Raw genomic sequence first — 53,382 nt, forward strand, 5'->3', positions numbered from 1 at the left:
GCCGGTGCCCATCCTCAGCCCTGAACCTGCTCACCAGGTTCAGCCGGGCAGAGGCGGGACCGTGTCCCTGCCCCAGGCTCATGTGGGGAGCCTGCAGAGCCCTCTGTGCTGCTGGCACCCTGCCCCTGCCCAAGGGGGGAGCGATGCTCCACGTCCAGGGCCGGCAGCGCGCTCCCGGCGCGGTCAAATAGCGAGGGGTGCAGCAGAACGTGGCCCCAGCCCCACGGGGAGGTGGCTGCACATCAGCACCGACATCCACGTGATGGCATCCCAAGGAAAGAGCCAGAAATTCCCCTGCTTGCTTTACACTGTTTGCTCACTGCTGACCCAACCACCTCCTGCCAGCTACCAGGTTACATGGCCCGGGGGGGGGAAGGACGTAGAGAGGGAAGGGCAAGTCCCTTTTTAGGGATGGTTTTAGAACAAAATGTGCTGCTTCTCAGAGTTTCCTCAGAGCAGCAGCTCCAAGCGCTGGTTTATTTCACTTCAGCCTCTTGGGCTGCTTGGGATGGGAAGTTCTGGTCAGAAGCAGAAGCACCAACATTTCTTTCCACAACAAAATGGAAAGGAGGGGCTCAAGTGGTGCCCCTGCTTGGTGAACTTGGCTTTGCGGCTGCAGCACTGCCAGGGTTGAACACCCAACAGTAAGGGTCACCAGGGCTCCTGCAACCCATTGTAACTGGGAACGCCAATGATACCATGGGCAGGAGGGCCTGGCACAGAGGGACCCTCAAAAGAGGCCCTGGAGCCATCAGTGGAGATCTCAGATGCTTCGTGTTGATCCGCACCGCAGGATGCAGCGGATGCAGAACGGTGAGGCAGTGATGTGCTGCATTCTGCTCTCACCGGGCCAGCCAGAACCCTTTGTCAAGCCAAGCAGATGAACTCTTTTCGGCAGTTAACCTCAAAACACAGCTCCCAGCTCGCCCAGTGTGGCTCTGGGCTCAAGACTGGGCCTTCCAGAGAAAGCTAAGTGTGGGCTCATCTCCTGCTCTCTTTGCTGCTTGGTTTCCATGCTGTGATGCACGGCAGCTCCAGCGCCAATGGCTGGGAAGGGACCCTTGCCATTGCATTGCATTGCTTTGCTTAGCTCCTGAGCTGGGTTCAGGCTGGCAGGACCTTACATGACAGGAGGCAGACACTGGTGCCCCAGCCTGGCAGGAGCAGAGGGCTCAGCCGGCCCCATTGCCCTCTTGCTCCTCCCCTGCAGCCCCCGAGCGCTCACCAAAGGGCATCAAAGGGTTCACCAAAGGGCAGGGCCTGCACATGGAGGGGAAATGTCCTCACCCCCCCCCATGTCAGGAACATCCTCCCGCAGGGGGTGGGCACGGGTGGGCACGGCGGGGAGGGCATGGCATGGAGATGGGATCCATTCCTGCCGAGGGCCGTGCTTACCCCGTGCTCCTGGCACTGAGCAGCAGATGGCCATGGCAGGGCACGCAGGGGCTTAGGGCTCAGCCCTGGCACGGGGGCCTGACCTCTTCTCCCTCTGACAGCCCCTGTTCACCGATGCCCGTTGTTTGGTGTGTGCTTTTCCCTGAGCACTTCCCATCGTACTGTGAATGTGGGGCACAAACTTACCCGGACAGCAGCACATCCATGGTCTCCAGCAAACAGCAGGTACCCACCTGGGATGTACCCACCTGGGATGTACCCATCAGGGATGTACCCACCTGGGCTGTACCCACCTGGGATGTACCCACCTGGGATGTACCCATCAGGGATGTACCCACCTGGGATGCACCATCTGGGATGTACCCATCAGGGATGTACCCACCTGGGATGCACCATCTGGGATGTACCCATCAGGGATGTACCCACCTGGGATGTACCCACCTGGGATGTACCCATCAGGGATGTACCCATCTGGGATGCACCATCTGGGATGTACCCAGCAGGGATGTACCCACCTGGGATGTACCCATCTGGGATGTACCCACCTGGGATGCACCATCTGGGATGTACCCATCAGGGATGTACCCACCTGGGATGCACCATCTGGGATGTACCCATCAGGGATGTACCCACCTGGGATGTACCCACCTGGGATGTACCCATCAGGGATGTACCCACCTGGGATGCACCATCTGGGATGTACCCAGCAGGGATGTACCCACCTGGGATGCACCATCTGGGATGTACCCATCAGGGATGTACCCACCTGGGATGCACCATCTGGGACGTATACACTTGGGATGAAACCACTTGGGATGTACCCACCTGGGAAGTACCCATCCCTCCAGTGAGCTCCAGGGACTCATATGAAGGTTTATTTCAATTATTTGGAGGTGCTGAGGCGCTGGCACAGGGTGCCCAGAGAAGCTGTGGCTGCCCCATCCCTGGCAGTGCTCAAGGCCAGGTTGGACACAGGGGCTTGGAGCAAGCTGCTCCAGTGGAAGGGGTCCCTGCCCGTGGCAGGGGTTGGAGCTGGAGGAGCTTTTAGGTCCCTTCAACCCAAACCAGACCGGGATTCTGTGATTCCATTGTGTCCATAGCAGTGAGGGACAGAGGGGACGCAAAAGGAATTTAAGGCGTTTCTATGGCTACCAGGAATAATCTCCTTGGAGACAGTGCTGGCTCTGCCAATCTCCAGTGCAGACCCCAGTGATGCATCAGTTCCCCACGCAAGGGGCAGCATGGTACATTGCCCACAAAAACCATTGGAGCAGCCCCATGAGATCTGAAGCAGAGGCTGCAGACATCCCTGATCCCATCCCATCCAGTAGGAAATGCCTCTCTGCCCCAGCTCCCTTTGCTCGGTGTCCTCTCGTGCTCTGCAGAAACCAGGGCCCGGAGGAATTCCTGCAGTTTCACAACTGGAGGAGCAGGACAGGGACCTGCCTTCCCTCAGCCCGTGAGTGCAGCCAAGCCTGCAGCACCACCAGCTCTTTGCTGCGGATGAGTGCTCCTCACCGGCAGCCTCTGCCCCATCCTGCACCTCTCCAAGCTCCGGTGGTGGGTGCTGGATCACCCCTGTCGCACCCTGGCAGGGGTGATCCTGCATGGAGAACTCGCTGCGGGGTCCACGGCTTATGGGAGAAGGCAGCGTGTGCTTCATCACCTACATGGGGCAGCTCGCTATGGGGCTGCCAGAGATTTACCTGCTCCAAGGCACCTTGTGGTACCCTGCCCTCCATGCCCACGCCTGCAGCAAAGGCCAGGAGCTGCACCCAGGGACGCTGTGGAGACATCACCCGAGCATGGTCCTTGGCAGCCTCCTCCAGCTGACCCTGCTCTGAGCAGGCATGGATGGGGTGATCTTCACAGGTGCCTCCAACCTCAGCCTTCCTCTGATCTCCCCTTTGGGAACCTTGCTGCTGTCCTGGGTATCACCGACCGATGGGGACAGCCATCAAGGACCTGGGTCAGGTTTTGAGCAGCAATTCCCCGTCTTTCCTGCCCCACTGTGATCTCAGAGCAAGCCCCAGAGCCCAAGAAAACAAAGCAGTACAGGTGGAAAATGATTCCTGGCCGCAATCCCGAGAGCTTTAAACAATATCTGTGATTCATGAGGAGAACAGTGCAAGGGAGCGGCTCCATCTGTGCAGCAGAGCGTGGAGCAGGTCATAAAGCACAGGGGGAGGCAGAGGCAAAGTCAGGGGATATGGGTATGAGCACCACTTGGTGCCTTCCCTCCTTGCTGTTGAATTTCCCTTTGTGTCAATTAGCACCTGAAAACAGAAAGGTCCTTTCCGACCCCATCATACCCCCAACAGGGGATTTCCTGAGCAACCCTGCCTTTGGCTCTAGCAGCCGTGGCCCTCCTTGCCTGGTGATCACTTGTCACCATAGGGTGTTACTGCAGCTTTTGATGCCCGCAGCAGCACTGGCTCCAGAAGGGATCCCTGTGAGGCTCAGCTGGCAACCTCAGTCTTTAGAGAGCATTTCAGTGCCCAAATCCCTCTGACTCTTCCCCATAACACCCCATAAACCACCTGCAGTGGATCCCCTCCTAGCCAGCAGCATCACCATCTTTCGGGCACTGAAAAGCAGGGTTGAACGTTGTGCTTGCCTTTAGAAAGTTGTTCCTGAAAATAAAAGCAAAGCTTGGCTCGCCTTCCTATGGGTTTACACTTCGCTTGCCCAGGTTTACACTCGGGTGGTTGCCTTGTTTGGACATGGCTATGGCTTATTCAAAGATATCACTTTACTTCCAGCCGGCTCCCATCCTATTGCTATAGGACATAGCATCGCTATGATACTGTTGGAATCAATTTGGACAGAGTACATTTAGTCTGTGCCCTCCAGTGCCGTATTTACACAACAACCAACATCTCACTCTTTTGGTTGCTACTTTTAATCTCTCAATTTCCTAATTGTTTAGTTTCTTAATGTTCGCCGTGTCCCTCTTTTTGCACATCACAATTGCTGCTGGTTTTATGCTGCTGGTTTTCCTGTCTGAGCCATCGTTATAGGCACCAGAAGAACATTTTGGACTAGGTTTGCCATCCTGTTTGTAGGGCTGTGTAACAGATATACTAACACTGGGTTGGAGGAAGTGTGTGTAGGAACAGCTGGGTGTGAAAGCACTAGAAGAAACCCTAAAGAGGAGATGATGAGGATGGCCTGCACTGATAAGCAGGGGCACAATCAACATCAGGCCGATGCTGAGGAATGTGGTGTTTGCACCAGCCCCAATGCCTGCACTTTGGTAAGGCCTGGGTATAGGTGACTCACCAGCAGACTTGTGCTTTGATAGGAGGAGGATGGCAACAAGATACAAGCACATCCCTTACACTGTCCTTCTCCAACACCATGATGGGACCTGTAACAACATCCACAGCAACGAAGTCCAGACAAAGGGCAACCATTTAGGATCCCATGGCCTTGGTGCTATGGCCTTCAGGAGCCCAGGTCTCCACTGCTCACAGGGATGCAGGGTTCAGGCTGGCTCTGCTCCCAGGATGTGCATCTGACTCAATGGAGCAGGGGGGGATGCTCAGGACATGGCAGGCATCAGCCCATGCCCGTGGCCATGCTCTCAGGGACAGAGGGGTGAGGAGTCTGCCTCAGGCACATCCCCAGAAGGGTTCCTTGGGGCTCAATAGCTTCTCCCAGGAGGCAGCAGCCCAAATCCTGGCACATTTGTCAGAGCTCCTCAGCCATTGCCCAAAGCTGTGAGGAGCAGAAAGAGCTCTCCCACCCACAGCCATGAGTGCCATCAGCACCAGGCTGTCATTGCTGCTGCATCACCAGCTCCTCGGCGCTCGTGAGCCCGTTGGCCACACGTCACCCATTGAGCTGCCACACCTGGGAGATAGCAGCGGGATGTGGCTGTGTTACCCCGTGACTCAGGGCCACTGCTCTGGTGTGCAGCAGAGCTCCTGACCTGGGCCGAGGGGAGAATGGGGCTGAGACACAAGGGGAGAGCTGCACAGGGAGCCTGGGGAGAGGACAGAGCCAGTGGCCATGGCTCACACCTCTGACCTGCAGCAGCGGCGCTTGGAGCCTGGGAAGGACGGTGCCAGCAGCCTCAGGGGTCCTGCGTGCCCCTCTGTGCTCGTGGCTGGCCTTGCTGATGCTGCAGGTGTTGGTAGAGCAGCCCCAACACTGATGGAGCCCAGACTCACCCACCCACGGCTGTGTCCTCATGGCTGCAATGGGGGCATCCCAAGATGCAGGGAGTCTGCAAGGTATTAAGCTTGGTAGGGAGGTTTTTCCCTCCCTGTATCATCCAACATCCTCCAAGTATCCCAGACAGTGCCACAGCCCTGGAAAATAGGATTTCTAAGGCAAAGGCTTAGGAGTTTCCTTCCTGTACTCTCCCTTCTCCTGAGTCTGGACTATAAGGGGTTGGAACTAGGTTATCATAAGGTCCTTTGCAACCTTAACTTTCCTATGATTCTATAGATACCTGCAGAGCACACAGTACTGATCGTTTGCACCTCTGGGACCTCAGATGGGTCCTGCCTACCCAACCGTCGGGCCAGACCTGGCCACACTGCACGGCAGGGCACAGACAGATGCCTGTATCCTCCCATGAGCTCCAGCCTACAAGGATGCAGGCACGATCTTCTCCACCACTCGCACGGCCACAGCAATGAGGGTGTTACCAGCTCCGTGGGACATCCCTGGCCCTTGGGGTTTTGGTGTGGCCCTGCCTGTGCTTCCAGCAAAGAGTGCGGGTCCATGAGGAGAGAGAGGCAGGGGCACCGACCCCCGTGTGTACGTCCAGGCTGTGGGCAGTGAGAGCTGCCCAGGGACACAGCGCACCCTGGGGCAAGGACATCACCGGGATGCAGGATGGGTTCGGGGGTGGGGGGGTGTTTCTGCTGTGTCAGCGGGGCTGCGGGAGGCAGCGAGGCTGCAGGGCCCCGGGGGCAGGGTCCCGAGCCCCAGCGCTCATTTCCGTGCGCGCAGAGCCGGGAATTTTCCGTCAGCCGGCGCTGGGCGCTGCTCCGTGACCTTCATCCCCGCCCAGGGCGCGGCAGCGCCAGATGGCACCGCGGGGCCATCCCCGTGCGGGAACGGCAGCGCCGAGGGCAGCGGGAGCGGGCCAAGGCAGAGCCCCGCGCCCCGCGCCCCGAGCCCCGGCCGCAGCGCCGCTGCCTCGTTCCATTCCCCCTTCCGCTCCCCAGCGTGCCCCCCAGTCCGCCGCCGTCCCCCTGCATCCCTGGGGCAGTCCCCGCTGCCCGCCCCGCTGCCAGCCCCAGCCGCTGACTCCTCTCCCCACCACACAAGTGAAGGAAGCAAAGGGGCTGCAGTGCCTGATGGCAGACGTTGGCATGGACGGACATTCATGGGCTGCTCAGCACCGCACGCTCAGCACCTCACAGCATCACCGCTGCGGGCAGGTGCTCCACACGGAAGCAGAAAGGTGCTCTTAGCCCATCGGGGCCCAGTGCTGGGCACAGACCCCTTCCACAGGGGCTTTCTGGACCATCCTGCTGCCAGCCTTGAAGCACTTGGTGGAAGGGAGTCCAGAGTCCCTGCACAGGGTCCCGTTGCCCCCAGCAGCGCACCCGAGCACAGGCTGCCCATGGGCCACGTCCCTCCTCGCAGCTTCCTACGATGTTCCTGGTAAGCGCAAATCACCTTGACTTTTGCTCTGAGACCTTGAACGGTGCGGCCGGGCACGGACCAGCGCTGCGCCCCTCTCAGGGCTGCTCAGCATCCGTCCTTCTGCAGGCGGGTTATTTTCCACCGGCGCTTCCCCAGCACCCATGGCTTGGCAGTCACCGGTCCCCAGTCTGCCTCTCCCTCTGCCGACACACGCGGGGATCGCAGCCCTTCACCCAGCCCAGGCTCTGCCCTCAAAGCTCCCCCAGACCTTTCCGCTGCTCCCCTGCATCCCCAGCTGTGCTCTTGCAGCCGGATGGGTTTTAACCTCCGAGGCTGCAGGAAGAGCTGGGACTCACTGGGAGCTGTCAGAGACGTGAAACACTCACGCTGTGGTGCTAGGAGATGGGATGACCAGACCATAACCTTGTGGTGGTGTCCATCAGTGCTCCAGCTGATGGCCCCCAGGACGTGGGGATGCTGCAATAGTCCCCCTAGACCCAAGCTCCAAACCGCTCTGAAGGCCTCAGCATGTGACAGGCAGAGCAGGGGGACACAGCAGCGAAGGAGCGTGATGCTCACCCCAAGGCAGGGAGAAACGGAGGAGTTATTACTAAAGATGGAGGGACTGAACTGAGGTGAATGGAGAAACCAAACAGGCAGTCCCCCAAAAGAAGGTGGCAGATTTGAACATGGTTTATTAAACGTATGAGTGGGTTTGCTCCAAGTTGCATTTATGCGTTTCTGAGATGCATTTACAAGGGAACTTGGGGATGAAGCGGGCTCCAAAACCTGGGCCCGCCTCTGGGCCTCTCCAAACACCTCCCATCGCTTCCAGAACATCGCTCTTTTTGTTCCAAGGAAAAGGAAAATCCTGCCCTTGCCTGAAGCTGAACCTGCCTCGTAGTTTCCCTGCTGTGAAATGGGGCCGAGTGTTCACGTTGTGGTTTAAACCTGTGACTGCTGGGGAACCCACACACGGGGAGCAGAGCCTGAGTCCTGCAGCAGGATGCGAAGGCCACGGGGTGAGGGTTTGCTCAGCGCAGTGTGGCTGTGCTGGGACCGGAGGGGCTTTTCTTGAGCTCTGGGGAGGAGGTGGGAGGAGCAGGACGGGGGGACCCATAGGCTCCAAAGCCTTTCCTGGCTCCTGCGTGCACCACGGTGTGCTGGGACACAGCAAGGCAAACATCACAGGATGCTGCCCCCAAAACCTCCAACTGGGCTGGACTATTGCATGCAGGGACAGGCCAAGGGGAATGGCTTGAACCTGCCTGAGGGGAGACTGAGATGAGCTCTTAGGCAGAAGCTGTTCCCTGTGAGGGTGCTGAGGCGCTGGCACAGGGTGCCCAGAGAAGCTGTGGCTGCCCCATCCCTGGCAGTGCTCAAGGCCAGGTTGGACACAGGGGCTTGGAGCAAGCTGCTCCAGTGGAAGGGGTCCCTGCCCGTGGCAGGGGCTGGAGCTGGAGGAGCTTTAAGGCTCCTTCAACCCAAACCAGGCTGGGATTTTATACCTGCAGGAGACAGGACCAGGACTTAATTTTGGGGTGGGCACAGACCCTGTGCTCGTCTCAGGTGCCAGCCACAAGCCAAAGGCATGGAAATCACACGTGAGCATCTTCATTCAGAACAAGGGGCTACAGCAGTGGTGGGGAGCCCGTGCCCTGCCATCAGGTTTGCCCGCGCCAGCCGTCTGTGTTTACCATGTCCCCTCCCTGCCCTCTTCCCCCTTTCCGAGCAGCCACAGAGCTCACTGGAGCAGCGCAGGGCAAACAGGCGTGTTCCAGCCCTGTTATTGCCCTGCTCCCCTGCAGCCCGGGCTGTTTGGTGGAAACAAAAGGGAGAAGTTTCCCTCCTCTCACTGCGTGTTTGGGCTCTGTCTGCCCCAAGTGACCCCGGGAACAAAGGCGCAGCAAGGTGAGGGGCAGCGGCAGGGGCTGGCGCAGCTCACCCTGCCGAGGCAAGGCAGCCAGGACACAGCCGCTGCTGCCGTGCGGTGCTTGCGGCGGCCCGCAGCGGCCCATCAGAGCTGGCCAGGAGGCAGGCTGAAGCATCAGGGCTGATACCGATGTAGTCTGCGTCTGTTGTTTGGCCTCCAGTCAGGGGACAGCCAAGGACCCGCTGTGTCTGGTAGCTCCTGAATAGGGAGTGGGAAGAGGAGCATCTTGGAGAGGCTCCTTGGGCAGCGATTCCCTGGTGACAGAGCCCGCCTGAGGTCACTCCCGTGCCGCCGCAGTGTCACCTTGCCCCAGTGAACTTTGCTGTTGTCTTCAGCCCCATGGCACACCCAGGCCTTGTGCAACGGCCATGAAAGGAAACTAAAAATAGTGCCCTCTCCCAACGGGAAAACACCCGGCTGGGCCGGAGCGGTGCTGGGTGCCAGCATCCCTCCTGGCAGGCGAGGAGCTCCCTCCTCCGAGCTGATGTGGGCACTGAGGAAGGACCTCATCCTCCTCTGGGCTCCTGCCCCATGCCGTGCCTTGCCTCTGTTCATCCCTCACTCAGCTCTGTCACCAGGAAGCGTGGTTTTCCCCCAAGCCTCACCAATGGCATCACTCATGCGGGGACTGATGCCACCACCTCTCCTACCTGATGTCTGCTCCTGTAGACCCCAGCAAGAGCTGAAATCCTCCTTTCCCCATTGGAAATACCCAAATGAAGCTCAAAATCCATCGCATCATTGAGATTCAAGGCGCAGCACTCAACTGCAGGAGAAGCGTGAGGCTGGGACTGCAGGTGAAGGCTGCAGGCTTCCACCAGCACCATCACACACGATGGAGGAAGGCTCCAGCACAGGAGGGCTGAAGGGCTCGCACTGGGCTGAGCCAAATGGTTTGGGAGCAGAGACTCCTCCTGCCCCACACTGGAGAGATGTGGGGCAATGGGGGTTTACCCCAGCCCAGCTGCCGTGGATGAGCACCAGGGGCCAGCTTTGCACAGTGTGGTTTTGAGCAGAGCAGGAGCACGCCACTGCTGGAGCCCGCGTCAGCACACATCCTGCTGCGCCGTGCTCACGCGCTCCTCTGGAAGGGGCAGCCTTTGAAAGCTGGGACTCAGTTTCCCTGTGCTGGCCCCAGGGCATCAGCTCCTACTGACACAGCAAGAGGCCCACGTTCCCCTTGGTGCTCCGGGATGTCAGCCCAGAGGCCCTTCTGGCTCCGGGAAGAGCAGGCACGGCGCCAGGCGGAGATGGAGGAGGCTGGTGTCTGCTGCCTGCAGGGGGGTGAGGCATCCCAGCCCCTGCGGGAGGGACACAGTCCTTGAGCTCCCAAAGCTGGGGGCAGCCCTGCTGCTTCAAGCCTGGCACGTATCCCCATGGGCTGCCATGTCCCCAGAGGGGACCATGGTCTCTCCAGGCCCACAGAGAAGAGGTGACAGAGCAGGGAGAATAACGGGATGGGGAACAGGAGACTAGGACAGAGGAGAGGTGGTAGGTATGGAATTGGGGAAAGATGGTGGATGTTGGGGAGAGGTAATGGGTACGGGGAGATGTCCTAGGTATGGGGGGTCAGGGACCTGTCCCAGGAGGGAAGTCAGTAGGAAAAGGAGCAGCAAACCTTGGGTGAACTGGGCCAGCAGATCTTGCACCCTGATGTGGCAAGGAGCATGGACTGAAGCCAGCCAGGTCTTCCTCTCACTGTGCTGCCCAGGGCAGCCCCGTTACCCCTCCAGCCCTGGGGAGCTGCTCCGGATGTTCAAGGGCATCCCGAGTCCAGGCTGAGTGTGCAGGGGACGTGCCACACGATGCCAGTGCTGGACCTTGGGCATCCTTAGTGCTGCCTGACTGTGGGCAGCGGGTGGGAAGCAGCTGAGCTCAGCAGCCCATCGGCAGTGCCAAGCCATGAGCATCCTTTGCTTGGCTCGTTCTGGGGGGATGCTGGGGGTACGTTGGGGGCCCCATCCCTGGAACTGTTCAAGGGCAGGTTGGAGCAAGCTGCTCTATGGAAGGTGTCCCTGCCCATGGCAGGGGGGTTGGAGCTGGATGTGCTTTAAGGTCCCTTCCAACCCAAACCATGCTATGATTCTATGTTGGGGGTGTCGTTGGGGGATGCCGAGCTCCCCACCCCGTGTGCTGGCGCATCCAAGCAGAGCTTGGCAGGCTCCCATGGAGCGGGTGGGTGACCAGCAGAGGGCCTGGCTCTGCCGATCCCCAGCGCCGCTCTTATTGAGCCCAGCGCCCTCCGGAGAGCCCAGAGCTGCAGCCGGCGCTGGACAGACCGGGACGGCTCCATCGCTGCCGGCAGCCCCGGGGTCCCTGCGCTCGGGGCTGCGCTGTCTCCCACCACACGCTTCCTCCAGAGGGTGCAGAGGGGACCATGCCTTCTCCGCTGCCGCTTGTCCTCCTGCTGCTGATGCTGCTGGTGCCAGGGGCCGTGGCAACGCGAGGCAGAGCTGGGCAGGCTGGGGAAGGCAGCACCCACCATGGCCAGGGGGAGGATGGAGGCAGGACCGGACAGACCACGGCCCGGCACGGTGCAGGGATGCAGGTGATGGAGCGGCTGCGCCGGGGGACAGAGGAGGACTCCAAGTCGGTGCAGCAGTACGTGCCGGGGGTAAGGGTAGAGTTCCCGCGGCCCCTCAACTCCGGCAGCCTGCACCCAACCAAGGCCCTGCTGCCATCCAGCACGGACCAATCTGAGCAGCAAGAAGGGGTCCCCACAGACAGGGAAGGGTTCGAGCCACGAGCCAACCTCACCACCGTGTCCGACAGGCGGCTGCAAATCCAGAACCCCTTGTACCCAGTGACGGAGAACTCCTACAGCGCCTACGCCGTGATGTTCCTGTCCCTCATCGTCTTCGCAGTGGGCATCATCGGGAACCTCTCTGTGATGTGCATTGTGTGGCACAACTACTACATGAAGAGTGCCTGGAACTCCATCCTGGCCAGCCTGGCCTTTTGGGACTTCCTCATCCTCTTCTTCTGCCTGCCCGTGGTCATCTTCAATGAGATCACCAAGAACAGGCTGCTGGGGGACGTGTCCTGTCGCATCGTCCCCTTCATGGAGGTAAGGCAGAGCACAGGGCTGGGGGCGGCTCAGCTGCCCTCCGGCTTTGGGGGCACTCCATGGCCTGGCGCGAGGGCTGTGTGCCCAGAGACCCCCACTGTGGGGCTCAGCAAGGAGACAAGGGACGGTTCCCATTTTCACCTCCCCTTTGCCTCTGTCCTGGGCCATTCCTCAGGCTCTGCCCCCAGCACCAACCTTGCCAGCGCTGGGTAGAGCCCATGAAAGCCTCATTTACCCTGCCAGGGGACTTCTGTCCCTGTCCCTGTCCCTCAGCCCCACCGTGTGTTGGCCAGCACTGGCTGTGATGGGTGCTGAGGATGGCCCCAGGGCAGGGGGCTGCAGCTGGGGCAACGCTGGGGTGGGAGAGACAGGGAATAAGGTTTGAGAACCGGAGATCTTTGCTTGTCCCCAAGCCTCACCCCTGATGGGTTTGGGAGGAGCTGGGGACCCACTGGGAAGGCTGCAGGGGCTGTGGTGACAGGGGAAGGCAGAATGAGCAAAAATGCCCCCGATGGCGTCATTGTGCATGGTCCTGCTCTTGGGTTGAAAGCAAACCCGTGCTGTGGGGCATCTCCCACCCCGCAGGGACGTGCGATCAGGGGGCTCTCCTCTGGTCCCGTGTATGACAGACAGACCCAGCCTGCTCTGTGTGTTGGCCGGGGCTCCAAAACCTGCTTTATCAAAGAAGGGGGCAAGCACAAGGTTGGAATTGGTCAGAGACAGTGTCAGGTCTGCCCTCCCAGGGCTGTCACTGTGGTGACCTTCTGTCATCACCAGACCTCTCCGTGCCCATCACCAGGACTCAAGCCTGCTCAGAGAGCAGGCCTTGCAGTGATGGAGAAAGCTTGTGGCCCCATGGAGCTCAGCCACTGCAGGCAAAGAAATGGCCCCAAACCAGACCCCTTCCTGAGGAGGATCGGCCGTGGCCTTTCTCCGAGCTGCTATCCGTGCAGAGTCCTGGGAGGTTTCCTGGGAGCTGGGAAGGTCCCTCGGGAGCACGGGGGGATGCTGGGCGGCACCAGCATGTGACTGCCGCTTCCCTGGCCAAGGGCTGTGGGACTTGGCTCTGAGCAAAGCTGCGGCTCCGGGGCTGGGACCATGAATGCTGATCGTGCCCCTCGGTGCCTCGCCAGCCCCCCCAGAGCCACCGCGCTTCCTCTGCCTCCTTTGGCAAAGGGGATGTTTTTCCTGCCGCTCTCAATGCAGAGGAAATTGCCCCAGGCTGCTTTGTGACCATGGCACCTTCAGCTCCTTCGGCCTTTCCGGGAAGCAGGCAGCAGCTCTGCAGAGCAGGGCAGGGCCACGGTAGCCTGGGGCAGCTGAGGGGGCCTGGGGGACCCTGCGGAGGTGCTGTTTGATGCGATGGGCGCTGCTTTTCCTCCCTGAGAGCCATCCAGAATAGAGGCAGAGCCTGGGGGACAACTCTGCCATTCCCACCCTGGCTGGGCAGACAGGAAAGCAGAGAAGGGACAAACGGCTCAAGGCACGTTTTGATCCACTGCTGCTTCAGGAGTCACAGGAAGGTGGCTTTAACCCTGGGATGCAGCCATAGAGGAAGGGTCTTTTGGGCAGCCGGGGTTTTGCCACAAGGCTGGTAAAGTCAAGCCCCCCCTTGTTCTGCCTCCCCCTTGCCAGGTATCGTCACTGGGAGTCACCACCTTCAGCCTCTGCGCCTTGGGCATCGACAGGTTCCATGCGGCCACCAGCCCGCAGGCCAGCACCCGGCCCATTGAGCAGTGCCAGTCCATCATCGCCAAGCTGGCCGTCATCTGGGTGGGCTCCATGACGCTGTCGGTGCCGGAGATCCTGCTCTGGCAGCTGGCACAGGACACGTCGCCCGTGTCCGGTGTGGCGATGGAATATTGCACCATGAAGCCCTCGTCCAACCTGCCCGAGTCTGTGTACTCCCTGGTGCTCACCTACCAGAACGCTCGCATGTGGTGGTACTTTGGATGCTACTTCTGCTTGCCCATCCTCTTCACCGTGAGCTGCCAGCTGGTGACCCGCAGGATCAGCGGCACCGAGAAGAAGACCGAGTGCCGAGGGAGCAAGCACAGCCAGTGCGAGAGTCACTTGAACTGCACCATCATCGGGCTCACCATCATCTACGGGCTCTGCACCACCCCGGAGAACGTCTGCAACATCGTGGTGGCTTACATGTCCCCCGACATGTCCAAGCAGACCCTGGATCTGCTCAACCTCATCAACCAGTTCTTCCTATTCTTCAAGTGCTCAGTGACGCCCGTGCTGCTCCTGTGCCTCTGCAGACCCCTGGGCCAGGCCTTCATGGACTGCTGCTGCTGCTGCTGCGAGGGCTGCAGCCCTGACACTGCCTCCAGCGAGGGCAGCGCTGACAGCAAGCTCAAAACGGAGATGTCCTCCTCCATCTTCTTCGACAAGCCCCGGGAGTCCCCCCCACCCCTCCTGGCCCTCGGCACCCCTTGCTAAGCGCCCAAGGGGAGCTGTAGAGATCGTTCCGCCACCTCCTCCCAAGACCAAACGTTGTTTTGCCGTTAGTGCCCATGTCTGGACGTGGAACCAGCAGAAGGAGCTGCACCCCGGGCTTCAAACCCCACACTGGGCAAGTGAGGCTTGAAAGCCCGGTCCCTGTGGCTGCATCGGCGGCCTTCTTGCCCCTGCCCAAAGGCCAGCAAGGGCATCACCGCCCTCCCGTCCTGGCTGCCTGGCCAGGCTCAGAGGGGTTGTTGCTCTGCAGATGGAGCTGTGCCAGAAAGGTCCCATCTGACCCTATGGAGGGTTTCCATGGAGGCTTGCAGAGGACACAGCAAACACAAACTGCCCTTGTCCTGTCCTGTCCCCTCCTGCCAGCCCCCTCCACAGTAGGAGGTCCCAGTGACTGTATCCCACCGAGCGGTGCCCTGTAAGAGCTCAATAAACCAGTAACCTAGAGCACGCCACGCATCACCAGTCCGGCACTGCCGAGCAGAGCCCTTGGGAGCCGCTGCTTGGGGTTTGGATGGCTCTTCCCTAAAACCTGGGGGCTCTGGGGTGGGCATTAGGGCAGAAAAGCGGCCATGCCAGGTCAGGCAGCACCTAAAGGAGATGGGGAAAGGCCCCCCCTGCCCCTCTGCCCATCCCTTGGGGTGATGCTGGTGCCAAGCCAGCCCCTGGAAGGGTCTCCCCCAAAGCACTGGGCTTTGGCTGGTTTGTAGGGCTCAAACTGGTCCCAGTAAAGGCCATCCCAGCACTGGGCAGATGTGCTCCGCAGCCTGTAAGGAACCCAGTTCCCCCCCTGCACCACGCAGGACCAAGGTGCCGCTGCTACACGGTGTTGCCGTGCAGTGCCGGGGGGCACCATCCTGCTGCACCCCTGGCGCAGGGCGAAGCATCTCGTCCAAGCAGCACCGTGCAGGGCTCCCTGGTCCTTTGCGGGGACAAGGCTGCCCCAGAACCTCGGGTTCCAAGCTCCCGCACCCAGGAAGGGCTTCAGGGAGCAGCGGGGGCAGCGGGATAGGGCTGGGGGCAGGCGGCCCCGTCCGCTGGAGCTGTTAAAGCTCCTTGTCCTGCCGCTGGCACTTGCCCAGCCCACGAAATGCCGGGGCGAGGGAGACGGTTGCTACGGGCGGGTGAATGCGAGCGGCTCACTGCGGGCTTTGTGCGGCACCGACACCCACCGCGCTTCGCTTTCTCAGCCCCGTTGCCAGGGAAACAAAAGCCCCAGTTTTCTTCAGAGAGCACAAAAATGGGTTTTTTCCTTCCCTCCCCCCCCCCCCCCCCCGCACCACTGCTGGGCCCCACACTTTAGGGGCAAGAAGAGGGGTCTCATCCTGGCTCGGCGATGGAGAGAGGGGAGCGGAGCCCGGGCTGCTGCCATGCCCGCATCCCCCCGTGCCCCCACGGGCTCCCGGTGGCAGTGGGAGAGAAGGAGCGGGGGCATCTCCTGCGCTGGGTCCGCGCTGCTCGGTCCTGAGCCCGCGCCAAGCAGGAACAAAGCCGGGCTTGTTGCTGTGTCCCTGCGGGGATGGATGTGTGGGGAGGAGGAGGACAGCGGGGGGGGCGCGGGCAGGGAGGGCGCAGGCTGCACCGCACGGCCCCATAGCAGGCAGAGCACCCCATAACCCCAGAGCGCGGATACCCGGGCAGGCTGCCATAGGGCACAAAGCACAACCCCGATGGGGGATTGGTGTCAGCGCAGGGGGGATGCAGGGGGCACAGGAGAGCACTGAGCACCGGCCCCGAGAGGGAGCTGCTGTGGGCAAGGGGCAGGGAGATGGGGTAGGAGCCCTGCAGCAACCCCGCTCCAAACCCAGCATCGCAGCAGGACACAAGTGGGGGCAGAGGAAGGTCCAGCAGCAGCGATGGCTGCATCCAGACACCCCCAAGCTCATCTCTGCACCCGGAGGCGTGCAGAGCCATCAGGGTTGGCAGCTCTGGGGGGACCATGGAAAGGGGACAGCCCGGTGCTGCCTGGGGGACAGGGACCCTGGCCCGATGAGGTGCAGAGGAGGGATGGGTCTCACCCTGGCGAGGAAGCAACGTGACTGCAACCACCCCCCAACGCAAAAGTGTTAATTTATTATCATTAGGGAGGCAAAAAAATTGTACAGTAACAAGAATCATTTCCCAACAGAGGTCAAATCTGAGCCAAAATATCTCTTAAAAACAACAAAAAAAAAAAAAAAAAGGGGGGGGGGGTGTGACACCACTTTACAATCCATTAAATTAAAAAAAAAAAAAAAAAAAAGAGAAGGAAACCTCTCTTTGTGCAATTCTGCAAAAACAAGAAGAGAAGAGAAGAGGAGCCCCCGGCCTCACCATGGCTGGGAGAGGGACCCTGCAGCCCCCCCATTGCCCCGGGGCCACCCCCCTCTGCCAGCACTGCTGGGGTCGCTGCTGCCTCCCTCTGTGCTGCTGACCTGACCCACTGCCACATCCCTAACCCCCCCCAACCCACCCCCCCAGCCTGCACCTGCAGAGGCCCGACAACAGCACCGATGGGCACAGCCTCCCTCAGCCCCACTCCATTCCCTCTCCCCTCCCCACCTGCAGAATGGACCCAACCTTGCCCACGTCCCCCCAGGCAGGGCAGTGCTGGCAATGGGAGCATCGCCCCAGTGCTGCCGGGGGGGGGGGGGTCCCCCGGGCCTGTGCGTGTCTCCATGCATCCCTCCCTCCCTCCCCCGTGTCCCTGTGCAATGTCCTTGGCCAGCAGCCCCCAGGCAGGGGCAGGAGATGTCTTGTGAGGAGACAGCAGAGCTGAGCCCCCTCTGGGGCAGTGGGGGAGGCAGGAGCCAGGCCCCTGCTCCCCACGGGGCTGCTGGCATCGCTGTCCCCCCCTGCACTGGCACCATCCCCTCAGATTGCACGGCAGAGCAGCAGGACTGGGCAGCAGGGCAGGATTTGGCCCATGCACATGTACCGGGGCTGGGGCGGGGGGAACACATAGGGCAAGGGGATGAGCAGCCCAGGGCAGGGGTTGGGGCAGCGGCACAGCAGCCAGAGGCAATGCGGGGGGAGGCTGTGGGTTGTCACTAATCCCTATAGGAGAGGAACCTGGGACTGGCATCACCTCCCCTGCAGCCCTGCCTGAGGGGAGGGCATGCTCCCAACACCCCCAGGATGCTCTGTGCAGGGGAAGGGACAAAGGAGCCCCTGGGGACCTGCCCACAGCCTGGCACAGCCCCATCCCCAAGGGGCTGCCTTCTGTCACCCCCTTGCTCCCAGTGCTGAGCCTCAGCCAGGCTCGGGGAGCCCCCAGCCTTCCTTCTGCTCCGAGGGCCCAGTTTAGTAACAGCGCTACCGCTTAAATTAAAAACTTGAAATATATATACATATATATATAGTGTATACCCAGACAACAACCGACCAGGGCCAGAACGGGAGGGAGAGACAGAGAGAGGAGAGGAGGGCAGCTGGACATTTTCTTTACAATAAAAACAAGGGCTCCACCTCAACGCGAGCGGAGTCTGGGGTCCCCTAAAAATACCCATCTAGAGAGAGAGCTGAAGGGACAGAGGAGAAGAGAGAAGGGGCATGGGCTTGTACAATGGCATCTTCCCGCTGTGAACCGCAGCCTGCGGGATCTCAGCTTCTCCTGGACTTCGAGTGCTGGATAAGCCACTGTAGGGTGATGTCTGTGAAGGCAAGAGGAAACCTACAGCCTCACCCCCTCCTGTACCCGGGCAAACAGCCGTGGGCTCCCCCCCATGCCCAGCCCCGCAGCAGAGCCGCCGGTACTCACCGATGTTGTCCTTTTCTTTGCAGGAGATGGAGTAGCAACAGATCTCTCGGTCCTGGATGGCAGAGAGGTTCCTGCAGGGAAGAAACGAGCTCTGGCTGCAGACCCCCACGGCCGTGCACTGGCAGTGATGGGAGATGCCTCTGGGCAGCCTCTTGAGGGGTCCCTTTGGACCTCAGCTCCAAGACTGGGGACAGCGATCCCTCCCCAGGCTCGCAGGGACCCGCATGTGGGTTGGGTGACGACACCAGCACACTGTGCCCATGACTGATGGCCAGGCACAGCCTGGGGGGGTAATGTGATGGGGCAGGAGGGACCCAACCCCATGGAGAGCCTGGCTACAACCACACTGCTTCCCTCCCTAAACCTCGGTTGCACAGCCCTGCAGCGAGACAGGGCAGCGAGGGTTTGGGAGCTGCACAAGTGCCAAAGGGGCAGGGGAGCTCTTCAAGGGGTGGTTGGGGGGAAACAAAGGTGCTGTCCATCAGCACAGCACCCCAGGCCCCTGTCTGCAGGGCAGGGGATTGCTGCCAGCAGGAGGGAGCATCTGCTGCCAAGAGGATGCGTGAAACAGGGGAGAGCTACATGGATGGTGTCGCACCCTGGAGCAGGAGCCAAGCACCCAGGGCTGCCCATGGAGCAGCGCCAGCAGCAGGCAGCGGGGCACAGCTGTGAGGGTGATGGGAGCCCAGCACCAGCACCAGCACCAGCACCAGCACCAGCGCTGGGCCGGGCCCCAACGCCACCGTGTGGCAGGCAGGACCCAGCCCTCGCACTGGCGGCAGCAGCTCCCAGCTCCTCCCTTACCCCACAGGCACAGAGATGTCACCCCCGCCTTAGCATGTCCCCAGGCACCGCAGCGCAGCCCCGGCTGGGGCAGGAGCTCAGTGGGGTGCCCGTGCTGGGTACCCGGGGTGCTGTGTTCAGCTCAGGGCCCCCCAAAGCAAAGGGGGTGTGAACCTGCTCGAGAGGCCAGAGGAGGCAATGATGCTCCGAAGGCTGGAGCAGCTCTGCTCTGGAGCCAGGCTGAGAGAGCTGGGCTGGGGCAGCCTGGAGAAGAGAAGGCTCCTGAAGGGGAGACCTGAGAGCAGCTCCAGTGCCTGAAGGGGCTGCAGGAAACCTGGAGAGGGGCTTGGGACAAGGTTGAAATTCCAACCTAAACCATTCTAGGACTCTGATCCTACGGCATGCCAGGAGCGGGGACAATTCCACTGTGTCACAGCCCCACTGTGGCTGCAGGGCCATGGACACTTACATCTTCTCAATGAGCTCTTTCTCATCCAAGGCACCAGGCAGGTCTCGCTTGTTCCCCAGGACTAGGACCTGCAGGGTGGGAGAGGGGACACCTGAAGCTCCTGGCCAGCAGACCAGGCAGGAACCTGCTTCTGCCACCCAGAAGCGGACCCTGCTTGAGGCGCAAGACAGCTCTGCCCTCTTCTGTAGGTTCTGCCTGGATGCAGAAAAGCCCTTCAGCGGCAATCAGAAGGCAGAGCATTTCAATTAACAGCTATAATTAGCCCATGCACAGCATCTCTGGTGCACTCTCTAGTGCCAGTGAGAAGCCAGCCCCACAGCACGCTCTCCCATAAGGGCACCAGTGTGTGCCGTGCCACCAAGGATGCGCTCCCAGGAGTCTCTTGCAGTCTTTGAGCCAAAAGTCAAGTGAAACAGCTAAACCCAGTGTTACTGGGGAGCGGTGAGATGTGGATGCTGTGCAGAGCCTGCTCTCTGCAGGCAGCCAGCCCAGTGTTTGCACCATCCACTGATCTCTACTTCTTTCAAGGCTTTCCGCATCCACAAAGGAATCCTCAGACTCTGCGAGGAAAATAATCACCCGTCAGGACTTGTTCATCCCTCCGGAGTGCACCACGCGCCTGTCATCTGACAAGGACAGCACCGAGACTGCGGCCGCCTCCCCGGGGTGAGCCCGGGCCTCTGCAGCAGCGCAGGAACGCAGCATCCCCCAGCTCGAGTCGGGAGACTTGTTCTCAGAAAGCAGCATCCAGAGGGGCTGCGAATGCGGTGCATTATGTCAGGAGCTTAATTTAGATGGCAGTGAATGTTTGGGATCTGTTGCAAGATCCTCAATCGCTTCCTTTCAAAGGACGCTGATTTTGGATGCTCCATAAGCGCCTGGGCATGAGCAGCGCGTCCTGCACTGCCGCCACATCCCACCTCCTGCAAATGCCACAGCCATGCAGCCGCTCTCCTAGGAGACAAGACCTTAATGTCCCCCTCTAAATAAGGTGCAAATTCATGTGGGAGGACAGATGTCACACACTGGGATGTGTCTACGGGTCTGGTCTCTTTTCAAGCCCCCTTCCCTTTTTGTTGGTCCAGCCCTGGACCAGGAACCATCATTGACCCAGCTCTCACAGGAGTGCAGGAACCCCCACAAGGAAGGGGATCCCCATCCCAAATCTGCTTTGCAAAATGCCAGCCCCCCCTGCTGCAAACCCTGGCAGCCACCAGCCTGGAGACTGTGAGCAGCTTGGGGGGGGGACCTATCCTGGCAACAGCTCACCGGGATGCCCTGGAGCTGTGGCTTGTCGAGCAGGTTGTGCAGTTCATTCTTGGAGGCCTCTATCTTCTCCTGGTCGGCGGCATCCACCATGTACCTGCAAGGGAAGGGACACCCCTGAGTGCAGGTGCTGAGGTCCCCACGCCCCGGTGCTGTGTTGAGGTCTGTGCCACAACCAAACCTTGCTCACACAGCAGCTGCACCCCCCCACAGGCTCCTGGGACAGTGCATGCAGGTGATGGATAACAGCATCCTTCCCTCAGCACCCTTCTTCCCAAAGAAGTCTGTGGGGCCGAGAGCTGTTTGTGCCCCCCAGGGGAGTGGGGACCTCCCTGTCCCCATCCCTGCAGGGGTCCACCCCACTGACAGAAGGGATATGGTGGGTGAGGGAAGACCAGCCACTGCCCAGGCAGAAGAAGCTGCAGAACACACATCATTGCCCTCAAGGCTCATCTGTATGTGGCAGCTCCTATGGAGACACCCAGAATAGAGGATAACAAGTGGAGAGGACAAGAGGAGCTGGTGATGAAGAGACCCAGGAGTGGGGAGAGGACCTGCTCATCCTCTTGATGGGAACTATCTTGGGCATGAAGCTTGGGCCAAAGGGCACGTGAAGCCAGAGACAGCAATGCTTGCTCTGAGCAAACGGGGGATTTAGGGAAGGATTTAGCTCTTTCGGGTGATGCCCATCCTGCAAAGGACATGAATGAAGCCCAAACTGGGGAGAGGAACTGATTAAAGCAGCCTTTATTTTAAAGATCAAGAAGCTGGGAGAGAAGAAGTGAGAAACGCCATCGAGCTTCCACAGGCCTTGTGGGCTCTACTGAAAACAGGAAAAGAGCCGTCAGCTACTGAAGTGCTGAACGCAGGAAAAAGTGCATGGCTGTACCTAGAGGGAGAGGGGAAAAACCCACCCAGGCACTGTCATGAGCCTTCGGCATGCTGGGCAGGATGGGAGGGCTGAAGGTAAGGGAATAGGGCTGTGAGGCAGCTCAAGGCAGACAGAAGCGTGACCGAGATGGCCACAGGTCCCTACAGGTCCCTCTGTTTTCCTCTCAACCAGATGGGCCACTGGCAAAAGAATGAAGTTATGGAAGGAGGCAAAACAAATCACCCCCCCGCAATGGTATTCTGTCATTGCCAGCACAGCTCACTGCAATGAAAGAGGTGTGGAGGTGTCCTGCCATGGGGATGGTCAGCAAGGGCAGGAACAGACACTGCTGTCCCAACAAGCAGAACAAGTGGTCCCTCGCTCCTCCTCACCTGCCAGACCTTCAGCTGGGAAAGGCAGGACAGAAACCCAGCCTCCAAAACCGCGGAGCACAGCCGGCTGGTGAAGATCACACAGATCTGATCTTTCTGATTGGGTTTAAGTAACTCTGATGTGGTCCCCCAGGGTTAAATACCTGACCTCAGGAGCAGCCAGCCTGCTTCCCATGAGTATTTTCCCCAGCTTGCACTCCCTAGGACTGCACTTGCTGCAGTGTTTGCAAGCAGGGGATGTGGGAAAGCTGAAGGTCAGTAGCAGGCACTGCACAGATACTCCTCTCAGCACAAGATCCATCCAACAGCACATAATCAGCATGACCTGGATGCTTGCTTCTGGCAGCCGCCCTTAAAACCAGCCTCTTAGAAAGGGCTGAGGCACAGCAATGGTGCTCAGCCCCTGCGATGAACGGGCAGCCCAGGGCAAGCACAGGACCCAGGAAGGGCAAGATCCAAGGAACAGAGCTGGGTTGAGTGATGCTGGAAGGGAAGCAGCTGGCAGGCACCTGGCTCCCCTGTGCTCCAATGGGGGAACCATTCCCAGGGGGAAGCACATCAACTCCCAGCACAAGTGCCCAGCTCTGGAAGGGGGCAGCCCAGCCCAGCCCCCTTTGGTGGGGTGATGGGGCTGTGCCCCCACCCGCTGGTGCGGCTCAGCATGAGGGACGGGTGACGGGGCTCCTGGCTCCCAGCGGTACTCACACGATGGCACTCACTCCACGGCAGTACCTCTCCCACATGCTGCGAAACCGCGGCTGGCCACCGATGTCCCAGAGCTGTGAGAGGGAGAAGGCGACATTACCCCAGCATCGTCCTGCCCGTGACCCTTCCTCACCCTCATCCAAACCCACCTCATCCCCTCCTCTTCAGCTCAAACGACTCAAGAAGGAGACATCCCAGGAAGGGCAGCTGGTAGAAACCTCCTCTCCCTTTGCTCTTGAGGCAGAGACCACCAGTGCAAGCCATGACCCATCTTTCCCTGTGCTCCCACCCTCGGCAAGGTGACCACATCCATGAATCCCCACCAGCAAGCCAGAGGTATAAGGAAACCTACAGCTTTGCACCCAGACTTGCTCCCACTGCAGAGGCCTGGATCTCCTGCATCTGTTCCCACCACCTCCTCTGGTGGGTACCTGCAAGAGCCTAACATCCTTCAGCCTCCAGCAGAACACCCACCGATCTCCCTTCCCTCCCATCTTTCATCCCAGGAGCCACCAGCAGCAATAACATCTGCACCTTACCTTTATGGTAACGTTCCCCTTGGTGATCTTCCTCATGTTAAAGCCCACTGTCGGGATCATGTCTTCATTGAACTGTCCTGACTGCAAGGAACAAGGTGAAACAGTGTTAGGAGGCACGGAAACCCCATCAGCCTGGCACAACCCTCCTGGGCCATACCAGGAGCAAAATCAGAGCCACAATGACTCCCCCCAGGGCCAGGCTTCCCTCCAGGGCAGCCACCTCCTGCATCAGCTCCTTTATGGCCACGAGTCCTGGGGGGGTCCAGCACATTTCCTGCTTCAGATCATGGAAGGCCCAGCCCAAACCAGGCCGACTTCTGCTTTCCTGCAAGCCTGCAGCCTGCCTGCATGGCTCCTCCAACCCCTGCACAAGAGCCATGTGCCTGTGCTGGGTGATGAGGGATGCAAATCCTTCCTCTTCCCCTGCCCAGGAGCTGCCGGAATGCTCCCTCCAGCATCACAGCTCCGAGCTGCATCAGGCAGAAGAAGCAGGAAATCACCACGGCTCTGCAGCATCCCGGTGCTGCTGTGAATCTGGGTTATCCTCCCGGTGTGCAGAGCAGGACCTGTCCCTGTGCCGCTGCACTGGGATGCCGCTCGCCAGCCCACATGCCCAGCACCATGCTGAAGGGACAGGATGGTGCTGGTCTGTTAAAGCCCCCCCCACACCTTCCAGTCTGCTGCTCAAATCCCAACGCCTGGGCTGAGCAGCACAGGGGCTGTTCCGAGTGGCCCCAGGCATCCCAGCCCACAGCCCTCCATCCTCTGCCTCCTGCCTGCCCAACAGCCTCCCTCATGTTTTTAAATGCATCCCTATGGAAGGCCCTGCTGGGGGATGCTGGGGGAGCCAATGGAGAAGATAACCAGGACAACGCGGTTCTGAGGCTTTTGGCCATCAGTGCCAGCAACCTGCAGGTACCAACCACAGCTGAACTCAGCAGCTCTTTACTGGCTTAAAACCTCAGGTTTCTCTAGGACTTCTGTGGGCTTTCTTTCAGTTAACACAAACCTTGAGCAGAGAAGGCAGCGTCGCCACTTTTGTGCCTGCTTGAGCCAACGGCTCCTCCAGACACAGCGCATCAGCAAGGCCCCAGGGTTTTCCTGACCTCTTCCACCAGTTGTGCAATACGTGCTGCTTCCCTTTTTCATTTCCCTTTTGTGTCCATCAGCAAAGCCTGGCAGCCGAGGGGTCTCCAAGCCGTAGTGCACAAAGAAACCACGTCAGCGACTGGTGGCGAAGGGCACGGGGGAAGAGGGGAAGTAGGCAGGAAGCCATCTACCATCAGCCAACACAGGGGATGCCTCCTGCAGAATGAGGCTCAACACCCAACCTGGCTTTATGGGACCGGCTTTTAAGGAATGATCAGGCTTTGATTGGAAGACATGGGGAGCAATTGCTGAAGAGCTCCTGGAAGCTGCAGACGCTTCCATCGGGGATCCCAAACCACACCATGGGAACTGCTGGCTGTGTGAAAGCCACCGGAGCCATGGCTCACATTGATGGTAGCTCTTCCAGATGGGCTGCAGGAGCCAGGAGGCGTAGCTCCATGAGCAAAGTATGGCCTTGCTCCCTGCCCTAAATCCTTCTCCCAGCACAGGGCCTGCCTCCAGACTGCCCACAGCCAATGGGCCAAACCAAAACCACCCACGGTGTCCAAAAAGACCAGGCTGGGAACGTGACATGTTATGGTCCAGGACAACTTGCACGTGTCCCTGCTGTCCTGGCACCCGCAGGAGCATCCTCAAGGAGCTGCAACATGCTCAGCTCCTTCTGCATTGGCCACGCTCTGAAAGCGACTCTGAACAGTGGAAACACGACGTCTCCTTTTCCCTCTCCAACTGCCCTAGATGCTGACACTTCTGTGCAGTGGTGCTGTGATGAAGGGACCCGTGTCAGCCAGACCCCACCGCTGTGACCAAGCTGGACAAATGCAGCACTGCAGGACACAGATGAGCACCCCGGTCCCCTCCACCCTAAAGAAGATGGTCTCACCACCACGACCTGCAATTAACATCCATGGTCTGGCCCTGCAGCACCCCTCAGCATGGAAATGTAACATCTTAGGACAGAAGGGTGGGAAACCCACAGGCAGCTCCTGGATGTGCTCCTGGTGATGCTCCTGCAGCTGAAGGCGGCTGCGCTGCCCTCCCTGACCCCAAAGGCTCTATCTCAGCTGCAAAAACGGGACAGACACACAGACACATGCAAGATACTCCCAGCACCTCCCAGGGATGTGCAGCACAGCTCCCAAATCCAAAGGGGAGAAGGCATCTCTGTCCAAGAGCTGCAGCACTGCTTGCTCCCACCTCCATCCAGACAGAGCCCACAACCATCTACTGTATTAGCAGTTGCTCTTGTTCAGGATGTGTCCACAATGAGGCAGCATCAGGACGGGGGGTGGCCACACAACCTGCTGGAGGCTCTGGAGTGACCACCTGCTGATGGCGCAGGCTTTGGGGTGCTGGATGTGCGCAGCCCCCACCAGCATCAGCACTACCTCATGGCAGCACAGTCTGTTAGAGAAAAGCAAAAGCCTCTGGATGTCGGCAAGGCACCAAGAAGCTCAGAGAATGATGTAGGGCAGCATCAAAGCAGAGCTGCTCTGCACCACACATCCCAAGCCAACCCTGCCACACGGGAGCAGCAAGCAATGCCTTTGGAGGATCCCAAATCCTTTGGGACAAGGCGAAGGTTACAGCTCAGCACTCCAAGGCTGCCCTGCTTTAAAGGACCCGGCTGCTTGAGGCTTATGCTACCCTTCCCCTTCCCAATCCTCCTGATGCTCACTGGGGCTGCCTTTCAACTCCGTGCTCTTTGAAGCAAGAAGATGACAACGCTCCTTAATGAGCCGGTGTTTGCCACATCCAGAGCTCGGGTCATGCCAAGGGGAGGTTCAAGGACTACACCTGGGTTGCTCTGCATGCGGCAGAGCTCTCACTCAGCAGGCAGCACCCACGCCACGGGCCATGTGTGACTGGACAGACGCTTGCATGGCCAGCTCAATGCACCCCCCCCTGCGCCCTGGGGAGCCCATCCAGGGGCACAGCAGACCCAAAAGCCATCACCTGGGTGCAGGGTGATGCCAGTGAGCATCAGCACCAGATGGGGCAGTTGCTGCTCCTGGCTGCCCCAGCACCAGCCCTGGCAAGGACACTCCAGCGAGTCATAAGCACAGGTCCCACCAGGGCAAAGTGGCCTCTAAGCCCTGGCTTGGAGACCCACGGCTGGGGCTCAGGCTCCCAAACACATGCAGGCACGCAGAAGAGAGAGACCCTTACCCTGGGCAATAGTCGGAAACTCAGTCTGGTAAGACAAGGCAGAGGGCACAGCCGGACAAACGCACTGACCAGCAACCTGCTGACGCTTTCTATCCCCTTATCCCTCCGTTTTCTCATGTTTGTTCCTATGTACGTCCCAGAAGAAGCCATATCCAGTGCCAAGGTGCTTCTCCTCTGCTGTACTTTGGGTTTCCCACCATGTCTAACTCTGACAGAGCTTGCAGCAGCGAGGCAAGACCATGCCCAGGCAATCTCACTCTCTTCCAGAAACATGGAGAACCCCAGGAAAATCTACCACCTCTGCACTATGAAGCTCAGGTGCAATGGAAGCAGCAAAGTGCCCAGACTCTGCATCTGGGATAGAACAACCACTCAGCACCCGGACCCACGTGTACCTCCCGCCCCATCCTGGCCCTGCCAGACCCCATGCAAGGGGCATGACCAGTTAATCGGAGAGGTGAAAATGCACCAGTATAGGATGTCCCTGCTTCTCCCTCAGCATCTCCAGCAGTGTCTCTTCTAGAGCACCTCCCCTGTGGAGCCAGGCAGAGAACATTGGGGCTGTTCAGCCTGGAGAAGAGAAGCTGCGTGGAGACCTCAGAGCAGCTTCCAGTGTCTGAAGGGGGCTACAAGGATGCTGGGGAGGGACTCTTCATTAGGGACTGTAGGGACAGGACAAAGGGTGATGGGTTCAAACTGAAACAGGGGCAGTTTAGATTGGATCTAAGGAGGAAGTTCTTTCCTGTTAGGGTGCTGAGGCACTGGAATGGGCTGCCCAGGGAGGTTGTGAGTGCTCCATCCCTGGCAGTGTTCAAGGCCAGGTTGGACAGAGCCTCGGGTGGGATGGTTTAGTGTGAGGTGTCCCTGCCCATGGCAAGGGATGGAACTGGGTGATCTTAGGCTCCTTTCCAACCCAAACCATTCCATGATTCTCTACTTCCCCACAATCCTTGGAGACCTTGCTGTCAGAGCGCTGCCCAGCTGCCACAGCATCCACCATCCCACCTGAGGCCATGTACATCTTTGGCATGGTTTCCTCTCGCAGCACTGATCCAGATCACTTTCTGAGCGGGTCTCGAGCATGGGATGCTGCCCCAGGCCCATCACCACACAGCTCCGGCACCTTGGCCCCCAGCCTGCAGCTCTGCAGCCTTGGAAGGCTCTGGCAGGTGGAAGATGTGCGATGTTGAAGCAAGAGCAGAAAACCACTGTCTTTTCCGAAAGCCATCCTGCACTGATGGGGTTTGAGCCCCAGCACCCACTGAGGAGCTCTCAACACCCTCAAGTCTCAACCTTGTCACCCCCAACCTGTGGCAAAGGCAGCTAAAAGCCCACTGGCTCCTCTTGGGAGGTCTCTCCGACAATGCCAAAATCCAATGCTTTTTCATTTAGGATTTTACCTTCCCTGAAGCCCAGATCACAGCTTCTTCCCCTTCCAATGCTCCCGTTCTGCTTGGCTCAAATGTTTCTCATGCAGTTCCCCAACAAGGCCTTCTTTACAGGGCATTTTCTCAAAGATCATACAATCATAGAATAGTTAGGGCTGGAAAGGACCTCAAGATCACCCAGTTCCATCCCCCCTGCCACGGGCAGGGACACCTCACACTAAACCATGGCACCCGAGGCTCTGTCCAACCTGGCCTTGAACACTGCCAGGGATGGAGCATTCACAGCTTCCCTGGGCAACCCATTCCAGTGCCTCAGCACCCTAACAGGAAAGAATTTCCTCCTTAGATCCAATCTAAACTGCCCCTGTTTCAGTTTAAACCCGAACAAATGTAGTGACAGGAGGAGGGGTAATGGGTTAAAACTAAAACAGGGGAAGTTTAGATTGGATCTAAGGAGGAAGTTCTTTACTGTGAGGGTGCTGAGGCACTGGAATGGGTTGCCCAGGGAGGTTGTGAGTGCTCCATCCCTGGCAGTGTTCAAGGCCAAGTTGGACAGAGCCTTGGGTGCCATGGTTTAGTGTGAGGTGTCCCTGCCCGTGGCAGGGGGTTGGAACTGGATGATCTTGAGGTCCTTTCCAGCCCAAACTATCCTATGATTCTATGAAAGAGGTCGGTGCCTCTTTTTTGTGTGCATCTGCCCCAAAATCCGAACATTCCAAGTATCTTCCCAGAGGCAAAACTGCAGCAGAGACTGAGCTCCTCGCTCAGCACCCAGAGCCCGACTGCCTTGTGAGGGAGTTAAACACCCTCCTCAGACCTCATGGTGCACCAGCAGAACAAGAAGCTTCATCCCATGCGCAGAATCCTAGAATCATGGAATGGTTTCGGCTGGAAAGGACCTTAAGATCATCCAGTTCCCTCCACGGGCCGGGATGCCTCACACTACACCATGCTGCATGGAGAGCTTCCCTTGGGAGCTGCTGTAATTCCTGGATGCCACTTTTCCCTACACCAGCAATCCAAGCGAAGAGAGTCTTGGTGCACAGGTCTTGCACACAGCAAAACTGCCAGGTCTGAGCTGTTGGCAAGAGGATGAGGACCACCCCCAGTGATTTCCAGCCTTGTGCAAGGAAAACCGCCCAGCATGGTTGGAATAAAGCCCCATCACCCTTTAAAGCTTATCCAGTTCTTTTAAAAGACACTAAATAACCACATCCCACCCCGATACTGGACTGCAAAAAGGGCCCATTAAACATGCAAATCCCAGGGCCAAAGTCACCCCAGGAAAGGATGGGTGCTCGTGGTCACTGTCCCGGAGCCACAGAGCTCCTTGTCCCCCAGAGCTGGCACGGGTCTGCTGGGAGAACCAACACGGGGCCTGAAGAACATTTGCATCCCCGCAGACACCGGCACCAAGGGAAACCCTCCCAGGGATCAGCAGCTCAAGGAAGCCTCCAAATCCAATGCAAAATCACCTTTGACAGCCCAGCAGCTCCCAGCACCGCCGGCAAGCGGAAGTCACTCGCTTTACTCCAGAGCCGAGGCACTAAGTGGAGCAATGTGCATGGGTAAGGGGGGGCACTGAGGAACCAGGGCAGCCGGAAGATCCACATCCGCCTCCCTCCATGAAATCCCCCGGGAGCACCAGCCTGGACCTGCCCCTTCAGGATCCACCTGCAGCAGCTCCCGCCTCGCAGCATCACAGATCAGGGCAAGAAGAACCCAAAAGGCGAGAGTGGAGACTCCGCCGAGCATCCCCATCGGGGAAACCACACCCTGGGCTTTGGGATCCAGGGACCCCAGTCCTGCTCCACCACCGGATCCAGGCGGATGAGGCAGCAGAGCCGGGGAGAGGCCGAGGTTGAAGGGTCCCTGAGGCGGGTGTCGCTGCCCCATTAGGGTGCAAAGCTCGCGCCACTGCAGCAGCACCCCAGCACCCACCGGACACCGCTGCGGGTGGGTGCTGGCCGAGGAAGGGACAGTAAGGTCCCGGTGGCACCGCGAGGGGCCTGGCGATGACAAAGCAGCGGCCGCGAGGGGATGCGGGCAGGAGCTCCTCGGGCTGAGGCACCCGTGAGCTGGGAACAGCCACGGCCCCAGGACCCGCAAGGGGCAGGGGGATGCTGGGATCCTCCCCCAGGGCCTGCTCCAGCCGCGGCCCCGGAGCCACCGCACTCAGCACCAGGGATGCGGGAGCAAACGCCGGGACCTACCGGGGGTGCACCCTGCGCCCCACACCTGCACCGTGCACCCCACATTTGACAAATGCATTTCGGGGCTGGGGTGCAGCCGAGCAGCACAATTCCAAGGGGCAGCGATATGGGGCTACAGCGAGGGTTGGGTGCAGCGATGGGGGGGGGGGGTACAACGATGGAGGGGGTGCAACGAGCAGGGGTCACGGGGTGGGGGGGGGAGACGGGGCGGATGCTACGGGGGGGATGCAGGGATGGGGGTGCAGGGATTGGGGTCCATTGGGGTGAGCACCGCGCGGGGGGATGGGCGCTGCCCACCGGGGGGGAGGGGCGCGGCGCTCACCGCGATCACGTTGACGAAGGTGGTCTTGCCCGAGTACTGCAGCCCCACCAGCGTCAGCTCCATCTCCTCCTTCCAGAACAGCGCCCGGAACCAGTCCAGCAGCTTGTTGAAGAGCGCCAGCATCCTGCCGGGCCGGGCCGGGCCGAGCCGAGCCGAGCCGAGCCGAGCGGGGCCGAGCCGGGGCGGGGCCGGGCCAGGCCGGGCCGAGCCGAGCCGGGGCGGGGCGGGGCCGAGCGGGTCCGGGCCGAGCCGGGCCGAGCCGAGCCGAGCCGAGCCGAGCCGGGCCGAGCCGAGCCGAGCCGAGCCGAGCGGGGCCGAGCGGGTCCGGGCAGAGCCGAGCGGGGCCGAGCTGAGCGGAGCCGCTGCCGCCGCCGCCCCGGTATTGTCCGCGCGCCCTCCTGCCGCACCGCCGCGCGCCGCCCCGCGCTCCGCGCTCGCCGGGTGGGGCCCCGCGCACCGCCCGCAGCCCTCCCGCACTGCCGCCCCCTGCAGGCTGGGAGGACCCGCTGCACCTCCGGGAAGGGCTGGAGAGGCCGGGTACCGGCAGCGCTCGGCACCCCTGCATCCTGCACCCCAACATACAGCACCTCTGCATCCTGCACCCCTGCATCCTTCACCCCTACATACAGCAGCCCTGCATCCTGCACCCCGGCACCCTGCACCCCTGCATCCTGCACCCCTACATCCAGCACCCCTGCATCCTGCACCCCTACATCCAGCACTCCTACATACAGCACCCCTGCATCCTGCACCCCAACATACAGCACCCCTGCATCCTGCACCCCAACATACATCACCTCTGCATCCTGCACCCCTACATCCAGCACCCCTACATACAGCACCTCTGCATCCTGCACCCCTGCATCCTTCACCCCAACATACAGCACCTCTGCATCCTGCACCCCTACATCCAGCACCCCTACATACAGCAGCCCTGCATCCTGCACCCTGGCACCCTGCACCCCTGCATCCTGCACCCCTACATCCAGGCCCCCTGCATCCTGCACCCTGGCACCTTGCACCCCTGCATCCTGCACCCCTACGTCCAGGCCCCCTGTATCCTGCACCCCGGCACCCTGCACCCCTGCATCCAGTACTCCTGCATCCTGCACCCCTACATACAGCACCCCTACATACAGCACCCCTACATACAGCACCTCTGCACCCGGCACCCCTGCATCCTGCACCCCTACATACAGCACCTCTGCATCCTTCACCTTTCACCCAGCACCTCTGCATCCAGCACCTCTGCACCCGGCACCCCCGCACCCAGCACTCCTGCATCCAGCAACCCCAGCACCCATCACCCTTACATCCAGCACCCAGCACCCCTGCATCCTGCACCTTGCATCCAGCACCCCTGCACCTGGCAACCCCAGCACCCGGCACCCCTGCACCCAGCACCCCTGCATCCAGCACCCCTGCATCCAGCAACCCCAGCACCTCTGCACCCCAGCATCCCCTGCACTCAAGTGCCCCAGCACCACTGGACCCTGCACCCCCAGCACCACTGGACCACAGCATGCACCCTGGTATCCCTGTACCATGCAACACCCCCCACCCAGCACCCCATTGCCCCCAGCACCCTTGCACCCCTGCACCCCATTTCTCCTATACCCAGCACCCTATGCCCCCAACACCCAGCATCACTTCTGCACGAGCAGCCCTTCTGTGCTCAGCACACCCACACCCCTTTCACCCTATGCCAGCAGTGCCTGGCACCCTGCTGTGGCTGGCACTGACCCCGCACCTTGGAACAGCACCTCTGCAGCACCCAGCACAGCTCCTCCATCCTTCCTGTACCCTTACACATCTGCTTCCCTGGTCCCCAGCTCTCTGTGCGTGAGGGGGACCACGATATCACAAGAGCTGAGGAGCAATTTTCCATGTGCAGGATGAGGCACAACCCAAAGCAAGCAAACTTGCTGTAAGATGTTTATATACCCTGCTGCAACAGCAGCCTTTAGAGACCAGGCTGCGCCCTGCAGCCTCAAAACACCCTCATTTTCACCCAGCTAAGCTCTGCTGCCTTGCAAGGGGATACTGAACTGCTCCTGCACCGTACGTAGATGTGCAGGCTCTGCTTTCGCTCTGCTTTGCGCTTCCACACTGATGCTGAGTGCTCAGGGCAGCCCACAGCCCAGCTGTGCAATACTGACGAGGCTCAGTTACATCCAGGCTGGATCTGAACCAGTCCTAAAGTGAAGGCTGACACACGAGGAGCACTTAACCTGCCAGAGGGGGACTGAGATGAGCTCTTAGGCAGAAGCTCTTCCCTGTGAGGGTGCTGAGGCGCTGGCACAGGGTGCCCAGAGAAGCTGTGGCTGCCCCATCCCTGGCAGTGCTCAAGGCCAGGTTGGACACAGGGGCTTGGAGCAAGCTGCTCCAGTGGAAGGGGTCCCTGCCCGTGGCAGGGGTTGGAGCTGGAGGAGCTTTAAGGTCCCTTCAACGCAAACCAGGCTGGGATTCTGTGGTTTGTAATTTCCTTGCCCCGGCATGAAGAGGCAGGACCTTTATTCCAGCAGCGCTGGGGAGAGCCCACATGTGGAGGAGGTTGCCCCTGCTCCTGCAAGAGAGCAGGATGCTGAATGCGCTGCTGGGGCTGCCTGAGACAAATGTTCGCATAGGAAATAGAGAAACTGAGCTGTGGCTGGGTCTGCCTCGCAGTGGGTATCTCAGAGCCCGGGACCATTGATGGTAGGAAAGAGTTTCCATCACATACTTTAAGTCACTGGGAAGCTGCCTTTGGTTTTGGAGACAGAAACCATTTTGCTCTCAGAGATGCTGCAGCCTGCTAAAGATCCCCATGCTCACAAAGGCAGGCCTAAGGAAGCAGGAATATCATTGCTTTTGGTGATTACTCCATTGTGACTCCTCTTTGTGCCAGTGAAAACCTCATCATCGCCCAATTCCTGTGGGCAATTCTGCCTGAAGATGAGGTTTCTCTAAAGAAAACCCAACAGATTCCAGCCCAGGGAATGGCCCCACACCAGAGCAGGGCCTCCCTCCCAACACACCCGTGGCATTCGAGTTGGTAGCAGAGATTGCCTCTTGATAGCACACGTTTTACTGCATGGTCTCCATGGATCGCTCCAGGACCTCTCCAGACAAGAGCATATTTTACATTCCCAGCACGTTTCGATGTGGTTGCTCAACCAAGTTCCTTAAAGAAACTGAATCCCAGTCAGCCTCCAGCCTGGTGGCTCATCACAAGGGTAGGAAATGGGAAGCCCCAGGCCAAAATCAGAGTCATGTGGAGAAAGGAGGTTTCCTGAACCCTGGGCAGGATCTGACCTCCTGGGGACACAGCTAACAGGAGTCTGCTGGCCATGGCCCCCAGTGCTGGGGCTCCCTACCTGGTTGTCTGGGCTGCATCCCCAGCAAGGCTCAGAAACACCATGGGAAGGAAAAACCACGTGGGTCAATAGCACATTTTTGAGGGAGAATGAGAAGCAGGAGCAGCCTTGACCCTGCTGAAACCCCTGGCCAAGATGTGGGGAGACGCAGGACATTTCGGAGGGGTTCCTCCCCTTTGCCTGCTGGGCACCCCATGGTCTTTGTGGACAGGGTGAGGCAGCTTCCCAGGACTGACACAGCCAGCCCAGGCCAAACACCCTGCTTCACCGAGTGAACCCTGGGATGGGGTTTTGCAATAACGCAGGCAATAGCCCAGCATAGCCCCGAGGAATGCTTGGGAAATCAATACAGAGAGGATGGAGAGATACCGAGATAGTGCAGTGGTAATGGCCTGATGGAAACGGAGATTGAAGGACAGCAAAACTGCTTAACTGATCAGCACCTGCATCAGAGAGAGCTGATGGGGAGCAACCCCATCAGAATCTCAGGGGCGGTAGCAATACCCCTGCCTGGCTGCCAGTCCCAGAGGTGCTCCCGCGTGCTCCTTCAGAGGCCCTCACACAGCTCTTGCTGCCCTAACGTCTCTCCTCTTGATAATAAACCACAAGCATGAGAGAAATGGTGCCTGTCCTGCTGGGCAGGGAGCGCAGGAAAAGCCTGGGCCTTGGTGCAGTTTGCAGGCTCAGGTTCCCCTGCCTGATGGTGATGTGGGGAGGAGGATGCTGTGGGCAAGCTGAATAAAGCCATGCTCAGTGGCATGAGGAAGGGTTGACCTGGCATCGGGCACGAGGAGATGGGGAGATTGCTGTGCCAGGGTGATCCAGATGCTGAAAGGGGAAGGACATGAGTTCAGATGTGGCGTTTTTCCTGCTGCAGGGCAGGGAGCGGGTCTGTTCCTGGTGATGGGCTGTGCTAGCAGAGGGGCTCTTGCTATCCATCACTCTTCCATCCACTCCTCGCAGCCATCAGATGCTTACCACAGCTTTATTTTATAATGCCTTGGCAAGTCCTCTATCCAGAGAGTCTGCAAACACATGGGAATGACTGATAGGGACTACCAGGGCTCAGCAATACATTATAATGGCTGTAATACTGGGTGTTTCTGCACAGTGCCTGGTCTGCCATAGGGCTTGCTGCTTAAGGCCCGTGAGAATAGAGAGAAGCAGCTGCCTTTGGCTCAGGACCCATCCCTGGACAAGGCTCCCTTGCTCAGAAGATTCACTTGCACACTTGGGCAGCCACTCAACTGCATCTTGCGTACCCACAGTGTGGTAGAGGGGGGTCCATGCACACAGCCCTGACCTGGGGGTGTTTCGGGCAAGCTCAGGCTCTCTCAGGAATAAGATTGACCCTTTTATCCCTGCATCTCATGCACTGAGTGGGTCATGTCAGGGCTCGTGGGCACAGGCAGGCGCAGTGCAGGCAACCCGCAGCTCCTTGTCAGTCGTTGCCCCAGAGGGTGTGCAGCATCCCCCAGCTGAAGGCCAGGCTTGAATAGCTTTGATGTATTCTACAGACTAGTTCCATCTCTATGCTTTGTGCCAAAATGTTCCTCCCTCTTCTTCCTCCCCCCTCCCCATTGAATTTGTCAGTGAAAAAAACTCACAAAACCCCAATATTTTGCTCTGATTTCAGCCCCAACAATTCGAACCCTCCTCCCTGTGTGACAGAAGGCAATTGGGTACACATCGCTTGTGGAGCTGAAGATGCACGTAGGAACCCCCCCTACTTTAAGGCTGTTGAGAAGGTGTTGGCTGAAGGTGGAGAGGAAAGCAAGCCTTGTAATGAAGGCAACCAACTGCATCCCCTTGTACCGCACCCCTGAGGGGTGTCTTTAGTAAGAAGAGCATCGCAGAGCACGTTTGGAGCAAGCCCTGCCCTGCCCACAGATGATGCTCAGTCAGGGGGGAGCTCTGGTTATTTGCAGGGTGATTCTGCCAGCTCTGGGCCTCATGGGTTGAACATCCCCATGGAGCTAAAAGGCAAACAGTGCTCCCGGTGCTCACCCATCTTCAGCTCCTCTGCACTGCCTGAGGAGGTTCCCATTGCTCGTTTTGAAAGCCAAAGCCTCTTTCCGTAGGTGAAATCTGCCTTGAGCCAGCAGCAACGGGCACCACAAGCACCCACTGAATCCCTCAGGTGAACCTGTCCAACCTTGCTTGTCCCCAGGGTCACCGAGTCCCCATGGGTTTGCTCATCCTGAGGGATGCTCCTGCTGCTGCTCTGGTGGGAGTCAGCAGCATCCCGCCTCCAGCAGCTGGGAAGCGTAGAGAGCCAGTGTGTGATGGAGGAACTGGTACTGCTCGCTCGTCTGGATCATCCCACCTCTGCAAGGGAAAGGCAGGTCCCACTGACACCTCCCGAAGCCCACAGCCCCATCCCTGGCTCCCTGCTTCCAGGGCACAGGCATTCCTGCTTCACCCACCACGTCCAGCTGCCTCTGGAATGGGCACCAGCGCTGTCTCAAGAGTATTCAGGCTCAGGAGCAGCGCTGGGCTGTGCACAGTGCAGATCAGCAACTGATTTGGCTCTGATTTTTACCAGTGAAAGGGGCAAATTGAGTGTTTCTGGATGCAGTGGCTGAGCTGGAAGGAGCAGACTTGGCTGCCAGGCTCAGAGCTGCTCTCCTTTCCCTTATGTCCTGATGTCCCCAGAGCTGCAATAGCCCTGGCAGGAAAACCAGCCCGGCACTGGGGAATCGTTTGCTATCGACCCATCTGCATCTCTCAGCAGCCCTTCTGGTTTGCATCAAAACCCATCCCCGTGCCCCCTCGTGATGTCCATCCCCACATCCCTCCTCCCAGGCTTGGTAGCCAGCAGGCCCCTGCTCCGAGCCCCCACCTGTCTATGCGGAGACGGCACACGATTCCCAGGATATCCACCTCCCCCTTGTCCTTCAGCTGCTGGCACCCGATCCTGGTTGCGATGAAGCAGCCCGTCCGTCCGATGCCTGCGCTGCGGGACACACAGAGCTGTGCTCAGCACCCGCAGGATCCTTTGAGCTGAACATGCTCCTGGCTCGGTTTGCTGCCATTGCAGGTTGAGCAACTCTGCTATGGGGATGCTGCACCCTGGGACCCCTGCAGCACAGCAGGACCAGGTCAGGAGCATTCCCCTTTTCCCCTCCTGCATTTGCAGACCGACCCCGAGGTGAGGAGCACCCAGGGGCTTGGGTGAGGGGAGAGCTCTTACCTGCAGTGCACAACGATGGGCCCTGGGCTGGCTGCAGCCTTCAGAGTCTCCTCCACCTTGGACACCAAGTGCAGCAAGGGCTTGGCTGACCCAGGCGTCTGCTGGTCCGGCCAGGAAGGGAAGAGGATGTGTTTGACCTGGCGGCATTCACCTTCGAGCTTTCCCAGCATGGAAGAAAGAGAAATGAGGATGTGGGAGCAGTCCCTGGGCTGGGCCAGATGAAGTCCAGCTCAAGCTGAGCAGCCTGCATCCATCTCTTTCCCTCTGAATCCCTCTTTGAGCCTCTGCCATTCACCCAGGAGAGACGTCCTTGGGCAGGCAGCTCTGCAGACCCCTCCTCTGCCTGGGGCTCCTAAGACCCAGCTCTCAGAGCCATGAGCCCTCTGCTCTGCTCTCACAGTGGTGCCCTCCTGCCAGGGAGCCTGGGGATGCTGCGGGCACTGCCAGGCCCTGCCGGGCTCCCCCTCTGCCCCCAGGATGCAGCTCGAACCCACCTGGATGGAGAGATCCCGGACCACGTACTCCGCGCAGTCGCTCACCCCCTGCACACGGATGGTGAAGGGGCCGTAGGTGCCCTCCTTCTGGGGCCAGTAGTGGACACATTTCTGAAAGAGCAGGGCAGGATTTGGGCCGTGTTGATGCTCGAGGCACCCAGCCTGCGGTGGGGACACGGGGATGCTCCGCCAGCTGGGGAGGGAGGGGAGGCAGGACATTGCCAGGACAGAGAAGGGGGGCCCCCCATGCAGGTGCTGCTTGGACAGAGCCAGGGGTCAGGGTGCTGCCAGCTCCCATCCCAGCCCGTACCCACTGGCTAGGAGCTCCCAGCCTAGAAGCAGAGCAGCTCAGGGCTGGAGGGACGCTGCTGGCTGCTGCTTCCCCTCCCTCTCCCAGGGGTTGCCCCAATCTCTTTATCCTATTACCCCACTGGCAAAGCATGCCTGGAGCACGTGGGGGGGGGGGGGGGGGGCAAGGCTGTAGCCCTGGGGTTCTCCACCTCCATGTGAGAGGGGAGAGAACCTGCTCAGGCCCCACATTTGGTCTTGCAGAACCCTCTGTTGTTGTAATCACCCCACCGCACCCTTGGCTTCTGGCTGCGGAGGGGCAGCGGTACCTCCTTGTGCTCCTGGAGCTCGGTTATCATGATGATGAGGGGCACCTCCTCCTGCCACACCATCTCCCAGAAGTCGCTCACGGTGTTCAGCATTGGTCCCTGCGTGGCAATGTACTCCCGGGGCCGTCCTGCGTAACCCTGCCGAGCACATGGTCCAGTGGTGATGGCGCAGGGGGACCCTGATGTGGGGGGGAGCCTGTCACCAGGCTGCTGCAGCCCTCATGGTGCTTTTCTTCCTCTACAGGCTGAGCCACACAGGTGATTTCCTGCTAAACCTGTCCTTGAAATGCTTTTATAGACCAGATCAGAAACTACCGGACATCCTCTCCATCCTCCTGGTCCCACAATCCAGAAGCGAGCCTATGAAGCAAGCTGTGTGCACCCAAGCTCTTTGCAAGCATCCCCAAGTTGCTGGGGTGATGCTACCCAGGGTGATGGACATCCCGGAGAGGCAGAAATGCAGAGAGCAGCATCCTCACTGCAGGCATTCCCCCAAGGACAGGCAGAGCCCATCCAGCCCTGCTCTGGCTGGGACCTGGGATAGTCCCAGCTGGGTCCCACCAGTCCTGTGGCCACCAGCCCAGTGGTGGGCACAGTGTGTGCCCCGGTGTGTGGGTCCCAGTGTGGCACTGTGCACCAAAGGGCCTACAGCCTGATGCCTTGTGATGCAGCGCCTGGGGGACCACTGCTCCCCAAGCAGGCAGGACGCTCACCGTGATGTAGTTGGCGTTTATGTAGCTGCTTTCCTCCTGGTTCCCTGCCCTCCGGAGGCAGACCCGGCTCTCGGGATCTGCAAGCCACAGAAGGCAGCACCTCAGGAACCTGACCCTGTCCATCCTCCCTGCCTCAGCTCCACAGGTGAGGCTGAGTTCTCCAGCGCAGAGCTGTCTGCACCCTCCCTCAAGCCCCTTCTTGCCCCACTTCACCCTCACCGCCACGGCAGGGTACAGCCAGCCATGCCCTGTACCGCAGTGATGTGGGGTAGCTCAGCTGCCAGGCAATGACCCCCGGGGCCCAAACAGAGCCCAAGGGAGTCCTCCTGTAACGTTCTCAGCTTTTAAACCCCCGGTGCCATGTCCTTGGGACATGCAAGGCCGTGACCATCCCAGGTCATCCTGGGAATACAGCCCAGGGAGCAGCTCCCCACAACGCACTGTGCACCCCTGCTCTGCACAAACACCCAGGGACACCCCCCCCACCACCACCTTTCCAATGGGAGGTAAAGGGATGCAGCGGCACTTACTGGGGAGGATGGTTTTGTATCTGTCCTTGGAGGCACGTCCGGGGATCTCCAGCTCCTCCGGACTCACAAAGTTGGGTGGGATTTTCTGCAAGGGGAGAGCATAACGATGAGGAAAACCCCATCGCTGCTGCTTGTGTCCCTCGTGGGGGCAGAGCCGGTCCCTCAGGGACACGAGGCTGACCCAGGGACCTAACAGTGTCCCAGCTCCTGAGATGAGCCCTGTCCTTACCCCAGAGGTAGGAGACACCTTAAAGAGAGCCTGGCTTGGAAGGTCAGCACAGGGGCACAAACAGGACTTGCGTGCACCAGGGAGTGGGCAGCCAGGGAATACCCAAGGCCCCCCTCACCTCTGTTTGCCCACATCCCCCTCCCGGGCACTGCTGGGCTCAGAGCCTCCCTTGGTGACGTCCCCCCTGCCAGCCCCATCACCGCCAGCCTCTGCCGTGCCTCCTGTGAGGCAGGGGAGAGGAGGGGAGCATCGCACCGCAAACTCCTCCTGGAGCTGTGTCAGGCTCTGGGTGCGCTGCTGGAGCTCCTCTGTCCGCAGCACGTGGCTGGATGTCCTCAGGAACTGCAGGGTGATGTCCCGCGGCGTGCAGACGGGCTGGATGGGCTCCACGCTCCCCAGCAGGCTCATGTCCAGCATCAGTGACATGTTGGAGCCCCTCCTGTATGGCAAAGGGGTCCCTGACTGAGCCTCTGCACCCCATCCTGCCACACCATCAGTTAGAGTCACCCCACACTGAGCAGAAGCCAGGCAGAGAATAAGAGAAGATGCAGCCCAGAAAGCCAACCGTATCCTGGGCTGCATCAAGAGCAGCGTGACCAGCAGGTCCAAGGAGGTGATCCTGCCCCCCTACTCTGCTCTTGTGGGAGCTCACTTCGAGCATTGTGTGCAGTTCTGGTGTCCTCAGCATAAAAAGGACATGGAACTGTTGGAACAAGGCCAGAGGAGGCCACGAGGATGCTCAGGGGCTGGAGCACCTCCAGTATGAAGACAGGCTGAGAACACTGGGGCTGCTCAGCCTGGAGAAGAGAAGCTGCGTGGAGACCTCAGAGCAGGTTCCAGTGTCTGAAGGGGGCCTATAGGGATGCTGGGGAGGGACTCTTCATTAGGGACTGCAGTGACAGGACAAGGGATGGGTTCAAACTGAAACAGGGGAAGTTTAGATTGGATCTAAGGAAGAAGTTCTTTCCTGTTAGGGTGCTGAGGCACTGGAATGGGTTGCCCAGGGAGGTTGTGAGTGCTCCATCCCTGGCAGTGTTCAAGGCCAAGTTGGACAGAGCCTTGGGTGCCATGGTTTAGTGTGAGGTGTCCCTGCCCATGGCAGGGGGGTTGGAACTGGATGATAAGGTCCTTTCCAACCCAAACCATTCCATGATTCTATGATTCTATGATAAGAAAGGCAGAGAGCCCGGAAGAGGCAGGGGCTGAGGAACAAGGAACAAGCTGGGGCATTTCACCCTTTGCTGGCATCTGCACAAGCTATGGGGCAGCAGGCGGCAGGGATGGGCTGGGGTAGGGAAGCCTGGGCAAGCCCAAGCCATGGGGATGGGCAGCGCCGTGGGGACCTGTGCTGAGCGGGCAGCGCAGGGGTCAGGCTGCAGCCTCTCACCTCTCCTGCAGGCGCACGTGCTTCTTGGCAGAGGGACTGGGCTTGTCCTTGTCCATGGTTGTCCCGGCCGCCCGCGCTGTCAGACTGCAGCCAGGAGCTCTGGAGCACACCAAGCAGGACTGTACCATGCTGCGGCAGCCACGAAGCCCTGGTCCTGAAGCGCGGGGAGCGGATGCAGGGAGCCCTCAGCCATCACAGGGGAAGTGGCTGCAAAAGAGAAGGCAGATCTGCAGGATACCGTGATGCTGCGAACCACCCCTCCCGGCACATGGTCCATAAGCAAATCACCGGTCACCCCGAAACCAGGACCCCTGCATGCGGGAGGGTGGCACGGGGAGAGATCCCAGCGTGTTCGCTCTCTGGGATGCCCACAGCACTGCAGACCACAGGGGCACCCACTGGGCATGGCATCCGCTTGCACCAAGTGGAGGACACCCAGGCCCCGTGGACCGGTTTTGGGGGAGTCCAAGATGCTCTCCACGTCCATGGGATGCACACACTGCTGCCCATGTGCCTGCTGCGGCCTGGTGGGGAGGAGGGAGAGCATGAGCACAGCAGCATTGGGAAGGTGAGACGAGGGGGGCTGAGACACCACAAGGGGCTGGCCAGCTCCTGCTGTTGGGGAACACGGGGGCAGGCACCCTCGCCAGCCTCATAGTTCTGACAGGGGAGGGATGACCCTGGGGCTGCCTCATCCATCCCTCAGGTTTCAGCAACTGTCAAGAGGAAACTGCTCTATCTGGGTGGTTGAGCAAGAGGCGATGGGGCAGCGCTGCTGGGGGAGGGTGACCGGGCTCCATCAGCCCCGGGACAGAACCTTGCAGGGACATGGAGATGCAGGCGATGCTCTGGGCAGAGCTCCTCACGGTGCTGGCAGCACCATGGGATCAGGAGGCTCCTTCCCATCCCCAGCTTCCTCCGTGAGGAGGAAACAGATCCCAAGGGCCATGGGGTGCTGTGGCGTTGGAGCTCCTGCTTGTGAACCAGTGGGACCCCAGCCACCCCATCAGCACAGGGAGGTCCTGCAGGGAGCTGGGTCCCCGCTGTGGCTGTGCCATTTGGGAGCGTGGCTCAGACAGGAGCTGATCCCCATCACTCCCTGCTGCCCCACAGCCCTTCTGGGGGGAGGCCAGGCTGCCGCTGCCACGCACACCATCCACATGCCCCACGCAGGGTGCCCTAGAGGCACTGTGCTGCTGCAGGGCAAGGGTGGCTGCTCCCTGGGAGAGCCGGGGAGATGCGAGCAGGGGCAGCAGCAGCTCCAGCAGCCCCATCCCTCACCCACCAGCCAGGGAACACTTGGGACATGACCCAGCCAAGCCCCCGGCAGGCAGCAGGGCCCTGGAAGAGCCCCCGATGCCAGTGCTGCAGGGAGAGTGCCCCATCACCCATCACCCTGCCCAGCATCCCAGCCCTGCCCCAAGCTGCCCCATGGGGCCCCTTCTCCGGGTGTGCTGGGGGCTGCCTACCTGCTGCCCATGGCGGGGGCTCCCTCGGTCTCAGCACAGGCCCACAGGCACCGCGTGCATCAGTGACAGCCACAGTCTGAAAGGATTCAGGAAGCTGCTTATCAAAGGAGCTGCTGCTCTGCCGCTTCCTCCCCTCTTCCGCGCACCCTCCCTGTCACCCACACACGTATCGGCCACAGCTCCGCAGCTCCATCTGCGCAGCCCCGGCCCTGCCCTGGGGACACCAGGTTTCACTTGCCCCACAGGGAGCCAGGATGGGTCAGTCATAGAATCCCAGCCTGGTTTGGGTTGGAAGGGAGCTTAAAGCTCATCCAGCTCCAACCCCTGCCACGGGCAGGGACCCCTTCCACTGGAGCAGCTTGCTCCAAGCCCCATGCAGCCTGGAGTCCTCCCATCCCTGTCTCCCTGGTATCCCCTTTACCCAGGTTCCCCATCCCGCCATGGGGCAAACCAGGGCTTGGTGCCTCTCACCCTCATTGCCTGGCACGAACAGTGTGGTCCTTGAGCTGCCCCACTGTCTGCCTGCCCCATCCCCTGGTAGGTGCCCTCCACCACCCCTCTGCATCCAGCATCATCCCTGGGCATTTCGGGGGAGCCCCAGCAGAGCAGGGAAGGGGATGTGTCTGGGGAGGCTGTGGCTCAGGTAGGACAGGTCTGCCCATGGGGCACTGCACATCCTTCCTGTGAGTGCCTCCTGCCGCAGCGCTGCCACTCTTCCTGTTTGTTACTGCCCAGGGACACTGCAGGCTTCCTTCCTCTCAGCTTCCTCCATCCCACCCTGCTGCATCCCTCCCAGCCACCATGGGCCTCGCATCCCCCGGCTGCTCCACTGCCTTGGGCCAGCTCCAGCCCAGCTCATTGCGGTGACCAGAGCTGTCTCTGGGATTTGTGGTGCCATCACTGAGCTGTCTGTGCATGCCTGGGGGGTTGGAGGGGATGCAGAACATCTTCACTGGTGTTCCCTGTCAGTGCCCCTTTATACGCAAGGGCTGGGAAATCAGAGGGCCCGAACTGCAGAGCAAAGTGCTGGGCTTGGCCAGCAGCACAGCAGCTTTATACTGGAGAGCAAACTCTTCTAACACACCAGCATCTGTGTCCTGTGAGCAGATGCCAGTGTGCCACAGCCTCTGCATACCTGTACTGGACCGTATCAGTGCCTGGACCATACAGTGTACGCATTCCCTACTTGCCTGGCTGCAGGAGGTCCCCCACGCACCATGCATGGCCCAGGGACCACCCACAAAAACCTCGCAGCTCTCAGAGGTGCTGAGTGAACCCACACGTGCAGAGCGCATGTTCCTGTTTACTCACTGGTGGCCACCTGTGAATGCAAAGGGCATGCAAAGCACAGGGCTGTGTGCACTGCTCCTGGCCAGCTCTGTGCCCCAGCCTGGAAAAGGATGCTGCTACCCTGCTCCTCTTGAAGGACACACGCTGGGCACAGGATGTGTTCTCTGTGCATGGATACCTGTGCATAAGCATCAAAGTTGGGATGTAGGGACTGGAGAGGTGTGTGGCAGGTCTCGAAGGGGCTGTATAGCCGTGGTTGTATCATCAGAAAGCCCAGCAAGACATGGGGACTCTATGGAGCTGGTGCTTCAGGGAGGGAGATCTGGATTTATGCCTGACTGATACTTGCCGGTTGGTCACTTGCATTTTACAACTCCACTTCCATGCGGTCATCTTGCGCCCTGAGCATCCTCTGGCCCTACCCTTACAGTCACTTCCCCTTGTGCAAAGAGCAGCTCCCAGCTTCAGATTCCTCCTCTCCCAGCCACCCTGCCTGATCCACACACCCCAGCACCTCTCCTCACCCTCTCCAGACAGCAGCGTATCCCCAAGGTCACACCAGCTCAGGCAGGCACCCAAGTAGCACCCAAACGCAGATGCTGCCCCACAGTCTCACTCCCCTGAGGTTGCCTACCACACCATGGCCTCCATCACCTTTAGGTCCAGCGCTCAGGAAGGACTGGTCTTGCTGCTGCTGGGAGCTCAGGACATCGTGCAGGGTTTTGGAAACTGGCCCATTTCCTCTGCTGCCTGAGCATCGTTCATAGACTTGAAGGTGAAGCAGCTGCCTGGGGATTAAGCGGACTCTGTCAGAGCTGGCTGGTCAGCTCCTGGAGGGCGTGAGGACCCCGCCATGAGCCCGAGCATCCCAAAGAGCCGCTGCAGGGATGCAGTTACCGCGCGGTACCAGGGGGCTCCGCCGCGCCCCGGCAGCCTGAGGCCAGGCAGGACCCGGGAGCCGAGCGAAGCGCCTCTGCAGAGCGCTACCCCCAGAGCTCCGCGTCTCGCTCCTCCAGCGCACTCCCAAGGGCAGCCCCGGCGCTCGCTGCCGCGGTTGGAAGCGTCCGGCACGCACGGGCTGCGCTGGCGGGGCTGCGGGAGCTCGGAGCCCGCAGAGCAGCGCTGCACAGGAGCCCTGGGCATCCGGCGGGGATGGAGCTGATCCCGGGCAGGGAGAGCCGCGGGGAGAGGACGTGTGACCTTCCTCCCCATCGCCGGTGATGGTCCTGCCGCCGCCCGGCTCCGCCTGGGAGCAAGCAATTGCTGTTTCCTTTTCAATGCAGGCTCATCTCGCCAGCCCCTGCACTCCTGCGCTCTCCTCAAGGAGAACCAAAAGGATGTTTTATCGCCTGGATTTCTTGTTTAACTCTTTACTGGGGTATTTTTCCTTCCTTGAATGAGTGCCGAGCAGAGCCACGTTTGGTTCTTGGGATCAGACATCCTCCCGCATCTCCTGCCAACAAACCAAGCTTTCCTTCAACTTTGCAAACAGAAAGGCAGAGGCAAAGCAGGTGAACCACCAGCCCATCTCTGTGGGGCCAGCAGCGAGGCAGAGGTGTTGGACTGACGAGAGGTGCACGGGCACAGGAACAGCTCTGCTGGGAGAGGTGTCCTCCTAGTGTGAAGGTGCTTGATATGACACGGAGGATTGCTCCTAAGGCGAGAGGTGAGGGGAGAGGGGAGCTGAGCCTGCGTGTGGGGCCAGATCTCCAGGGTGCCAAGACTTCATCCAACAAATGCCGGAGGAGAAGCCACAGAGGCACAACAGGAGCCATGGGATTACCTGGTCACCCAGGACTGCAGAGAGGGGACACAGCTACAGCAGCATCTCGCTCGTCCATGTGTGTCTTGGGCTTGTCCTGCGCTTCCCTGCCTGCCTCTGGGTGAGCTGTGCTGTTGACAAGGCTGCCTGGGAAACGCTGCATGCCTCAGTTTCCCCTGGGGAGCTTGTTGTCTGCGTGGCAGGGGGGCAGAAAACTGTGGCTTGCCACAGGCCAAGACACACACACACACGTGTGGCCTCTCAGGAGGCTCTATCCCACAGCATCTGCTTGACATCAGTGAGCTCTGTGAGCAGGAAGGAGCACCAAGGAGCAGGAACCCCCCTGCTCCTCCCCATCCCCAGAGCAGACAGGACAAGGCAGCTCCCTGTGAAACAGGCACCAAAAGGCCTGGAAACCCTGCAGACTCGTGCTGCTTGCACCCAGGCTCCCTTGGCACACTGCAGCCTGTGGCAGCAGGCTCCTTGGCACCCAGTGGCATGGCCCAAGCCCTCCTGCCTGCCCCGGCAAAGCTGGGTTGGGTTTGCTCTGTGCACCCCAGGGCTGTATTCTGGTGGGGTCACTGAGTGTGGTGACAGCTCGGAGGGTGCAGGGGCCGCTATCAATAACAGGAAGCAAACTTGTCAGGACAGGCAGGAGGGAGGGAGGTGCTCAGAAGGAAAGGAAGCGGTTAGCAAGCAGTCACTTCCATGTCTGCTGCGAGACAGCCTGTGCCCACGTGGCGCTGGGCCCAGGGGAAGTGGTGCTGGCTTTCTGTAGGCTTATCTGGTCTGGGATCAGCGGTGAGTGTTTTGTGAAGAGCACTCCGATCCAATCCTAGCCTGTGATAACAGCCAGAAAGAGCACAGTAACCCAGGGGTGGTTAAAAATAGCCCGTTCTCAGCCAACGTCCGGTGCAGAAATAGGTTCAGCAAGTCAAACAGATGCTGAGTTTGTCCCTCCACGGGGGCTAAGTTTCTTAACCTCGTTAGAAAACAGCCCGTACGTGTGATGCTGACTGTACCATCTGGCCCCAGCATAGGACGGACCTGAGGATGCAGCTATGTGGGCCAAAGGGCTTTGCTGCTGCATGGTGCATTGTGCCAGCAAGCAGCTCCTGCACGGAGGCTTGGAGGTGGGGATGAGCTGGAGTTGTCTGAAACCGGTGGTACAGGGAGAGGCTACCCAAGAGCCTGGATCCTCCAGTTGCCAGCTGCGGGCGTAGCACAGCTGCTGCTGGACAGGAGGCATCTCCGTGCAGATACCACTGTCCTTAGAGCAGCACCAGTGCCCAAAGGGGCTCCAGGAAAGCTGGAGAGGGGCTTTGGACAAGGGCCTGTAGGGACAGGCCAAGGGGAATGGCTTGAACCTGCCCGAGGGGAGACTGAGCTGAGCTCTTAGGCAAAAGCTGTTCCCTGTGAGGGTGCTGAGGCGCTGGCACAGGGTGCCCAGAGAAGCTGTGGCTGCCCCATCCCTGGCAGTGCTCAAGGCCAGGTTGGACACAGGGGCTTGGAGCAAGCTGCTCCAGTGGAAGGGGTCCCTGCCTGTGGCAGGGGTTGGAGCTGGAGGAGCTTTAAGGTCCCTTCCAACACAAACATTCCATGACTCTATGATACCTGCATAACTCACCCTGGCGGCCTCTTCACCTTTTCTTGGGCAAACTGTAGAGCTGAGCCCTGACAGATCTCTTACTGAAAGCCAGGTTTTCTTGAGCTTTCCATGTTGCTTTACTCATTCTATTAAAGCATCTTTTTAAGGCGGAGAACGCACAGAAAAACCTTGCTATCTCCTGCAAATGTGAATCCGCTGCCATATCCTGTTATCCCCTACCATCCCTTGAGCGCAGCCTTCCCACCCTGAATCCCACCAAGGCAATCCTGTCTAAGCCCAGCAGGGCACGTCCTGGGCTGCCAGCACCTCGGGAGTTGCATGTGCAGATGAGCCCAGCTCTCTCAACTCAAGCCCTTGATGCTGTGTTTGGCACTAGGCTGCCAGCACCCCCCCCCCCCCCCAGGCTGGTGATGCACTAAACCGCCTTGATCTGCTCCCAAAGGCAGGTTCGTGAGTTGTGGTGCACCCCAGGCCATGACAACGAGGGCAGGTCCCATCCCTCCAGCCATGGATGTGTGGAGGCAGCCAGAGGGCAGCAATGCAGAGCGGATGGGACCTGCACGGTGCCGCTCCCGCAGTGCACACGGAGCCTGTTTTAACCCAGCTCCAGGTATCAGGGATATTTCTGTCGCTCCCTGTGGCAAAGCCACGGTGCTGGAAGCCGCGGATGCCCCAGATCTGAAGGAAAAGCTGAGAAACTCCAAGGTCTGTGTCTTTTTCTTCTGCTTTTGGGGCCACGAGGAGTCCTCAGATGCCCTGGGGCAGGGGCACCTTCACTGCAAGGCAGAGGATGGACCACCGGGCTTTCAGCACTGCAGGACAAATCAAGGCCAGGTTGGACACAGGGGCTTGGAGCAAGCTGCTCCAGTGGAAGGGGTCCCTGCCCGTGGCAGGGGTTGGAGCTGAAGGAGCTTTAAGGTCCCTTCAACATAAACCACTCCGGGATCCTATGGTCCCACGACACAGCAGCAGATCACATCCCACTTGGTGGGCATCACCCCTGCCAGAGGCCATCTCCAGCTCTGCCTGCCCATTCCTGTGGGTCTCTCTTCCCAGACATGGGAGTCACCTCAGCTGGGCTCTGGGGTCACTCCGGTGCTGCAGCCTGTGGGCATATGCCGGGTAGGGGCCCTGCTGCCTGCTCCCGCAGGCAGGGAGGATGTGCTGTGTGATGGGCTGCATCCTGCAGCACTGCCCGGGTCAGCGCCCCATGTCTGCCTCTGTTCCTGCAAGGTCCTGGTTTATGTTCCCTGTCAGGGATGGCTGAGCATGTAAGCATTCAGGATGGACCCTGAGGAGGCCCATATGGATCCTGTCTTCCATGAGGAGCCAGGACTGAGTCAAGCAGTGACATACAGAGTGTGTCAGCATCTTCTCTGCCTGTCTCTTCTGCATGGGTCGGGCACTTCAAAGGATGACACAGGCTGGCTTTTGGGGCAGACTCTCTGCCAACACTCTGCAAAGGAGGGGAAAGATGCTTTCAGCCCAGAGGGGAAGAAGGTGATGCTGTCTCCTGCTCCAGGTAAAGGTCGCAGCTGATCCTAAAGCCAGTCTTTTGTGACATCTTTCTCTGCCCGACGTCAAGCAGCAGGAACTTGTCTTCCTGACGAGGGTCTGCCCTGGGATCAGACAAGTCCTCTGCCCCAGTGCTGCTGGAAGAGCTGCTTGGAAAACAGGAAACCGCTTGAGGCAGGAGCAGGGAAACGCTCCTTTGCTCTGCAGTGTTTGTTGGTTTAGGCTCCCCCAGGCAGGCGGCTCAAGCCAAACAGCAGCGCCGCGAATCCCTTCGAGCTTTGGGCAGTCCCTCCTGGGCCCTGGGGCCAGCCCAGCCGCAGCACCCATGGCAGAAACAGGGTAGCGTGGCTTCACAGCCCAGTGCTGAGCTCACTGCTGATGACAGCCCAGGGAGGGATGAGGAGGCACAGCAAAACCTGATGCATCCCTGCTGCCGGCTCTGCCTCGCCTCCCGCAGCAGAGCATCTCTGCCTCCCGGTGCACGGGTGCTAAACTGAGGCAGGGCACGTGTGTCCCAGCGCAGGGGTGAAAATAGCTTCTGCCAGTGTTTTAGGTGGAGACCAGCGCTCCAAGGCTGGCATCTGGGAAGGGTCAGACCCTCCTTGCCCCCAAGCCCTCAAACCAGGGTGTTCAGCTCCATGGACACATCACTGGGAACCCCTGGGCAGGCAAGGCTGAGCTCCACGTCACCCTGCAAGACCCAATGAAAGGCCCCGCCATGCCAAGCCAAGCAGCAGAGGCTGTGCCTGAAGGCACAGATGCTTCACAGGAGCAAAACTGTCAACAGGCAATGGTGGAAGGGGCTGATCCTGCATCCCTCTGTGACCGCCTCACCCCTGCTCCAGAATTCCAGCACCCGCCTGGTGGGGCTGAGCTGGTGCCAGCAGAGCCTTTAGCAATCACTGGCCATGAGACCCATTCCCACAGCCCAAGAAGCAGTTTTCACTGTGATGGGTGAATGCCGCCTATGGCAGCACCCTGGGGAGCAGCCAGGCTGCAGCTGTGCCAGCCCCAAACGCGTGTCAGCCTGGGGAGGGGGGGTCTTGGGGGTCCTGGAGCTGAGCTGGGGGGTCCCCATCTGCTCCTGTGAAGCAGCAGAGCTGCCTCCTCTTGAGGGCTGCACACAGAAAGCAGCAGGCGCCGCTTGTGTTGTGTTTGGCTCCGGGTGCTCTGGGAGATGCCAGGGAGATGCTGAGGAGCTGCAGAAGCAGGCGCTGCAGAGGCTGCGGGGAGGGGAGCACCCCCAGGTACCACAGTGCCCTGGGACCGCTGCGGTGCAAGGAGAGCCACAGGCAGACACTGATCCCTCTGAGGAAGGGCCCTTGCACAGCCCCATCCTGCACCTTCCCTGCGCTCCAAGGCGTTGCTGCAGGCAGCAGTCTGCTCGCAGGGATGGAGAAGAAGGAAAGCAGCCAGGCAGCAAGAGGGGACGATGCCTTCGCCCTGAGCTGAGAGGCAGGCACGGAGGACGGGCAGGCCTTGTGTTTACTGCTCCAAAAGAGAGACCTTCCTCCTGAAAACAAAACCTTTTGTGTGCAAATGCGGCCGTCGGGCAGGTTTGTTATTATACAGGAAGCTCGGGAGCAGAGGGCTGGGGCTGGTTTCATTTTGAGGTGAGCTCTGCAGTTCAGGGCGGTGTTTGGAAGTGGAGCTGATCTCCACGTTTGGAGGCTGTGTTTTCTCATAGCTGCTGAGCAGGGCAGCAGTGTGCAGGGCTTCATCCCCTCCCTGCCGCTGCCTTGGGCTGAGCCAGCATCCCCTTCCCTCTCCCTGCTCCCTGCACAGAGCTTTGCCCAGCAAGGACAGTGCCCATGGTGGGGAAGCTGCCCCCCCCTGAGCAGTAGCGGTAGCATGAGCATTAACTTGACCCTTATGGAACCATAAAGGGTCAGTGGCCAAAGTCCCCCTCCCCTGCACCACACGTGGGGGAACCCACAGCCACCACACGGGGCTAAAGCTGGGCTAATCCTGCCAACCTCTCTCAGTGACACCAGAAACAGGCACTCCAGCCCTTGCTGTCAGCTGGAACTGCAGGAAACAGGAGTCCTCACACTTGCTGCCATGGCTCTTGCCACATCCATCAAGACAGGGGAGAGGGTGCCTTGGTACCTGCTCCCATGGTCCCAGGTTTCCTCTGAACCCACTGGCAAGACCTGTTCTGTGCACCCAGGCACCAGCTGGACACATGCTCACAAGGGTGAGGATAGGTTCCACCCTGGACAAGCTCTTGGGATGCTTTGTAGCTCTTAAGCAAACTCACCGGCTCCTCTCCATCCACCCCTTGGTATGAGACTGAGGGGGACCAGGATGCTCTCACTGCACAATGGTGGCTGGTCTAACGATGCTCAGGGCAGCAAATCCTTCAGCAGTTACAGTTCACAGACACCTGCAGGGCTGGAGTGTGGGCCTGGGTGTTTGTGCTGGCTCCATCACAGCCTTGGCGCTCTCCCTGTCTCCCTTTGCAACAGCTGCATGAAGGGATGCTCCCCATCCCCAAGGCTCCTTCCCATCGCAGGATGCTCCCAGCAGCATGTGGTACAAGACGAGGTGAGGTTCGAGCCATGCACAGCACACATCTCCCACCCTCCCTTGGTGCGCAGACCCCTGCCCTCACAGGAGCCATTCCTGCCCAGCCGATCCCTCCTCCCTGGCATCCTGCAGCGAGGCGCTGGGCGAGCCCAGGCGGGCCTTCCTGCGGGACCAGCCCAGACTTGAGCGTCAGGGCCCTGCACAAGCAGCAGTAAACGGCAGGAGTGAGTGTGCCAAGTTGACACGGTGCGCGCCAGGCTCGCAGGCACAGGCTGAGGACCACACCGGGCATGTCCACCAGGACAGGTACCGCTCCCGCTCCTTGCTGCCCTCCCTCTCCTGCCGGCCGTGCGGTTGAAACCGGGATGCGTGCGGTGGGGAAAGCAGCGTGGACCCTCCTGTGCTCTGGCACGGTGAGGGCAAAACCCCATCCCAGGGCTACGGGACAGGTGGTGCGGAGCAGGCAGCCTCTGTGCGTGGCTGTGCCAGAAGCAGAGCCTGGCATCGCTGTACCTGTGTGGGGGGATCTGGAACCGGGGATCCCCAGCAGGATGAGGCACGGGTGGGCGCTGGGAGCTGCTTCATGGCTACTTCTGGGTTCTGTGAATGTGGCATCCTGGCAGCAACGGGAACCTTTGCTATCAGCCTGTGCTGGCACAGGTATCCCTGATGGGATGCCAGGGTGGGAGCAGAGCCCCATAGGGCTCCGCAGGCTCCGGTGATGGGGTGGTTTTGGGGCCGTCCGGCTGCTGCCCTAGTGCTACTTGCGATGCGGGGCAGGCTCTCCCCGGCTGCTGCGAGCTCTCCCCACCGGGTGCCTCTGGCCCCAGCCAGGGCAAGGGGACTCCTGATCCTGCTCGTCTCCAGGGCAGCACCCACCCCCCGGGGGGCAGAGCAGGTCCGCCCGGCTCTGCCGGCTCCAGCGGGCTCTGAGTCACCGCGGCCCGGCTCTTCCCAGCTCTGCGGCGCCGGGTGCGCACCCGCAGGCACCGCGGGCTCTGCTGCCAGGTCTCCAGCAGCGAGGGAGGGGAGCGCAAGCACCACCCGAGCATGGCAGTCATTCCTGCGACTCCCGGACACCCCAGAGCCTGGCCAGAGCGGCCGTGCCCGCCCTGGGCGCAGCGCTGCCCTGCAGAAGGGGTGATGGCTCCCACTGCCTCCCTGCCTTCCGTTCTCTGCCAGATGGGAAGAGCTCCAAGGTTTGAAAGCCCAGGGCAAGAGGCAGGCATCGGCACTGGCAGGGTTCCATGTGGAAGTGATTAAACACTTGTGAGGGGTTGAAGGAAGAGCATCCCAGCGCTCTAGGGTTTAGGTTTGGTGAGCAGTGGCGTGTGAACCTTGTGAAGAGAGAGGTCTCAGCGGCACCTGCATCCTGCACAGGCTCTGCTCCAGGACCAGCCTGTTCCCCTTGTTCCTCCCTCGCAGCCCCAGGCAGTGCTCAGCACCTCCGAGGTGGCAGAGGGGAGAAATCGTGGCCTGGGGCAACTCACAGCAATGGTCTGCACAAGGAAACAGGGCCCACAGTGCTGCTGCTGCTGGGCCAAGGCAGAATAGGAGCCCCAGTGCTGCTCTGAGCCCAATCACAGTGGCATCAGTGCCTCACATGATGGGGCCCTTGAGCACCTTGTTGTGGCAGGGTGCCAGTTCGGAGGCAAGGTGTCCTGGCCAGGGAGGGATGGCAGAGCTGTTGCAGGGACGGCAGGGCTGCATGTCGAGACATGGGCACAGGCTGCTCCGTGCACTGACAGCACTGCTCATGGCATAGTGCCTGCCTGGGCAGCAGGATGAGTCCCTCAGGAAGCAACAGCATCGCTGCCTGCACGCTGTCCCCTGGCAGCCATGTGCAGGGATGTGCCCTTGCCCAGCCTTGGCAGCACTGCCCGCCTCTGTCAGCACACATGGACACTTGGGTGCCACAGGCACACATTCTGCTGCCCACCCTGCTCATCCTCACTCCCACTGGTGCTTCCAGGGAGTGGGAGGCCTGTGACAGGCCTCAGGGGGAGCAAGCCCTGTGCCACCATCTCCATGCCCAGAGCCCCTGAAGTAAAGTCCAGTGCGTGGAGTGCAAAGGCAAATTGGGGGTGGACTTTGCTCCGGTCTGAGGTTGGCACTGCCAGGAGGACTGCCTGGAACCTTTGCCACTACACTGCATCTGTGTCCCTCAGCATGAGCAAGACCTGACACCACAGTGATGGGCGCACTGCCAGAGGTCCCCTTTCCCATCTCTGCTGCAGGCTGGATGATTCCACTGGGGC

At 60.0% G+C, this 53,382-nt stretch overlaps 3 protein-coding genes across 3 annotated transcripts; 1 reads left to right on the forward strand and 2 right to left on the reverse strand.

Moving 5' to 3' along the window:
* Window positions 1–11,186: 11,186 nt before the first annotated feature.
* On the forward strand, window positions 11,187–14,908 carry GPR37L1 (G protein-coupled receptor 37 like 1). The gene is made up of 2 exons (XM_065698181.1): window positions 11,187–12,002; window positions 13,638–14,908. Exons 1-2 carry the CDS (start codon window positions 11,313–11,315, stop codon window positions 14,448–14,450), a joined length of 1,503 nt encoding a protein of 500 aa, XP_065554253.1. The 5' UTR covers window positions 11,187–11,312; the 3' UTR covers window positions 14,451–14,908.
* A 2,858-nt stretch (window positions 14,909–17,766) lies between these two features.
* ARL8A (ADP ribosylation factor like GTPase 8A) lies at window positions 17,767–30,649 on the reverse strand. The gene is made up of 7 exons (XM_065698451.1): window positions 30,432–30,649; window positions 23,230–23,310; window positions 22,691–22,764; window positions 20,726–20,819; window positions 19,457–19,524; window positions 18,205–18,275; window positions 17,767–18,097 (listed from the first exon to the last, which is right to left on the reverse strand). Exons 1-7 carry the CDS (start codon window positions 30,552–30,554, stop codon window positions 18,048–18,050), a joined length of 561 nt encoding a protein of 186 aa, XP_065554523.1. The 5' UTR covers window positions 30,555–30,649; the 3' UTR covers window positions 17,767–18,047.
* A 4,104-nt stretch (window positions 30,650–34,753) lies between these two features.
* PTPN7 (protein tyrosine phosphatase non-receptor type 7) lies at window positions 34,754–45,587 on the reverse strand. The gene is made up of 13 exons (XM_065698450.1): window positions 45,493–45,587; window positions 45,278–45,363; window positions 44,364–45,162; window positions 42,420–42,495; window positions 40,951–41,157; window positions 39,819–40,002; window positions 39,335–39,419; window positions 38,805–38,881; window positions 38,092–38,229; window positions 37,475–37,585; window positions 36,981–37,138; window positions 36,630–36,743; window positions 34,754–36,115 (listed from the first exon to the last, which is right to left on the reverse strand). Exons 5-13 carry the CDS (start codon window positions 41,076–41,078, stop codon window positions 36,022–36,024), a joined length of 1,089 nt encoding a protein of 362 aa, XP_065554522.1. The 5' UTR covers window positions 41,079–41,157; window positions 42,420–42,495; window positions 44,364–45,162; window positions 45,278–45,363; window positions 45,493–45,587; the 3' UTR covers window positions 34,754–36,021.
* Window positions 45,588–53,382: the final 7,795 nt, after the last annotated feature.

The sequence above is a fragment of the Lathamus discolor genome, chromosome 19 (genome assembly GCF_037157495.1).
Source record: "Lathamus discolor isolate bLatDis1 chromosome 19, bLatDis1.hap1, whole genome shotgun sequence".
Taxonomy (NCBI): domain Eukaryota; kingdom Metazoa; phylum Chordata; class Aves; order Psittaciformes; family Psittacidae; genus Lathamus; species Lathamus discolor.

What these genes read in the sequence shown, in the direction of transcription:
- PTPN7 (XM_065698450.1), bottom strand. Translation starts at nt 41,078, where the DNA reads ATGGTACAGTCCTGCTTGGTGTGCTCCAGAGCTCCTGGCTGCAGTCTG. An exon ending in CACGTGCGCCTGCAGGAGAG is followed by an intron (nt 40,003 to 40,950) that starts GTGAGAGGCTGC and finishes TTTGCCATACAG; the next exon opens with GAGGGGCTCCAACATGTCAC. An exon ending in ATACAAAACCATCCTCCCCA is followed by an intron (nt 38,882 to 39,334) that starts GTAAGTGCCGCT and finishes TGTGGCTTGCAG; the next exon opens with ATCCCGAGAGCCGGGTCTGC.
- ARL8A (XM_065698451.1), bottom strand. Translation starts at nt 30,554, where the DNA reads ATGCTGGCGCTCTTCAACAAGCTGCTGGACTGGTTCCGGGCGCTGTTC. An exon ending in CCTTCGTCAACGTGATCGCG is followed by an intron (nt 23,311 to 30,431) that starts GTGAGCGCCGCG and finishes TGTTCCTTGCAG; the next exon opens with TCAGGACAGTTCAATGAAGA. An exon ending in CGTGGAGTGAGTGCCATCGT is followed by an intron (nt 20,820 to 22,690) that starts GTGAGTACCGCT and finishes CTTCCCTTGCAG; the next exon opens with GTACATGGTGGATGCCGCCG.
- GPR37L1 (XM_065698181.1), top strand. Translation starts at nt 11,313, where the DNA reads ATGCCTTCTCCGCTGCCGCTTGTCCTCCTGCTGCTGATGCTGCTGGTG. An exon ending in GCATCGTCCCCTTCATGGAG is followed by an intron (nt 12,003 to 13,637) that starts GTAAGGCAGAGC and finishes CCCCCTTGCCAG; the next exon opens with GTATCGTCACTGGGAGTCAC.